Source organism: Strix uralensis, chromosome 17 (genome assembly GCF_047716275.1).
Source record: "Strix uralensis isolate ZFMK-TIS-50842 chromosome 17, bStrUra1, whole genome shotgun sequence".
NCBI lineage: Eukaryota > Metazoa > Chordata > Aves > Strigiformes > Strigidae > Strix > Strix uralensis.
In genome coordinates this window covers 17,127,128-17,190,990 of record NC_133988.1, presented here as the reverse complement: position 1 = coordinate 17,190,990, position 63,863 = coordinate 17,127,128, and the positions used below count along the sequence as shown (strand labels likewise).

Sequence of the window (63,863 nt, the reverse complement as noted above, 5' to 3'; positions counted from 1 at the left end):
CGCTGCAGCGAAGCTGATGAGCCGGGACGCCATGGCTCCCGCTCCCCTGGCCCACCAGCCATGGGCTCCGGCCCCCGGCCCCACAGCTCCCGAAGCTGGGGCATCGCTCCCAGCATCTGCCACATCCCCGGCCCCAGCGTGGGGCTGGGCTGGGCCCCTGCCCCCAGGCCTGGCAGCGCTCCTCCTGCCTGCAGGCAGCACTGCCTGCCCCGAGCCTCAGCTGGGGGCACAGGGAGGGTCTCTCACCTGCATTTCTGGGAAGCAGGAGGAAAGATGTGTCTCCACTTGCAGCAGTGCTTGCTCTCCCTGAAAGCCGGGGCGGCTCTTCCGCAGGTTGAGCACACAGCAGCCACAGAGCATCGCAACAACTGGGGGCTGGGGGCACGGGAAAGCCCGAGGCAGGTTTGCAAAGGCATTAGAGGGACTAAAGATGCAGATTGAGACTTAGTGAGCACGGCAGCAGCCTCCCACCAGCCTCCCACCTCTGCACAGGGACCTGCCGGCTGCTTCCACATCGCGGGGACCTAAATACCTTCAAGCTTCACTCCGGGTGACCCCTCCACCCAGACATCCCGGGGCGGTGCTGGGGGCGCGCAGGGCTCCGAGGGCTGGGCACCTTGCCGGGGCACCCCCAGAGCCTGCCCGTCGGAGGGCGAGCAGTGGGGCAGCAGCCAAAGGAGGCTGTTGGGCCGGGCACCAAAACCCGTGTGCCCGGGTTGTGCTGTGTTTTGGGACAACTTTTGCCAGGAAACCGCCAGGTGGCTGAGTTGGAGCATCGTCCCCCACGCAGCCACAGCTGGGGGTGCTGCTCCTGGCCACAGCGGGGCTGCGCCAGCTGTCCCTGACATCTGCAGCCCCCAGCAAACCTGCGTTTGGCACAAGTTGCCCCCAGCCTCTTGCTGTGGCCTGGGCTAAACTCCACTTGCTGCTGGCCACCAGCGTGGTGACCACGGCTCGCTCGCTCTCCGTGCCCCAGCACTGGGATGTGGTCGTGGGGAGCCTGGGCTGTGGCAGTAACCGGGGCAGAACAAACCCCTCACCCGTGCCTGGGCCTGCCGGGGCCGAGCTGGGTCAGCTCTGGCTGCACCAGGGTGAGGTTTGGGCAACACTTTGCTGTGTTCGAGCTCTGCGTCCCCGTGCCGGGGCCAGCCGGTGCAGCGAGGGGCTTTCCAAAGAGCCTGCAGCCGGCGGCAGGGATGCTCAGTGGGGAGGGCAGAGATTTTGTGTTCGGGGGGCTCAGGAACCCCCGGGGACAGACCCCTGCTGTCAGCCCTTCTACAGCACCATTTCAGAAAAAATCACCGGGCTGCCGAGTCCTCGGAGCAACGGCCAAAGCAGTGCAGAGCAGCCGCCAGGAGCAGAGCTCGGTCCCGCTGAGCTCAGTTTTCCAACGCCCAGTTCCAAAGGTGGGGGGAGCTGGGGGGGAAAGCGGAGCCGGGAGCAGAACCTGGGGGGTGGGTGAGACCTGCTGAGTGATGCCCAGGAGCCACAGGCGAGGCAGCCGTTAAAAACCCACCCAGGCTCTGAGAGGAAGAGAAAGCCGCTTAAAATAGAAATCTGTCTAACAAACGTGAAAGGGAATGCGAATCGAAAGCCCTGAATCACAAAAAGCTGCCCAGTGTCAAGGTGAGAGACCAGACTGCGGGGAAACGGGGCAGCAGCACCCACAGCCGGCCGTTCCTGCGGGCAGGGCACAGCCCGCCGGGAAACCGCAGGGAAAGGAGAAGGGATCAATAAATGCCTTTTGTTCGGGATTTTGGGCAGGAGAGCAGAGGGTGCAGCTGGATCCCACCGCTGCTGGCTGACATTTCACACTTGAGGGGAACAGAAGATGATGGCAAGCGGAGGGCTCTGAGCTTTCTGAATGCGTGGTCTGGGGGGATTTATGCTGCCAGTGATGAAGAGCCAGCCCGGGAGCGCTGGTGCTGGATGCTGCAGGAGGCTGGGGGTACTGGAAAGGACTGGGAGGAAACCATGCAGGTATTTACATGATGAACAGGACCACAGCAGGGAAACGGGGAGAGCAGCGGATTGGGGGCTTGGTGGGAGTCGGGGAAGGTCCCCTTAAGGTGCCTCCCGGTGCAGGGGGTGGCCGTGGGGTGCAGGAGACACAGCACCGTGGGCTGAGCCGCCGCAGGGACCAGTGTCCAGCGTGTCAGGGACCCCGCAGCCCCCCCCGCTTCTGCTGTCAGTCAGAGACAGCACTGATGCACCGAAACCCCGCGGGGGATTTGGTACCGTGCGGCGTGGTGGTGGCAGAACCAGGGATGGTGTGGAGTGAGCACAGCTCGGGTCAAATGGGCTAAAAAGTAGCTGATGGCCATGCTAGTGGATGCAGTGAGCAGGGACACCCTGAAAGGAAAACACTGTTTTCAGGGACTGGGATGGTTTGGGAAGTGTCGGCTTCGATTACACGTCATTTGGAAAAAAAAAACCAAAAACTCTTGAAGCATTTCAGAACATTAAGTCTTGCATCCTGGCATCTTCGGGGCAGCACGCTGAGGCGTTGGCGGGCACGGAGCGACATTTAAAGCAAGAGATTCGGTGTTTAGAGGGGAGAAATGAGCACAGGGCGGCCGTGGGGCACGGGGCTGGTGCACCCTCCCCGGCAGCAGCCACCCCGGAGCTGGGTGCCCGTGCGGGTCCGGCGCCGGGGCGTTGGGCAGGGGAGGGCAGCGTGCCGGCAGCGGCCGGGCCACGCCGGGGCTATATATGCCCTGTCGGGGCGGCCGCCCGCGGGGCCACGGGTGCTGCCGCCCGCTGCAAAGTGGCACGGTCAGGCCTTCTGTTGTGCCGCCGGCACAAAGGAAAGTGCTGGGTTCAGCGGCTGGGCACGGGGCCGGGGAGAGGCTTCCAGCTCGCCCAGCGCTTTGCAGGATGTGATGACTGGGCGGCCGCGCAGACACTGATGAGCCGGCAGTTCCTTTGTGCGCCCGCCTGGGGGTCTGCCCTTGCCAGGCTATAAAGTGGGGGCCTCGCTGCGCCCCGAAACACAAGCCCGCTCACTCCAACAAGAAGCAGCAGCTGCCCAGGTAAGAGGACAAAGTCCCCGGGCACTGGGCTGCAGCCAGACCCGAGGGGGGGAGAGGGAAATGCAGGGTCTCAGCCGTGACCACCGCTGTGGCCACCACCTCCGGGAGCACCCTGGTGCTCAGTATCCCGTCGCCCTCTGCTCCCCCAGCAGCCGCTGGTGACACTCATCTGGGGGGCCACCAGCTCCCGGTGCCCACTGGAGAGCTTCAGGCACCTTCCCAGCCCCTCACATGCTGCCCTGGTGCCCAGCCGGGCTCCCAGGCACACCCCGTGCGGGACGGCCCCAGCACCTGGAGCAGCGTCAGGCCCCAGCCCGGCCAGGGAGAGCGGGGAGCAGCCAGGCACCAGTGTTTGGGGCTGCCCTGGGCACCCCTGCGGCGGTGGGAGCGTGCTCAGGGCTCCCCTGACCACAGAAGAAGAGTGTGGGCACCTGGGACCTCCCGCCATCCTCCCGGGGAGGGCAGGACCCTGCTGCCTGTGCCTGCCTGGAGAACCCCCTGGCAGCTCCTCTCCCAGCCCCAGCTGCCCACCCTATTGCTGAACCCCCCACCCCAATGCCACCATCCCTGGGGCAGGGCGAGGGGTGGGGGGGTGGTGGGGTGCCTACAGTCACGCATCCCCTCTAACCTGCTGCTGGTGCCCCATCCCAGACTTGAGCCCAACACCGCGATGTCTGAGACCACAAAACCCGCTGCTCCCGGCCAGGCTGCAGAGGAGAAGGAGAAGGCGGCCCCAGCGCCAACTCCATCCCTCGACCCTGCTCCTGTCGCAAATAGCAAGGGCGAGGAGCCCTCCACAGAAGCCTTCAGGGTAAGCCCTGCTGCTCCCCAGACATCCCTCCCCGTTGCGTCTCTCCTGGTGCAGGATTCGGGCTGGCGGGGCTGCTGCAGGAGGGATGCTCCGGGTGCCCGTTGCCTGGGGCGGCTCGTTGGGGACTGCAGGCTTTGGAAACGCTCGGCCCCGGCTCACGGCATCAGGGCTGGGGGCTGCCACCCGCCCCCTCCGGTCACCCTCTGCACGGGGGGGTCCTGCAGTGCTGCAGGGGGGTGGAGGAGGAGGCTGCGGGTGACAAGGGCCAGCACCGAAACACCGTGGTGACGCCCGGCAGCGTGCCACCGAGGTGCTGCGGTGGGGCTGGGGATGAGGGGCGAGGGACGTGAGGGCTCTAGGGACACTTTGCACGTGCCAGGCAGCGAAGGCCACAGCGCGGACGTGGCTCCTGGAGAAGCAGCTCCTTCCCAGCCCGACGTGGGCACCGGCACGGGGAGACGTGGCTTTGCAGCAGCAAAGCTGGGGGCAGGATGAGGCTGTTTCAGAGCAGGGTCGGCTCTCAGGAGGGGACCTTCCTGTGCTCACGTTGGGATGGGGCTGCTGACGCACAGAGCCCAGCTCAGGGCCTGGGCTTCAGACCTGGAAAGCTGCAGGAAGCCTTGGAGAGCCAAGGGGGATGCGTGGGGCAGTGGGCAGGGACACGCAGCACCGCCCTGTCCCCCCCGAGCGTGCCTGTCCCCCTCCGACCGTCTCCCTCTGCCCCCAGATCGTCGTCTTCGATCAGGAGAACTTCCAAGGCAGGCAGATGGAGTTCACCAGCGAGTGCCTGAACCTGGGCGATCGCGGCTTCGACCGGGTGCGCAGTGTCATCGTCACCTCTGGACCGTAAGTGACCCCGGCCACGGAGGGGACCGCGGCCCCGGGGGTGCCCCTGGGAGGTGGGGACGCAATCCTGGGGAGCAGCGTGACATGCAGGGGCATTTCCCTGCAGCCTGGGCAGCGAGCAGAGCAGGGCCAGCGCGGGAGTGGAGCTGGTGAGCCCGGGTCTCCGAGGAGGAGGAGGAGGGCAGGGCCATTTGTAAAGCAATGGGCGCCGGAGGCAAAGCCAAAGGTGCCCATCAGATCTGCTGCCTAAGCACCTGCGAAGTGCAAGAGGTTTTAGAGAAGCCAAAGTGAAAGGAGGCCGGTGCCTCGGATTGGGCTGGTGGCCAGGGCCGCTGTGGAGCCAAGGCTGGAGCGGGCAGGGGAGGGCAGGCAGGCAGCCCCACACGCCTGCCTGCGCCTGGGCAGCTGAGCAGCGATAAAGGGGCTGGGAATGTCCGAAAGCCATGGGAACAGTTGACACAGGCAGGGACAAAAGTGATCGCCAAACTAGATGATAACTCCACAGACAGATGATCTTCGTGTTGAAAGAGCATCTCACCGCGGCCGTGCCCGGCTGGAAGCGCCGTGCCCAGGAAGGGAGCCCGGCAGTGGCGGGACAGCCGGGGGGGTGGCAGTGCTGCGGGAGGAGGCACGGGACATGGCTTATCCTGACGGCAGCCCTGAGGGACGGGGCAAGGTGGCCTGTGGTCACCCTGAATGTCACCGTGTAGCACCGATAGCAGCTTTTTTATTAGGAACCCAGAATATCTAACTCTGCTTGAAACAAAAGGGGGACGGAGCAGCCCCAGAGGAGCTCAGGTGTGGGAAGCTGCACTAGAAAGGGTGAAACTCGAAAAACAGAGAGCACTTCTGTGCCACCGGGGTCCTCAACCCTCAGAGTCTTCTCGAGAGTCACTGGTGAGACTCTGTGCCCAAAAATTTACTGAGGGAAAACAGCAGCAGATGCAGGGCAGCTCCGGTGCCTTTCGGAGCCCTGAGGCTGTGACACTCACAGCACAGCAGCACCCGGGGCACTGCTAAAGAGGTGACGCTGCAGCTGAACAAGCCCTGCACGCTGCTGAGGGGATGGAGGCAGTGGGGCACGCAAACAGGCCAGGATCAGCCGCCCCGGGCAGCCCTGGCCCGGGCTCGGTGGTGCAAGAGGGAAAACAAAGTCCTGGGATAAGGCAAGGCCGAGGCTCCGGTGTGCTCGCCAGCTGCCTCAAGGCCCCGCTGCTCCCCGGGCTGAGGAGGGGGAGCGGCGTGAGTGCGCTGGGCCCCGCTGCCGGCCTCAGACACGTGCGCTGGTGAGTGCTCGGCTGAGACACTGCGCGCTCAGCGCCGCTCATCCACCGCCGGCTCCGCGCGTGCGGTGCTCTGAGAGAGGTGGGAGCGGGATGGTGGGGCCAGCCCTGACACTCGCAGCCTTTTTGGGGTGCTGGAAGCCCGGCTCCGGCGCTCTGCAGGCTGGCAGAGCCGGAGAGGAGCGGCATCTGAGCCGCTGCCTTGTCCTGCCCCTCTCCCCAGCTGGGTGGCCTACGAGCAGGCCAACATGCGTGGGGAGATGTTCATCCTGGAGAAGGGCGAGTACCCTCGCTGGGACACCTGGTCTAGCAGCTACCGGAGCGACTGCTTCATGTCCATGCGTCCCATCAAAATGGTGAGTGCTCGGGGAGCAGAAAACCCCCAGCGGCGTCTGGCCGGGGCCAGGGCCATGCTGCTTCGCCCGTGCGACCACCCGGTGCCTTCCCTCTGTCTTCCCCAGGAGGCTGAGGACCACAAAATCTCCCTGTACGAGTCTGCTGACTTCAAGGGCAACAAGATGGAAATCCAGGAGGACGACGTGCCCAGCCTCTGGGCTTATGGCTTCTGCGACCGTGTGGGCAGCGTGCAGGTGCCCAGTGGAACGTAAGCTGGGCCACGGCTGCCTCCTGCCAGGCTCCCCGTCCTCCCCCACCGATCCCCAGCACACGCGCGGGGCTCTCGGGTAGCCGGGAAGCTGGTTCTGGTTGCCCCCAGCGCGCGGGAGGCTGTGCCAGCTACCTCAGTGCTGCCTGCGGTGGCCGATCCCCGCTCAGGTGGCCTCTGTTTTGTTTCCCCGCAGCTGGGTCGGGTACCAGTACCCTGGTTACAGAGGTTACCAGTACCTCTTTGAGACCGGGGACTTCCGACACTGGAACGAGTGGTCTGCCTTCCAGCCCCAGATCCAGTCCATCCGCCGCATCCGGGACATGCAGTGGGACCAGAAGGGCACCTTCGTCACCCCCGACGCCCCCTCTGACTGAGCGCTGCCGCCTGCTAGCTGCGAGCCCCGGGCCCCGCGGGGCACCCGCGCCCCCCCCGCTCGGCACTTTCCTTGTACATTGCACATTCCCTGGATGTACTCTACCTTGTGAGGCAAATTAAAAAAAAAATAAACCCAGAAGCCTAGAGCTGCCTCCGGGAGTCGGTGCCGCGCCAGGACGCTCTGCCTTCGCCCCGCTTTTCTGACCCGCTCGAGCCTCTTGGCAGGATGGGATGGGGGGGTGGGGGGGTGTGATTTTCCCAGGAAATCGCTCCCCAGACAGGACCCCCCCACTGCTGGGGGGACCCCGGTGAACGCAGGAGCATGTGCGGGAAAGGGGGGGGGGAGCAGGAGGCTCCTCCAGCCGGACCCCGCACAGCTGGGGATGGGGCGGGGGGGGGGTCAGAGCACCCCGGGAGCGGCCGGGCCGGGGGGGGCTCCCGGCTCCTCCCGTGGGTGGGTACAACACGCCGCGGGATTCACCTCAGCGGGGCGTAATTAACAGCGCTAATTGCAGTCAATCAAACAGCAATTCAAGGAGATTTCTTCCCCCTCGGGCCCTATCCCCCCCCCCGGCACCTTCCGCGGCGTTTCCCTGCGCTCCCGCTTTGCTAATTAGCGACCGCGGGTAATTGCGGCGCGGCCGCGCGAGCAGCACCCCGGGTCTGGCTGGGGCGGGGGGCGCGGGGTGACCCACAGCCCCCCCCGCTGTGTCCCGGACACGGCCCCCCCCGCCGCTGCGGCCACACGCGTGTTTGTGCCCCCCCGCGGGAGCGGCGCATGCGCAGGGGGGCGGCGCGGGGATCCCGGCCCCTCGTGCGCGTGACGTCGCCGCGTCTCGCGCCGCTCGGGGCCGGTGGCGGCGGCGGCTCCGGTGGGTGAGTGAGAGCCGGGGGGGGCGACCGGTACCGGCCCCGCCGCGGGGATCCGGCTCGGGGCGTTCGTGTCCCCACGCCGGGGCGGCGTGTCCCTCCGCCGCGAGGTACCCCTCCGCCGGCCGGCAGGTGACAGCGGGGCGCGAAGGGGCGCGGTGCGGAGCGGAGCGGCGGGGGGTGCGGGGCGCACATTGCGCAGTGCACGGGGTGCGGGATGCTCAGCGCGGAGTGCGCGGTGCAGGGTGCACGGTGTGGGGTGCTCAGCGCGGGGCGTGGGGTGCTCGGTGTGGGGTGCGGGGTGTGGGGTGCACAATGTGGCGTGGTCAGTGCGGAGTGCACAGTGTGGGGCGCAGGATGCGGGGTGCTTGGCATGTGGTGCGGGGTGCAGGGTGCTCAGTGCAGGGTGCTCGGCACACGGTGTGGGGTGCAGGGTGCTCAGTGCAGGGTGCTCGGCACATGGTGTGGGGTACAGGATGCTCAGCACACGGTGTGGGGTGCAGGGTGCTCAGTGCGGGGTGCTCAGCACAGGGAGCTCCACGTACCCTTTTTCCCCCTCTCCTGCCTTCCGTCACGCTGCCCTCGCCCCCGGCAGCCCAGCACCAGCCCGTGCTCCCCCCACCCGCGCGTCACCCTAGGGCACAGCGCTGCGGGGGGCCGGCTCGGGCGCGCTGCCCGTCGGGGGACACCCACGTCTGTCTGTCCGTCCGTGCGGGCACCCAGGGCTGAGCCTGGGGCTCGGGGCCGCCCTCCTCTGCCGGGGCGAGTGGCTGGTGAGGGGCCTCGCTCAGCGTTAACCACCACTTTTTGGGGTGAGAGGTCTGGGTGGCTGTGGGGTGTGGGTCGCGGCCCGGGGGTCGCTGACAGGCTCCCGAGCGGCTGCGTCCGGGCCTCGCAGCCTGCGCCAAACCCCGACGCTCTCCCTGCGGTGCCGTGCGGCGGGGCCGCGGGATCTGCGCTGGTCTCCATCACAAGTTCAAGCTCCTCAGGACTCGTGGCCAGCGTCGCGGTCCCTGGCGCTGGCGGCAGCGCGAGCTGGGCCGCGGCCTTCAAGGGGAAGGGGATGGTTTGCATTGCGCAGGCCTTTGTTCTGTCCCTCGCTGGGTTTGTTTGCACGCTCGGGCTCTGCCCAGAAGACATCGCGCAGCTTGAAACCCCTTCGCACGTCCTCCCCTGCGAGTCAGAGCCCGGCCCCGCCAGCTGCTTGTGCTTAATTCGCGGGCGGCGCGTCTCCCCTTCGCACAGCTGCGCCGCGCTCGCGTGCTCGGGTACCCGGCGAGGGTGAGCGGAGAGATGAAAATGATTTGCGCTAACAGGTTTCCAAATCTGACGGTTGCTTTTCTGGGAATGCTGCAGCGCGCTCGTGGGGAGCTTGTCAAGTGCCAACGCAGGTTCGAATGTTTCTTCCAAGCGGGGTTTTGTAAGAGCCTGGCTGCAGCTTGTGCTCGGCGGCGGCCCCTCAAATTGAGGGGGTGGTTTCCAGCACTGGCTTTTGGAACTGCCCCACGGTCTGTGCGTGACCCCACAGCGGGGGGGTCCGAGGAAGGGGCTGGTGGGTCTCGCCGGGGCACCGATGAACGCCCTCCCGGCAGCTGGGTGTTTTGGGCTGGGGCGCCGAGTTTCCTCCGTTCCTGCGAGCTGCTTCCGTGCCCCTGCGCTCGCTCGGGGGGAGCAGTGGCCGGCTGCTGCCCACAGCTCTGCATTTCCCAAAAGACTGCAGCGTCGCTCCTGGGACCCAGCCAGGAAAGCTGGTTTCTGCCCCTCGACGTTTGGTGGCACAGTGGCTGAGATGGGACAGCCACCGCCGTGCTCTGGGCCCCTGAGCTGCAAACCCCTCTCCTGGGCTGAGCAGCACCGTGGCGGTGGCTGAGCTGGGCACGGTGCCGCGTGGGTCCTTCCCGGCATCTCCTGGGGGGTGTTGCTGCAGGGGGGTACGGGCAGGATTACGCCCTTGCGCTGGCGAGATGTCCTAGGCTGGGGATGCGGAGGTGGGAGCTGCTGCGGGTGCCTGCAGGACACGGTTTGCCAGTGGGCTCACCAGAAGGACGGGCAGAATCACAGAATCCCAGAATCATCTGGGTTGGAAAAGCCCTTGAAGCTCCTCCAGTCCAACCATGAACCTCACACTGACCGTTCCCAACTCCACCAGATCCCTCAGCGCTGGGTCAACCCGACTCTTCAACCCCTCCAGGGATGGGGACTCCCCCCCTGCCCTGGGCAGCCCATTCCAACGCCCAACAACCCCTTCTGCAAAGAAATCCTTCCTAAGAGCCAGTCTGACCCTGCCCTGGCGCAGCTTGAGGCCATTCCCTCTTGTCCTGGCGCTGGTTCCTTGGCTCAAGAGACTCATCCCCCCTCTCTGCACCCTCCTTTCAGGGCAGGCTTGTGCCGCTGCTGTTCTCTGCCTGTAGGTTTTAAAAACTGTATTAGTAATTTCTGTCGCTATTTTCAGAAGATCCTTCCGAAGGCAGTTTGCGTTACCGGTGCGCTGAGCCTTCAGGGGCTGTGCGGGATGGCAGAGGTGCTGTGAAGTGAGAAGGTTTTCGGAGAAAGAAAACAAACACCCCGCAGGTGGTTTTATTTGGCACCGTACAGATGCGTCTTCTGATGGATTTGTGATGCCTTTAGGAAGAAGCCTCAGCCCCGTGCCTCAGCCGAGCGTGTTTCCCTCTGGATTCCGTGGCCCTTCGAGCACAGGCAGGAGAAGCTTCCCGTGTTGTCCCCCGCCTCCTTTGTTTCATACCGTTTTGCAGTTCTGCTAAAGCCCTGTCCGCCTCCAGTAGCGCGGGGATTCTCCTCAAAAAAACCTCATCTAAAGGTGCTTTCCCCCGCCTCGCCCCCTCGCAGGGTGTGCAGACGAGGACCCCCGCTAGCAGCAGCGGGTTGCTCCATCCGCAGTGCTCTGATGTGGAGCCAGCGGCCGGTTCCCATCGCCCCTTCCCGAGCCAGCGAGCCCAAACCCAGACCGGGGCACCCGCGAGCGGCTGCAGTGTTGAGGCGCTTCCCCACGGGGAACTGACCCCCGGCCCCTCGGCTCCGCAGCCGTGGTAGCGGGGCAGGGAGAAGCCGCTGGGGTTTTTCCAGGGCCCCTGTTCCTGCTGGGTGCTGGGGGGTGACTGTTTCTGGCAGCAGCTGTGCCCAGACACTCTGCAAGAGGAGTGGGAGAGCGCCCAGACCCGCCGCTCTCGCGGGCAGCTGTGCGCAGTTGGCTGGGGGGCGTGGTGGGGCACGCAGGGGAAGGGGGGCATGCAGGAGCAGCCCTCGGTGGCCACTGGCACATCTAAATGGCAGCAGAGGAGCCAGGGCTTACAGCTGGGCTTCTGAAGAGAGGGACAGAGCTGTGAAGCTCTCGGCTGTGCTGTTCAGGGTCGTCTGTCTTACGGGTCAGCCACGCACAGAGCAGCGTCTCGGAAGGACCCGTTTCCTTTTTTTCTTCCATCCAGGGTTTCACAAGAAGAGCTTCTCCCACGCCGGGGCTCGGCAGGAGGTCGTCGCCCGTCCTCGCTGGGGGCTGTGCAGGCCCGTGGGCTTCGTGCTGTGTGGAGGGGGAGGCCGCGTGTGCCCACGCCTCTGAAGCTGGCAGCGCTCTGAGCCCTTCCCAGAATTACCAGCTTTGTGAAAATGCCAAACGCTTGTCCCTGGGGCAGCCGAGGGGCTGAGCCGCGGCGGGACCTGCAGGAAACGGGGCAGAGGCGAGCAGAGAGGGGTGCAGGGAGGTGGGGGACGGCAGCGTTTCGCCCTCACCTCATTCCCCGGGGCTGTGCAGCGCGTGCCCCTGTCCACGTCACCCTCTCCTCATCCACGTCACCCTCTCCTCAGTCAGCGCCTTCAGCTCTGGGGATGCCTGCTGTTGCTGCATGGGGAAATAAAATATTTTGATTTTGTTTCTTAAGCAAATTTGAGGTTTTGGGGTTTCTCTTGCAGAAACAACCTTTTATTTGCAAATCCTGAGCTTTGTGCGTGCAGGAATGGAGCTTGTTGAGACGTACGGTTTGGCGTGTGGATTTGGAAAATATTTTTTTGAAGATACTTAGTATTTTTTCTAGCAGTTCCTCTGACTTTTTTTTCTTACCCCCCCCCCCCCCATTGCATGGCAAGCTCTGACCACCCACATTCACGCAGGGAATCTTTGTTCGGTTTTGGGAGGGAAGAGCCGTGTTTGCACCCAGCGTGGTGAGTTAACACAGAGGCTGCAAACTCCAGCTCCCCTCGCCATGCCGCGCTCCCCGCACCCCTCTGCAGCGGGGCACCCCGGGACCTGCCCTGGGCTGGGGTGGGAGCTGGCGGGACCCCGGTCAGAGGAGCGCGGGAGTATCTGTCTGTCTGTCCCCGCTGGTGAAGCGGCACCCGCGCTGGCTTTGCCCTCAATCCCCCTGAGGCAGCGGCTGCGGAGTAATTAAGAAGAAGAAAAGCTCTGTGAATTGGAGCTGCGGGTTGATGGGAAGTCGGAGGCTCCCCCCCGAAGCGCAGCGCTCCTGTCCCGGTTCGGCACAAGCCAAGGGAAGACTGAGGTGATCTGGCGGGTGGCCCCATCCATCGCCGGGGGGTCACAGACACGGGGCAGTGGGGGGGTCTCCCTCGCCCACCTGTACCCCCTCGCTCAGCTCCGTCCTTCTGTGCCTCCCGGTCCTGCTCCTGGAAGCCAAGGGGGGGCTGTGCCGAGCCCCGTCCCTCCTGGCTTTGCCTGGGCTCTGCTGGGGTGCGGTGGGTCTGGTGGCTTGTGCCAGTCACTGGGGTGGGTGCCTCCGCTGCCGCCTTCTGCCAGCAGCTCTCGCTTCGGGTGTTTCATAATTAATAAGCCAGTTTGAAACAAAGGCTGTTGTCTCGCAGAGAGGTTGGCAGAAGTGGATGCTGTGGTTTCCATCGCCGGACGATAAAATGCCAATGCTGTGCTTGGAACGAGAGGCGGGTGGAGTGAAGATGCTGTAAATTGGTGGGATTTTTATTATTTCAGAAACATTTGTAGCACTGAGCAGGATAATAAAATGTTTTTCTAATCATAACGGCCTCGAGGCAATAAGCAAACAGTGCATTTGTGCTGTGAAATGTCTGTCGATTCTTTGTTGAGGTGATTTAGAGCCTGTTAAAGCAGGCTGGCGTGCTCAGCGTGCATCCCGGGGACGGGGTGCTGGTCTGGGGGCACACTGCGAGGCTCAGGGCTTCCACCTCGCAGGCTTTGCTGAGCGAGAAGGTGGTTCTGAACCTGGTGTGTGCTGCCTTAATCCTCGGGGCAGCAGATTCTGCTAGTTTAATTTTTCTAGGTATTCAGCAGTGAGAATAAATTCCCCCTGTGTCCCCCATGGAGGAAGGCTTTGTGCTTTGGGACAGAAACGGTATTTGTGATTCCTCAGCGCCTGAGCAGAGGTCCCGGAGCCACGGCGGGCGCCTTTTGCCGTGGAAGGCGAAGGGGGGATGTTCGGGAGCCGGCGTCGTTGCGGGGACTGTGGCTGGTGAGCTGAAAGGAAACGGGCAGGACCCACGAGCGCAGCAGCATCGGCGTGTCCCGTGGCAGCTGAGCGGCTCGGGTGCAAGCTCAAACCCCCTCCTCGTGGTTTGGGTGCTAAGGTGTCTGATAAACACGTGCTCTTGCAGTCTTTTGACTGTTTCTTCCAATTTTGCTTGGGGTGATGTTGGCGGCGCAAACGCAAACCATGGAGCTGTTTGTTCTGCTTGGGGGTTTTCAAAGGGACGTGTAACCTTGGAGTGCTCTAAAACCCTGAGGTGCTCTAAAACGCAGGTATTTATACAGCGATTGGCTTCTGATGCCTGTAGATGCGCCTGGGTTTGTGGCCTGCAGTGCCTCTTTAGTAAGCAAAAACGGTTCTGCTGTCGATGTTGCTGTTCTCACCACTTGGTGGCCTGAAAGCAACTCTTTTTTTTTTTTTTTTTTTGAGTGCTGTAGGTGCCGTTCAACAGCTTCATTTCCCGCACATAAAAGCAGGCTCTTCTCTTGTTGCCCGCAGCCTCGGGTCGCCACTCCCCTCCAGCAGAGGTTTGAACAAAGCTCCTGCTCCGCTGCAAGTGGGGCAGGCAGCGAACTGCAGCGCGGGTTGGACCCTGCTGCCGCGGGGATCGATCCTGGCGGTGCTGGGGCGGGCAAGCACGAGCCACGGGTTGTGCAACGGGGCTGAGGCTGCACCGGGGTGAACCCCGGCCATCCCCTTGGCTGCCCCCATGGGCATGCGGCCTGCGGGCAAGCGGAGATCGGTGCTTGCTGCTTTCCAGGGCTGCTCATTGACCTCTCCATGAATGTTTTAAAATTTGTTGATCAGCTTTCGCTCAGGCTGCTTTGGGACAGATGGAGAAACACCCCGCGTGGCTGCACGCCAGCAGCCCAGCACTTCCCGCTCCTCGCCCGCAGCCCCTGCTGGCTCTGCCCGGTTTTCCTCTCCAGGGGCTCGTCTGACCCCACTCCGGTTTGCTGCGAGCGCCTCTGTCCTGCCCAGGGAGGTGCCTCGGAGTCGTTGGGTGCTCTGAAATGCGCCTTAGAGTTGCCACCCGGAGCTTCGGCAGCGGCAGCGCTTCTGGGTGTTGGTCTGAGCTCAGGTTGGGACGGCAGCGGTCGCCCTCGGGCAAGCTGTGTTTATTTTTGTATTGCACGCTGCGTGTGAATTAACTGGAGACTGTCAATTAAGTAATTAAATTTTGCTGACTTGTAAAGATGCGAGCCAGATATATGAGGGTATTTCTTGCTGACCACAGCTTCTGCTGCTGCTCCGCCACAATGACGTCTGCAGTTCCTCATCCTTTTATTAAGCACCAATGATTTCAGCTAAAATTTTCCAGGCCCCACCTATGTCGTTTGGGGACTTTGCAGTTAACAGCGATCGTTTCTGGGAATGGTTTAAAGAAAAATGCATTTTTTGATCATATGGAGCTTCTCGTAGAAACCAGTTTTGTTGTTTGTTTGTAACACTTCGCTGCTTTAAAAAATGGACTCGAGACGTTGCTTCATCGCCGCAGCTGGTGCAGGGCTCCCTTGCTCTGGGCACTGCGGCTGCACCGACGCCAGCGTGGGGCCGCACTCCAGCCCCGGTGCTGTTTCACCCGTTCAGCAACAGCAGGTGAAGGAGGGCGCGGGGGCCGCAGGCGGCTGGAGCTCGCTGCCGGTGCTCAGGTGGCCGCGGTGTCGGGCGCACGGGCACGCTGCACGGGCCCGCGCCGCGCGGGGAGGCGTCAGGAAGGAAGTCTGCAAGCATCTGTGTGTCTGTGTGTCTGTCTGTGTGTGCACGGGCGGGAGCTGGAGCCGTTTCCGGAGCAGGGTGTCTCGGGACTGGGCTGTTAAACCGCCACCGCTCCGTGCACCAGATCATTCGTGGTGCTGCAGAAGCGCATCCGGGGATGTGGCTGCTGCTCCGCGGACCTGCGGTGTTCTCCGGACCTGAAATCCCACAGTTCGTGGAGGCCAGGCCAGGCTCGAGCAGGACGCCTCGCAGGGAAGGAGGGCGATGCGTGCACTGCGAATGAGTTCTGGCAAAGTTTGTGCTGGGTGGAGTTTCCCTCTGATGTCTAATCAGTGCTAAAGTGCAGGGGCCGTGTGATGATGTTTGATGGCAGCTGGGCAGGAGAGGAGGAGACTTGGGTGGCTGGAATAACAATTAGCGTCTGTACTTGAAACGTTCTCAGAAACATCCTCCGAGGCCGGGATGCTGTCGTGCATCGCGGGGGAGCTAGCTGCGGGGTGGTCCCATGCACACGCGGCGGTGCCGTCTACCCGGACAGTGGCTTTGCTCGGAAAGCTGCAGCCCTGCTGGGACGGGTCCCCCCTGCTGCTGCCCTCCCGTGCCTGGAGGAGGGTGTCCTGTGGGGACGCGGCGGTGGGATGCGGGCAGGAGCCCTGCGCTTTGCAGGATAGTCTGCGCTCCCCATGGGTGCGGGGGTCCTGTCCTGGTGCCAACGTGCAGGTTTTGGTTCCCTGCCTGCTGGGGTTTGTGTGCTGTGAGGCTGGAGAGAGCTTTGCTCCTTGGGCTGGAGCCAGGGAGGTCCCGGCAGCATGGGCAGCTCCTAGCGCAGAGGTTGGGCCAGACCTGGGTAGTCCTCTGGGCCCCGTCTCCTTTAGCTCTTACTGGTTTGGGGATTCTGACCACAGCCTGGCCTATGCCTGATTTCAGCATTCGTACCACAGCCTGCAGCAGGCGAGTCTGGAGCTGCTTCCTCTGGGATGGGCTCTCGTGCCGGTCGCTTGTGTGCGATGGAAGCGTGCCATGCCGGGACTGTCCTCCCCTGGGTTTAAACATCCCAGCTGCTCCTGTCACCCCCAGGGGGCTTCATTTCTGAAAAGAGCAGCCGCCTTCCCGCTTCCCTCCATTTCTCCTGGCTCAGCCCTGTGACTGCCACCGTGGTGGAGCCGTGCCGGTGCTTCGGGGTGGGTGACCGAGAGCCAGGACCACCAGCCTTTCCCCGGGGCTCGGAGGGAGGCTGCGGGCAGGATCAGGGTGTGCGCCAGGGGAAGGAGCCGAGGAGGAGAGCATCACTCCCCACCGCGCGCGCAGGTGTCTGCGATAAATAAATGAATTGACTTTGTGGCTTTTCTTCCCCATTAGGTATTTTTGTGGCCGCCTGCGGTTCAGCATGAAGCTTGGCTAGCAGCAAAATGAACTTGCCGGGCGAAGGTAAGCGCATAGGGATGCCAGAGCAGTTGATTCCCCTGTGATGCTGGGGGCGGGCACACATCTGTCCCCACCGCCACCGGCGCCCCGTTAATATCGTATTGGCCTCACAAGCTGACAAGAAACGGTTTAATCCTTGTTTATACTGATGTCCGATCAGCATGTAAAGTAAGGAGGATGTGCTGCATGTAGGACCTCTCGTGTCCTTGTTTGTCACCGTGCTGCTGTCACTTCCCCACCAGCTCCCCTCCTCCCCAGCGCTCTCTGCTCTCGGTACCAGCCTTGTCCCGATCGCAGTGTCCGAGCTGCACACGGGGGCTTCAGGCCGGGGTCGGCTGCTGGCACTTTGATTTCTGCTCCCTGTCACCAGCTGCAGTGGTTTTCAGTCCCTGCCGTGACGTGCCAGAGAAGCCCCCGAGAGCTCCCTAATTCCCGTTGGAGCGGAAAGCTCTCAGAGCCAGCTCGGGCGTCTGCAGGACCAGAAGGTCGTCTCTGATCAGGCAGCCGTGCCGCCTCATTATGCCATGCTATTTTCCACCAGAATAGCTGCCGTGGAGGAAATTATCCATCCTTTTTCTCTCATAGACTAATAAGCCCCATAAATTTTGGGATATTCTTAGTGGAGAATTGCACAAAGGAGTTGAAAATAAGCCGGGACTGTTCACGGGTGCTCAGCAGGGCACTGCCGAGCACGCTCACGGGTGCTGGCTGAGCCCGCCCGGGTACACTGGGCTGATCCCGACAGACGTTTGTTCCGCTTCAGCCCAGGGCACAGCAGGAGGAGAAGCCGTGCTCCACGCCAGCAGCTGCCGGCTGCGCCTCTGCCCTTCGCGCCTCTGCCCTTCCTGCCGCCCCCCGGCAGAGCCAGAGCTTCCCTGCGCTGGTGGCGTCGGGTGGGCAGCAGTGGGGGCTGCGTGTGGGCCCCAGCCAGGCAGGTGGGATGATCCCCAGGGATCCCCCGGGTGCTGCCGGTACCACGGGCAGCCCCCCGCTTCGCCCAGAACATGAGTGAGTCCCTTTGTTCCCCTCCTGCCGTGCTGGGAGCGGAGCTGCTGGGAGCATCACGGTGGGAAACGCTCACTGTGAGCCGTTCTTGCGGAGAACAGAGCACTTCTGTGCTCGCAGCCTCCTTTTTCAACTGCAGAGCTCTCCTGCTAATTAGCCTGTCTTGGTCTGCGTAGCTGTAATTATTCCCGTTGGCCTTAAATCCCGACTGCACTAAAACGGGTCTTGCGGCATTTGCAATTATTTTTAGGGTGAACATTTGAATATATTTACATGGCTGAAACGGATCAGGGCAGCAGGAAGGAGCAGACCCGCGTTTGTCTTTTTAATGGGTCTGACTGCGCTTGGTGCTGCTGCAGAAATGCCCAAGCTGTTTGTTGTTCCCTCTGATTTACATCTAAACAAACACCACCAGCATTTGACTTTTTGACCTTTATACAGGCAGGCAAGCGTTGGTAACTGTTTACTCGCGGTGTGTTAACCAAACAGCGGGCCAGGATGTTCACTGTGCTGCTGCAGAGCCACAAAAATAATTGTGGTGGTGGCGTTGCTTTGCTGCTGGGGTGGGGGGAGAAGCGCCGCCTCTTGGCGTCGCGCTCATGACCCGACGGCTGGAGCAGGAGTAGGGGAGAGCGGGCGGGCGGCGGGCAGCAGCTGCCTCCCCAGGCCCAGTGTGCGGGGTGGCAGGGGCTGGGAGGGCAACGGGGGGGTTCTTCGAGTGCCAGCGGGTTCTGGGGAGGGCAGGGGCAGGGCTGGGGGGGCTGCCTGGCTGCAGGGCAGCCCTCCTGCCTGCTCCCCACCGCGGAGGGCCTTTGCACGGGCCGCTGCTAAATGTGCTCTTTCATGGAGAGAGTCGGGAGGAGAGAACGTTTTTCTGAAGCAGTTCTTTGGGTTGTCAGCAAAACAAAACGTGTGGACGTCCCGTTCCTTCCCCTCCATTCAGCTCCCGCCCCAGCCACATAATCACAAAGAGCTCAAAATCCCCGGGTGAGCCGCGGGGAGGATTGCAAAACCTGCACTCGCAAATGGAGCAGAAGTGGGGAGGGTGTGGGGAGCGGTGCCAGCGTTCGCAGGAGTCCCTCCCGGGTAGGCAGCAGAGCAGGGGACTTGCAGAAACTGCAGGCTTCCAGCTGGATATCCTACCGAGACGCAGAAAACCCAGAAAGCCTTAATGCCAGACGAAGCCTTCCAGGATTTTTGTGTAAGGTCAGTCTCCGGAGGAAGGGCGTTTAACGCTGACTCTGTGTGTAGCTGTTAGCTTTCAGATGGTTTAAATTCTCACAGCGTTTCATTCTAATGGGTAACTGCTTCTCCTGACTCAGGCCCTTAAAATTTGCATGAGATGCTTTTGTTTTTCTCTTATTTCAGCTTTCCCCCTTCCCCTGTGACAGCACATTGAAGCTAAAGAAAATGTAGGAAGGAGACAGGTGGCTGAGAGAAGTGAGAAGCCGGTGGTGTGCTGAGCTCAGTTTTGGAAAGAACTGCGGGGAGGGTTTGGGCTTCATCTGGGATGGAACAGACTCTCTGTAGAGATTTTAAGGACTGACTGGGTACGCATGGCCCCTCCTCTCCAAAACATTCTTGGAGCTTTGCTCCAGCTGTAAACCTGTGTTTCTGGGTAGACAGACAGTCCAGAAATAATCTCTTTGGGTGTGCTCTGAGGCAGACTTTAATTACCTCCTGGGTAGAAGGCACCTAGCCTGGAAGTTGCTGATAAGTGAAAGAGATGGTGACAGCCTGCGATGGTGTCAGCGTCCCGAAGGAGCCAGGCTGGTCGCCGAGGTGCCAGCGGGCGGGATTGCGGCTCCTGCTCCTTTCACCGTGCTGTGTTTCTCTTGCAGATGCCCGCGGGGTTGAACACTTGCTAGCCCAAAGCTGAAGCGCAGTCACCAGCCTGTGCAGAGGAGAACAGAATGCGGGTCACCATGAGGAGGGTGTTGCTGGTGGTGGGCTCGGTGGTCGCCCTGATGGTGACTCTGCACCTCGGCCAGCAGGTCCTGGAGTGCCAGCAGGTCCTGAGCGAGAGGAGGCACAGGCTGATGAGACCCGAGAACGAGGAGCTGGTCATGGTGGACTCCAACCACGTCGAGTACCGTTACAGCAAGGAGATGCCCCTGATATTCATTGGCGGGGTCCCGCGGAGCGGCACGACTCTGATGAGGGCCATGCTCGATGCCCACCCGGAGGTGCGCTGCGGGGAGGAGACCCGCATCATCCCCCGCGTGCTGGCCATGCGGCAGGCCTGGTCCAAATCGGGGCGAGAGAAGATGCGTCTGGATGAGGCGGGGGTGACGGACCAAGTTCTGGACGCCGCTATGCAGGCCTTTATCCTGGAAGTGATCGCCAAGCACGGCGAGCCAGCCAGGTATTTATGTAACAAGGACCCCTTCACCCTGAAGTCCTCTGTCTACCTGTCCAGGCTGTTCCCCAATTCCAAATTCCTCCTGATGGTTCGAGACGGCCGGGCTTCGGTCCACTCCATGATCACGCGGAAGGTGACGATTGCGGGCTTCGACCTGAACAGCTACCGGGACTGCCTGACCAAGTGGAACAAAGCCATCGAGGTGATGTACTCCCAGTGCCTGGAGATCGGGCGGGCCCGCTGCCTGCCCGTCTACTACGAGCAGCTGGTGCTGCACCCCGAGCAGTCCATGCAGGCCATCATGAAGTTCCTGGACATCTCCTGGAGCGACACGGTGCTGCACCACGAGGAGCTGATAGGGAAGCCCGGCGGGGTGTCGCTTTCCAAGTGAGTGTCTCGGCTCCTGCCTCGGCTTCTCGAGGAGCGTTTTCGTTACGCGAAGTGGGTCAAGGCTGAAAGTGGGGGCAGAGATGCGTTGCTTGTGCTTCGCATGCTTTTTTGGGGGCAGAAGTGGCAGCACGTCCAGTTTCACTGCAATAAGTTTTGTGTTTCTGAGTAGAAGACAGCTTGAATACCAGCAATCTGTTGTACCCAACAGAGCAGCTTGTCAGGCGAGGATTTTAGGAGCAGGTGACTGCTTTATTCATCTCTTGACAGTGCAGAAATTATTTTGGTCTCTAATTTGAAAAGAACTGCTTGCACTGAAACGTGAGCTCCTTAATGCCTCTTTTCTCCACCCGTCCTCAAATACCTCCTTACCACGATTAGTTTTGCTGCTAATGAATGGCTTTCAGCAGTGAGCAGCAATTCTTGCCAGGTTTGGTGCTGGTATTGCGGAATAAAAGAAATACCTGCTCCGTGGAGACACGCCCCAGCGCTCCCTCCTTGCTGACTGGCTGTCTCTGGGTGCCAGGGGGGTGCTTGCCTGCTCCCACCTTCTTCTCCTCTTTTAATGCTCTTTATTTCCTAACTGGAGGCTTAAGTCTGACTTAGCAAAATGTAATCAGTGGTGTAGGGGAACCATACAAGCAGTCTTTGTATAAATTGCTCGTGCCCGAGTGGTGAGGGCAGCTGTGGATGTGCAGCTGCTCCGTTTCTCTGTGATGGCCGCGGGTGTGCGGCCGGGCTCCGCTTCCCTCCGCCCCCAGACCCTGTTTCCTCTGAGGTCGTACGGCGCTGGGACGCTCTCACGAGGCTCAGGCTCTCACGAGGTCCAGGCTCGCAGCCTCTGTGCACGTTCATCCCTCCTAGGATGCTGTGTTGCCTGTGCTGCCCGGGGTGTGATTTCCTTTGGCCGGAGTCGAGCAGGCGGCTACTTGCCCCGGGCCAGCATCCCACCGAGCACAGGGTGCAGAGGGGGGGCTGTACCTGCGAGGGGGGTCTGTACCTGCGAGGGGCTCACTCCTCAGGGGGCTTGGAGGGCAGGGAGCATGGCCAGCAGGGAGCACGTCCCAGTGCTCTTACCCCAGGCAGACTAGGAAGGCAGCTGTGGTATAGGACAGAGAGATGCAGGCACCTTCGATGGTGAAGCGATGGTTTCTCCAGGATTTTCAGCACTAGTTCTCAGAGTAAATTTTGCCAAGGTTGCCTAAACAAATCGGGTTTGGGATTTTCAGTGGGGTCGCGTGGTGTATCTGTGCTACAGAGCACACATCCCTCGTTCTTTTCCTATAATAAGCAGAGTTGTCCTGGTGGCACCCTGACCCTGGTGCAGGATGGATCCCCCAATGCAGGGGACCCAACCCCTGGGGCTGTGGAAACCCTTGACAGGATCCGCTCCCCCAGAGCAGGGCTGTGAGCGGGAAGGGACCCGGTAGGTGCTGAGCCTTTGTGCTGCATGCGTGTCTTGGGTGCTGGAAGCAAAACGTTGAGGTGGTGGTGGCTGAAGGCACGTGTGTGAGATCCAACGTTAGTGTCTTGTTTAGGTTTTTTCTTTTATTATTTTTCCCCAGGATAGAAAGATCAACGGACCAGGTTATCAAGCCGGTGAACATGGAGGCGTTATCAAAATGGATCGGGCACATTCCGGGAGATGTGCTGCAGGATATGGCCCACATCGCACCGATGCTTGCCAGGCTGGGCTACGACCCCTACGCCAACCCGCCCAACTACGGCCACCCCGACCCCTTGGTTGTCAACAACACGCACAGAGTGAGTCGCTGCCTGCGGGGAGGGAGGGGGCCGGGGTCTCTCTGGAGCAGGAGGGGCTGCTGAACCGAACCAGGAGAGGGCAGGGGGGACGCAAACGCTCTCTCCGACTGGGAACGACAGACACAGCTACGCCGAGATAATTTCAGAACAAATGTGTGCGGTAGATGGAGCCTGGCGTGGCTCGCAGTGATGAGGCTCCCTATGATTTGGTGGTGGTGTTCATTTCTTCTGTTGTGGCCGATACTGGCCTGTCCCTCCCTGATCTAGCCCCGCTCTCGAACCCGTGGGAGTTACTGGTGTGTGCTGGTGTTCCCTGGCTGCGCAGCCGGAGGCTCTAGACAGGCTGGTCTGGCCCCAGGAGGACGCACGGGCTGTGGTGTCCATGGGCAGTTCACCAGCCCCTCCCACAGCCCCGCGGGGAATGCGAGCGGAGGCTCGTAATGCATTTGGGCAGAACCAGAAGATTTTTTTTTTTTTTAGAATGTTGACTCACGTCCCTGGGGCAGAACTGGAAGGAAGAAGCTGCCGAGCCACAGACAGCAGTTACTAAACAGAGGGAGTTTCTCGTGCTTTGGGGTGGGGAGTGGTTGGTTCCTCCCCAGCCTGAGGCTGGACTCTGCACCCCCCCCAGCTCTGCACGTGCTCCCCGTGCCCTCGGACAAGTTGTCCTTTGTCACGCGGATGGGAGCAGGGGAACGGGACTGGTCCCCGTGGCACTGTGAGCAGGTGGTGGGCAGGCAGGGAGCGGCACTGGGCGGGGAGGTGGGAAGAGCTTCCCTGGAGCTGGTCCCTGCTATGAGTGCTCTGGTCTCTCACAGCTCCGCCTCGCTCTCTGCTTGCTGAGAGATTTGGGTGAACATCTGCCCGGGGCAGGGTTAGGGACTCTTTGGGTCTCTGGCGTGGACCTTTACTTCTTGGGATGAATTTGGAGAATTGGCACGGGGGTAAAGACCAAAATACTGTCCCCTCCCAGGCTAAGGGGGCAACCAGAGAATTGCTCGTGTCGGTTCCCTGCCCCAGCAGGATGCTGCTGTCTCTTTGCTTACAGTCAAGAAAGAGGAAACCTCCTGCTTTTGCCCCAATATAGCACCACAATGTAGAACAAACGTCCATCAGGGTATTTCAGCTGGGACACAGTTAACGAGGTGGACTCACTGATGTTCACAGAACCACTACCCCAGGATGGTCACTCCAATTTTCTCTTTTTTTCCATAGGTTTTAAAGGGGGATTATAAAACGCCAGCCAATTTGAAAGGTCATCTGCAGGTAAGGGTCTGACATTCCTCAGAGGGCTTTGCCCTTTTTGGTTAATTCTGGCCCCTTGCTCCCTCCTATGGGCGTTGGCAGGCTGGGCAGCTGGCGGCAGGACATGTCCCCGCTCTCTTGCCTCAGTCCGTGGGGACCATGTCCCTGTCCTCGCTGCTGTGCACCACTCCCACCCTCCACGCGGTCGTGGGTTGATGTCCTGTGTGTCCTGTGATCCTTAGACCCTACTCATTCATCTCTGACCCCTCCTGCGTACGGTTTCCTCCTGTGGAGTTCTGTGTTCACTCATCAGAAACTTGGGCTCTTCACTCTCTTGCTTTAAGACACTTTCTGCCTTGCTCTCTGTTCCAAAATCTTAGAGTTTTAATTGCTGTGGGCCTTGCCTGCCTTAGGGAAGGGCGGCTTGTCTGACTTAAAGGTTACAGACAGGTCTTCTAGTTCTTGGGTGATTGTGTTCACATGCCAGAAACATTCCATGGGGCTCCCTCCCTAAAGAGCAGTGCTTGAAAACAATTAATAACCGTCTTTTGTAATGCAGGGCAGTCGAGCAGCCATTGTACATACAGACTTAAAAAAAAAAAAAGACTTCTTGACTCTCCAGAAGCGCTGCCTGCCCAGTGTGGAGATGCAGTAGATCGGTGTTGATGTTTCGGTCAAAGGTGCCGGGTTTTCCCGGCTCAATACGTGGCCCCCGAAAGAGAGCAGGGGCTTGAGCTGCAGTGCCAGGGGTGGGTGAGAGGGTGCAGAGCCCAGTCCCTGCCTGAGGACGCAGAGCTGCTGGTGAAGCGAGTGTGCGGTGGCTTTCACCGCCAGAGCTGCCGCCCAGGGTGGTTCATGTTAACGGCAGCGAAGCGAGAGGCTGCAGTCTCACGGCAGCATCTCCTGGCCGCTGGTTCTCTGCCCCTGTGCTGTTTTCTGTGTCCTAAACGTTTCCTTTTCTTGCTGCTGGGAACACAGTGGGAATGTTTTGAGTTGCAGATGGTGGCTTAAAGCTGACCCTTCTGTTTCCGGGTTATTCTAGGTGACTCAGAACACATCGTCTTCTCACTAAGAAAATTAATGATTTCCAGGTAAGACCTTGTACTTCATTTTGGGACTCAGGCGAATCTGCCTGCTTTGCTCCAGGGGTAGCATTTTGCTTGTGTAATTTCTTGTGCCCGTGGATTAGCTGGGCTGCTCCAGGCGCGCTCGTTATACGAGTGACCCCCTTTCACAGTTGCTTTCAGTTTTCGGAACAATACTGTTATGTGAGACGATTTGTCAGAAATGCTTTTTCTGAGCGCTGGAAACAGGCTTACTTCAGCAAAATTGCAATCAGCCACTTGGGAGAGTTATTACTGACTGTCCCCGCGGGGAACACTGAAACGGGATGTGGGAGTGTGTAGATGAGCTGAGCTGCTCCCCAGCTGTCTCCTAGGACGTGCCGTGGACTCGTGGAAGGGAAGATCAAGCAGCCACATCTGCTGTCGGTTTGGAGAAACAAAGCTGCTGCCCTCGGTTTCTGCTCCAGATACAACTGTTGATATGCTGGATGTTTTTCCGACTCTCTTTTCAGCTAATCTCTATGTTAAAACATAAAATGTCATTTTTCTTACTAAAAATCACCCTTTAAAAACTAGTTTCTATGTACAAGCAGTATAATGTGCTAAAAAAAAAATCAGAAGCATTGAGTGAGAATAGTTGTGTGCCCATTATGCTGGAGCCAGGACTTGGGGTTTTTTCCGTGTTTTTGTACCATGGCTGCTTTAAAACCATTAGTCGGGCACCTGCTGTGCTGGCGTGACCGGCTGCTGCTCCTGACTCTGTGTTTCTCTCTTCCAGAATGCTGCAAATGGCCTTTTGTTGCCCAACAAAGAAGAGTTTGCGATGGCACCAGTGGAAATCGGTTATCCAAGCATATTGCTTGCTAATACTATTGCCAAAATGACTGCTATACGAGGAATGTATTTGCATTTATTTGCAAAGGCCGAACGTTTTACGCGTCGGGTCCCCGTCGTCCACCTCTCCCGCGCGCTCCGTGGTGAAAGCATCTGTGGAAACTCGTCCTGGCCAGGGGCGTCGGCGTGCACTGGGAAGAGCCATTGTTCGCCACAGCCGGAGGACTCGTTTGGCCGCAGCCAGAGGACTCGTTCCCTCGCGTTTGAACGTCTCGTGACGCTGTTCCCCAACTCGCGGGTCACAAACAGGCGCCCTGACTGTGTAGAGCCTTTGTGTGCGAGTGACCCCCCCCCCATCCCTTCACTGTGACTTACAGAGGCTATTGCAGAGTTAATATATGAGCCCACCCCCCCGCCTCCTTCCTTTGTTGCACAACATTAAAATATTGTTTTAATAGCGCAGGCTCTGCCCTCCCTCAGCGCCCCGCGGCGGTACAGGCCGCCAAACCATAGAGGCGGCGCTGCGCGTGAGGCCCCGGCGTGGCCGCTCCTCCCAACTCTATGGTGGTGGGCGGGGCTGGCGCGGCGCGTCACCGGAAGGAGATTGTTCACTTCCGGGTGGCGACGGCGCAGTCGGGGCGGGCCGGCGGCACCGGAGTGTCCGTGTGCGGCCCGGGGGGTGTCCGTGTGCGGCCCGGGGGGGGACGGGGGTACCGGGGTGTCCGTGTGCGGGCCGGGGGTGCCCGCAGCGCCATGTCGATGTCGCACCTGTACGGCACGGACGGGGAGGATGGCGTGGAGATGGAGAACTTCGAGGTGTCGGACTGGGACCTGCAGAACGAGTTTAACCCCCACCGGCAGCGCCACCGGCAGACCAAGGAGGAGGCCACCTACGGCGTGTGGGCCGAGCGCGACTCGGACGAGGAGCGGCCCAGCTTCGGCGGCAAGCGGTACGGGCCGGCGGCGTGCGGGAAGGGGGCCCCGGGCCGGGCCGGGCCCTCTCGCCCGTCTGGCGGCCCCGGTTGTGCCCGCGGTGGGTCTGCAGGGCTCGGGGGGCGGCCCCGCTTCGGTGTGGCGGGGGCGGTTTCAGGGCTGTAAAAGCCTGGGGCAGGGCCTGCCCGCTGCGCGGCCCTGGGGGGCTTCGCCTGTGCGAGCATGCCTCTGCTGCCCGGGGGAAAGAACGGTTATTTTCTGGTAAAAACAGCGTTAAACTGATCATCGGGCTTTAATATTTCATTTTAAAGTGGGGGTGGTCTAAGGCATAGTAGTCCCCAGGCTTCCAAAGGAACGTGCAGTGGGCAGCTGGAGCAGAATTCGCTCACAGGTCACATTTGTGTGTAGCTCCCGGGATTACTCGGCCCCTGTGAACTTCATCAGCGCCGGGCTGAAAAAGTCAGCGGCTGAGGACATGTCAGAAGAAGACTCTGATGAAGATGAAAAGCCTGTTAAGCAGGAGGAAGTCCCTAAAGAGTTTGTGCCGAAGAAGTTAAAAACAGTGAGTTATCCATGAAGTTTTTCAGTTCTGTGTAATTTATGAAACCTAGGCTACAGCCAGAGGCGCTGAAACAATAATAGAACAATAATAGAAACAATCTCCCTAAAGAAAGAGAAATAATTAAAACCAGAAACCCCCATGTGATGGTGTGCAGTTAAGGGAGATGTTTCCTCTGTCTTTTGGAGCTATTCTGATGTATCATTGTTTGTCCTTGGAGCATCAGTCCTTTTGGGCCTTTTTATCTTCCTTAACACTCCCTTTGATCAGTTGAGGTTAAAATAACAGAATTCCCATGGTTTACTTCCTCCTTTTGGGTAACTAAAATTCCAAAGACTTTTTTTCTTTTGTTAATCTCACAGAACAGTAGGACAAATCTAGACATGTTGTAGATTAAAAATCAAACTCTTATTTTCAGTTACAAAACCCAGAAGGAATCAGGAAGCAGCTTCACCTAAAGTCAGTTGAGGAGCCTAATAACTGTCAGGTTGTCAGTCGAAGCTTGTTGGGACTTTCCTTTTCCATCTGAGGAATTTGAGGAAGCTCCTCAGATGGCAGGCAGCTTACGTGGGTGCACAGGTGGCTCTTGTCACCATGCTGCACAGTTCATTGTGTCAACTGAATCACTTCTGGGAAGAACCTTCCTTTTGAGTGAAATTATACTGAGCTTGGTTATTATGATGCGGTAAGGTTGTGTGGGGTTTTTTGTTTGTTTATTTGTTTTAACAGGGTGGTAATTTCAAGCCTAGTCAGAAAGGCTTTGTAGGGGGGACAAAATCTTTCGTGGATTTTGGCAGCTGGGAGAGACACACTAAGGGAATCGGGCAGAAGCTTCTCAAGAAGATGGGTTACGTCCCCGGAAGAGGTCTCGGGAAGAATGCCCAAGGTACTGTGATCATGTGTCTGCTTGTTTATTGTTGACTAGTAGTTTGGAGAAGAGATTGGATTCCTTAAAGAACTGCCATCTCCAGGTGCCTCACAACTTCATTTTTGTGTTGGTGCATCTCTTGCAAGTGATCTGGGTTCTCGTGATAAGATTCAATTGTATTTAGCTTAAAATAGGCCAGTTCTAGGCTCTTGCTGTTTTGCAAGAGAAAAAGAGGAAGAAAGAAGGGAAATAAAATTCCAAAGGTAGTCAGTTCACAGAAAAGGAGATGTTATTTTATGTGATGGAATAAAAAAGCAGTGAAATGAAGATGTGAACAATACTCTGTTTTGGGTTTTTTTGGTGTGTCCTGGGATTAAGTGATTTTATATCCACTGAGAAATTAGTGGAGTCGTAGAAGATACCATAACGGTAGAGGCAGAATACCAGGCTGGGTGTTTGTGCTGATTTGATAACGGGGTACTGTAAGAAAAGTGCCCACTGTTCCCTCTCAGGAGACAAACTGTTCTTTCTGATCCAACCATTGTGCTCTCAGGTATTATCAATCCAATTGAGGCCAAACAGAGAAAAGGCAAAGGAGCTGTGGGGGCATATGGCTCTGAAAGGACCAGCCAGTCTTTGCAAGACTTCCCTGTTGTGGACTCGGAAGAAGAAGCTGAAGAGGTATTTGTATGATTCTTGGTATGTCCGTTCCCCTGTTGTGTTGTATGTACAAACTTCAGTTCTGATATTGGCCTCTTTGTCAGAGAAAACTGTTTGGGCTCACTTCAGATAAGAAGCTAAAGATGTAGCACTTGAATTTCACTTGGACACATTTTTCTTGTGGCTGTAATGCTCTTTCTGTTTCTGGCTCACTTGTGCTAGTAGTCTTGCTAGAACCCCACCTTTTAACAGTCCCCCCAGGTAAACACTCTTTGCTGTTTGTCTAAAAAAAGAAACAAAGACCAGAAGCGTGCTGCTGGGGTTGTGAATAGGGTGGCTGACTGGGCCACGGCACCCAAGCTGGTTTGTCAGTGAGCTTTCCCACTTTCCCAGTTATTTTGCTGTACAGCATTCTTCGTTGGTCTGACGGTTATTTTCCTCTATAAAACAGAGGCAAATCTGAGGCATGAAAGAGAGTAGCAACCACAACTCTTCTTTATTGTTCAGGAATTTCAAAAAGAGCTCAGTCAGTGGCGGAAGGATCCTAATGGAGGCAAGAAAAAGCCTAAATACAGCTATAAGACAGTAGAAGAACTGAAAGCCAAGGGCAGGATCAGCAAGCAGCTTTCAGCCCCTCAGAAGGAGCTGTCTCAAGTCAAGGTAAGGCCGATGGCATCTCTGGGAAACAGTTTGTCTGCTTTGGCTTTGCGAGTGCTTTTCAGCCTTTCTATAATCTTAATGGAAGCCGGTTCCAGGAACTGGCTGCCTGCAGCCTCCTGAAGATCAACGCCTTGGACTCATCACTGACTTGTGTCACCTAGGACATTGGATTTGGTTTTAAGCAACTTCTTTGGCCTCAGGAAAATGCAGATTAGCTTAAATGGTGGTGGTGGTGGGGTTTAATTGCAAATCAAGTTTATTTGTTTCACATCTGTCATAAATAATGCTCGTCTACTTCTGAAAGCACAGTTGTCCTTATTGGGATTGTGCAACTAAACCCATCGTTTGAACCCTCTTCTACCTCAGCGGGACAGTAAGGGGTTTGTCTTTTATGCACTTAATGAAATTACTAATCTAAAATGAACTGTGTCTTTAAAAAAGTATAAAAGTATGTAAGGCTTCCATGCAGTAATGAACAGTACACTGCCTGCATCGTGACCGCTTGTAGAATTACTCAGCGAAATGGTAGAACTGGGATCAGGAGAGGAGTCCCTTGCAGCTCGGATCCCACACTGTTCCTTGCTCAGTCTGTCTCTCCGTGTCTGGAGTAGGTCTTTTTGGAGGCTGTCCCCAGTTGCCCCATTCACAATACCCCCTCCTGGAGTAATTAAGGTACTCCAAAATCTCCAGTTTGCCACTTGGAAATTTCCTTCCTTTTTTTTTAACACGAGATATAAATTTTTTTTTTGAGACATGTTTGTTCTTGTTTGTTGGAAGGTTATAGACATGACGGGCCGGGAACAGAAGGTTTATTACAGCTACAGTCAGATTAGCCACAAGCACAACATCCCAGATGACAGCCCTCAGCAGCCCGTGGGCAAAGACTCCAAGCCCCAGGGCTTTGCCCTGCCTGAGCTGGAGCACAACCTGCAGCTTCTCATTGACATCACGGAGCAGGAGATCATCCAGAACGACCGGCAGCTGCAGTACGAGAGGGACATGGTTGTCAACCTGACCCATGAGATACAGAAGATGTCTGAAGTTCTCTCGCATGAGGAGAAAGCAATTAGCAATCTCAGCAAGGTGCTGGAGATGGTGGAAGAGTGCGAGAGGCGGATGCAGCCCAGCTGTGAAAATCCCTTAACCTTGGACGAGTGCGCAAAGATCTTTGAGACGCTCCAGGACAAGTACTATGAAGAGTACAGGATGTCTGATCGGGTCGACCTGGCAGTAGCAATAGTCTATCCTCTCATGAAAGATTACTTCAAGAACTGGGATCCCCTCAAGGTGTGTATTAGTGTGGATCTATCTGCAGTTTCTAGTTGGTGGCTTTAGTCTTTAGTGTCTTGACTCCCCCCACCACTACTCCTTGTCCCAGATTCCTGATCAGTCTGGGGAGAAAGAAAAAAAACCCAAACCAACCCAAACCCCACTCTGCACCCACTCTCAGACATTTGTTACGACTGAAGGCTGCTGTTCTGCAAAGTGGCTAACAGCTGAGGAGCCTGCAAGGTTAAAATCCCTTTCATGGGTGTTGAGAAGAAAAAGGAGATGAAAGCTAAGTCTCTAGTTCTTATTTTTTAGCAAAAGCAGGAGAGGTCTGTCTTTCAGGCAGTCGGATAGGCACTGTCAGTTCTTAATGCCATTTCAGCTGTGATAGGTACGAGTCGGAATTCTCTCTGTACCCCTGAAAAAGCTCAGACTATCCTCTTCCCCCCTGTGGTATGTTAAATCCATAAAGGGGGATTTTCCTCTAGACTTGACTAATCAGGGCTGCAAGCTCCTGGCTTGCCTTTGAGTGGGTGAGAGCAGTGCTGTCAGCCTGCCCTGCATAGGCACCGGCTGAGAGGAAAAAGGCTAAAGGCCGCTCATGCCGTATCGTTTCCAGGACTGTACGTACGGCACGGAGATCATAGGCAAGTGGAAGAGCCTTCTGGAGAACGACCAGCTGTTGTCGCACAGCGGGCAGGACCTGTCCACAGACGCTTTTCACAGGTAAAGAGCGAACGAGTTGTACTTTGTACGGCACCTTCAAGAGCTGCTTCCTCAGGGATGGAAAAGAACAGACACAGGCGTGCCATCATTTCCAGATGATTCTCCTGATGTGTCTGTTAAAATCCAGCTGTCAGCTATATAAAAACAAGCAGCTTTTAAATAACAGTTACCATTCGGTGTATTTAGGCCCGGGGCTATCGCTTTAAGCTTAACTTTGATTTACGTATTTATTTCTTTTTCCAGGCTGATGTGGGAAATCTGGATGCCATATGTCAGAAACATAGTGGCGCAGTGGCAGCCGAGGAACTGCGGATCGATGGTGGATTTCCTGGATAGCTGGGTAAACGTCATTCCTGTCTGGATACTGGATAACATCCTGGATCAGCTCATCTTCCCCAAGCTACAGAAGGAGGTGAGACGGGAGGGCTGCGCTAGAACAGAGCCGTGCTCTGAGCCAGTATTTGAATTTCTGTCGACTAGAACGTTTAAAACACCAATTTGGTGCCTCTGCTGACGCATTTAGGCGTTAGGGGGTTGCGTTAAGGCTCTCCTTGCATCTGGCAAGACTTACTGCGAATGGATGGACTGACTTGAATCTTTTCTGGTTTACCTCAAGGTGGAAAGCTGGAATCCTTTGACGGACACAGTCCCAATCCACTCGTGGATCCACCCCTGGCTTCCCCTGATGCAGGCGCGCTTGGAGCCGCTCTATTCCCCCATCCGAAACAAGCTGGCGAACGCGCTGCAGAAGTGGCATCCCAGCGACTCCTCCGCCAAACTCATCCTTCAGCCCTGGAAAGATGTGTTCACACCCGGGTCGTGGGAGGCTTTCATGGTCAAAAACATTGTGCCTAAACTAGGTGAGACAAGCTTAACAGAGCTGAATTTCTGGAATCTGCTGGTCGCCACCTTCCCCCTTACACCTAGAAAAGAGACGTGGTTGCCAGTGTTACTTCAGAGAATGTTATTAGTAAATTTAGACTAAGCTTGCATCTTCTTTCCTGCTGTTAGTACCTTGCCTTTTTCTGAGGCAGACATTTTAGGAAATACGGGGAAGCACTCTGATTATTCTCAATGATTTCAGTCTTATTTTTCCAAATCATCTGATTCCTCTGTTCCTCAGCTGACAGGAATATCTGACAGCTGTCAGATAGTACCAAGATATAAAGTGTCTCTCTTACTCCTGTATTCTTTGGTTTATGCTAATGCCTTCACCAGGAGATTTTGTAATTCAGCCATGCAAACTGCCTAAAAGGCTCTGTACTCCAAAAACCAGTGGAACATTTTAAGTTTCTTAGTTCTGGCAGCAAATCGCAGTCGCTGGAAGCGGAAGCATGTTGTTTTGGGGGCAGGGATCAGCTGATTGGTTTAAAGATCCCGAACATCCCTTAGGGTAATGTGCAGTGCAGGGGCTCCTCAGATCCCCTGTGTTAATAGTGAGATAGGTCAGGGCGCTGATAAAACTCTGAGTCAAGTTCTTTTCTAATTCTTCTCCCCCTTTTCCCAGGGATGTGTTTGAACGAACTCATCATAAACCCTCACCAGCAGCACATGGATGCCTTCTACTGGGTGATTGACTGGGAGGGGATGATTTCTGTCTCCAGTCTTGTTGGGCTGCTGGAGAAACACTTCTTCCCAAAGTGGCTGCAGGTGAGGAACTGCCAAGGCTGAGCAGGCTTCACTGTCAGGTGGTGTAGTGACTCCTGCCCAGGAACTGCTGCCCCAGTGCTGAAATGTTCGAATTACCAAAGGGGGCATTTCCACTTGGAGCTCCGAATGCGTCCGAACAGACTCTCCCCTAAGGCTGTCACAGACTTTTCTTCTCTCAGTAATAAACTAAGTGATATTAAGGACTCTCCTCTGTAACTCTTACCTGTCCTGCTGCATTTGACCTGTCGTGTTGTTTTGCAGGTGCTGTGCTCTTGGCTTAGTAACAGCCCCAATTACGAAGAAATTACAAAGTGGTACTTGGGTTGGAAGTCCATGTTCTCGGACCAAGTGTTGGCACATCCGTCGATCAAAGACAAATTCAACGAAGCTCTTGATATCATGAACCGGGCCGTCTCTTCCAGTGTGGGTAGGTGGCTTTGGTTCTTGCCAGTCTGTTTAGGCAGGGCCCTGCTAATCGGCATTGTAGCAGCTCCCGTCAGCAGTGAAATTCAAAGTGTGTTTTACCTTGGTGTGACCATAAATCACACCTGCAAGGTGCTACTTAATAAGTGTCTGTGCTTTGCTGAAGCAGAAACATTTTGGTGACTGGCTGCCTGTGCCATTAAGCAACTGATTCTCTTTCAGCCTTGCCTGATTATAGTGTATTTTACATCAGTCAGTGAGAGACCATGATTTAAAGATGTTGACTTCTGAAACTATAGTTTGTTGGGTTTTTTTTCTTTACAGTGAGATACCGGTTCTTCTCCTTAACTTTAGAGCTAGTGCCCTTTCCTTCCACATGTGACCTAAAAGAGATTGTTAGGAATTTGCTAAACTGTAAAAGTTTAGGGAGGGAGTGGCACCTGAGGCTTGCCCTGCCTGAGAGCTCCTTTCCTGCTGCCTCTTGCCCCTTGCTGTACAGCGCGATGGAGGATCTGCATCAGAAACACTCCTTTGGGCCCATTTTAAGTGTTATGTTTATTTCTGCGGTAAAATGATACAACTACAGGCGAGCGTTGCACAAAGAGGAGTTCAGCTGTTGGGAAATTTCGGGCCTGATAGTCACGCAGCCAAAAAGTGAACTGGGGGCTGATAGTGGAAGTGCTCCCGGGGCAACGCTGCTTCCTGCGGCGGGGCTCTGTGCCGGCCGTCACCCTTTGTGCAACAGTCCCTGTTTGTAACCCAGCAGTGCCACGTGGAGTTTACAGGCCGGGTTTTGGCTTTGGGGAGCGTTTTTTTTATTGTTGCTGCTGCTGTTGTTGGCATTTTCCCTGTAGCAGTGCAGCATCCTCCTCTCCTCCTGGGTGTGCTCAGATACAATTTGGGATTGTGTCAAATCCTGTTGCTTCTGCTGCAGTTCTCAAATTCACCGTGTTAGGCTACGCTGTACGAGCAGTATAAAACTTAATGAATTAGAACGTGGAAAGGAGGATTCAGAGCGTTAGCGATTGACTTTACTGTTTGTGTCCTGGGGCTGGATTTTAGCCATAGACCTTCCCCCAGAAGCGGAGTGGGACCCAGTTCTCACTTCCCGTGTCTTGTCTCTCCGTCCAGGGGGGTACATGCAGCCCGGTGCTCGGGAGAACATCGCCTACCTCACTCACACCGAGCGGAGGAAGGACTTCCAGTACGAAGCCATGCAGGAGCGCCGCGAGGCTGAGAACATGGCCCAGCGCGGCATCGGCGTGGCCGCCAGCTCCGTGCCCATGAACTTTAAGGACCTGATTCAGACAAAAGCGGAGGAGCACAACATCGTTTTCATGCCTGTGATTGGAAAGCGGCACGAGGGGAAGCAGCTGTATACGTTCGGGCGGATCGTCATTTATATCGACAGAGGCGTCGTGTTTGTGCAAGGAGAAAAGACTTGGGTGCCCACCTCTCTCCAGAGCCTCATCGACATGGCTAAGTGAGGCCCCGCTTTGAACTCTGAGACCACCTTGCTGGTATTTTTAGCGTAACTCTTAGAATAAAGAAGTTGCGGATTTGTAAATAGAGTGAAACTGCGGCTGTACGCTGGGATTTTTTCCTTAAAGCTGTTCAGGCAGCGTCAAGGGACACAGTTACAGGTGGAAGCGGGTGCTGAGGTAGGAACAAGCGGTTCCGCTGCTCGTGTAACGGCCGCCTGTGACAGAGGTTGATCAGCAGCTTCGAAGGGAGGGCAGGACGCAACTCTGTGCCAACAGCAGGTGAGCGAGGGCTGGGCTGGCCCAGTCCGAGGTGTCCCACGACAGAGGCGTCACAGCTTCCCCCTGCTCCGCTCTGGCAGCGAGTTCCTGTCCCGGCGCTGGCCCCGCACAGCGGGTGCGTCTCCACCGTGCCCAGCCAGGGCTGGTGCCACCTCTGCGGGTGTGCTGGGGGCCGCGCCGGGGGCCCTCTCTGCCCTGTCCAGGCAGAGCTGGGAGCTGGCGCGTTTTTCCCTGCAAACTCACAGAAGGTTTGCTGTGGGACTGCAGCACTTCAGGGCACAGAGGTGAGGGAGGGAAACCGCAGCTTTGTTTCCCCTGGAAGATAACCTGATTCTCCCCAGAACAAAGAGCTGATCTCAGCAGCACAGGGCAGCTGAAGGCCCTGCCTGGCAGAAAGCTTTTCTAAGCCAGCAGTTGGAACTAGACACCGCTACCTTCAACTGCAAACCCCTCTCAAGTGATTCCCCCCTCCTGATGCTTCAACGTGTGCACAGTACACCAATTGTTCCTGAAAGGGGAGGGGACCAAAAGAGCAATCCTTATGCAGCACGGATGGTTTAAAAGCCAGGTTTTAATTAAATTTGTTCGCTGTAGCTAAGTGAGTGTAAGTCAGAGCACAGCTTTGCCTTTTATTAAATAATGAAGATACAAAAACGTCCCAGCACGCTCAGTGTTCGGGTGCTGCCACTTTTGGCGGAGCTCCGCCGGCTGCACAGAAGCTGCAGTGGGAGGAAGAGCCGCGGCCCCCAGCCCCCCACGGCGGCGCGCTCAGGACTCGGCAGCGGCGGCAGGACCATGCCCGCCAGCTCTCTCCTCCCTCCTGATGATCTCCAAGTCCTCGCAGTCTTGGTATGTCGGCTCCTCCGTGAAGTCCCACACCTCAGGGGACAGTTCCTTCAGTTTTTGCAAGGGGAACCAGTGGACGGAGGTGTCGTTAAAGGTGTCCAGGTACCGAGGGTGAGCGGGGAGTGCTACTTCCTCAGTCCCTTTCAAGACCTAAAGAGCATTTGGGGAAAAAGTTATGCATGATATGGAATAACTTTTCTGCAAAGTTCAGACTCGGTGAAGATGAGGATGGTGAGCCATTGAGCCAAACCCCTGTGTGCAGCATATTCTGCAGATAATGTAGAATGATCCTAAAGTGGTTCAGTTTTATATTGTAGCAGCCAGGAAAAAAGGTTTTAAAAATCACAGAATGGTTTGGGCTGGGAGGGACCTTAAAGCCCATCTAGTTCCCACGCCCCTGCCCCAGGCAGGGCCACCTTCCACTAGCCCAGGTTGCCCAAAGCCCTGGCCAACCTGGCCTTGAACCCTTCCAGGGAGGGGGCAGCCACAGCTTCTCTGGGCAACCTGTGCCAGGGCCTCCCCACCCTCACAGGGAAGAATTTCTTCCTTAGATCTCATCTAAATCTCCCCTCTGTCAGTTTAAACCTGTTCCCCCTTCTCCTAGCCCTCCCCCCTGATCAAGAGTCCCTCCCCCCTTTCCTGTAGCCCCTTTCAGTCCTGGGAGGCCACTCTAAGGTCTCCCCTGAGCCTTCTCTTCTCCAGCTGAACCCCCCCAACTCTCTCAGCCTGTCCTCACAGGGGGGTGCTCCAGCCCCCCGAGCATCTTCGTGGCCTCCTCTGGACCTGCTCCAACATGTCCACATCCTTAAATAACCACCCTCTCCTTTCCAACTGTAATTACTTTTGTTCCTCAACACAAACAATAATGTTAAAAAACTAGCAACACCTACCTTTGCTATATAAGAATAATCTCTCTCCAATATTCTTGACAACAATCTAGAATAACACAAGGTAACCAGCATTAGATGCGACGCTCCTGTGGAATTCAGACAACTTTTCTCATTGGGGGTGTGGGAGGGAAAAGGCAGGAGATGGTTGATGACTGCAAACTGGACAGCAAGTTGAAAATGAGCAAAACATGAAAATCAGTGGCTGAAGCAATAAAGGAACTGAGGAATGTGTTGTTGGAGGCACCAGACCCCTTCTCTGAGGCTGCCCCCACCTTTCCTCGATTCCCTTAAAGCTGTTGCCGACGATGACCATTTTGGCCAGGGCCCCCGCAGACCAGTTCCTCCACAGCAGGTTGTTGTACAGGGCCTTCCCGCAGTGCACCATGTAGAACAGCGTGGCCGAGCCCTCCACGTCGTGTTTCCCCTCCTGTGCCGAAAACGACGGTTCCCGTTCCAGCCCAGCCCAGACCGTGCCCCCGCACCCCCTCCACAGCCCCCGATCGCGGGGTGCCCCGGCCCCGGGAGCCCCACCGGGCCGAGCCGGTCGGGGAGCGGGGACCGCGCTCACCTCGTTCTCCGGGAGCAGCCGCAGCCCCAAGTGCCCCAGCGCCGCCGCCTCCCGCGCCGAGAAAGCGGGGTCGAACAGGGAGCACCGCCCGGGCGGCACCTGCGGGGACAAGCGGCGGAGAAAGCGGCCGTCGGGCCCCCGGGGACATCCCCCGCCGGGGACATCCCCCCCCGGCGCCCCGGGCTCCCCCCGGGCTCACCCCCAGCTCCTCCAGCAGCAGCAGCAGGAAGGCGAGCTGGGCCCGGGCGACGGGGCAGCCGCTGAACCGCCCCAGCCCGTAGCAGACGCAGCGGGCGGGCGGCTCCGCGCTGCCGCTCAGCGGGGCCCGCACGGCTCCTGCGGGCACGGAGAGCGGCGTCAGCGCCGGGAGCGGCGGGAGGAGGGGGCGGCCGGTTCTTTCCCCCCCGCCGCTCACCGGCGCTCGCCGCCCAGAAGCCGGAGCTCAGCAGATCGGCCCTGCAGGGAGAGCGCAGCGTCAGCGGGGCGCGGCGGCGGGCGCGGGAGACGGGGACGGGCACTCACCGCGCCTCCCGCAGCCGCCGCAGCACCGCGCCTTCCTCCTCCTCCTCCTCCTCCTCCCGGCCGCGCCGTCTCCGCCGCCGCGCCGCGCGCCACCCGCCCGCCGCCATTTGCCGCCCTCCCGGCCGCCGTAGCGCGGGCGGTCACGTGACGCTGTCATGGGGCCGGCGGGGCCGCTTCCCGGAAGTGGCGGCGGGAGGCCCGGCCCGGCCCGCCCTACCCCGCCCAGCCCCCGGTGGCGGCGGGTCCCTCCTGAGAGACGGCTCCTCCCGGTCCCCGCGGCCCTCGGGAACCCGGCACTGATGGCCCGGCCTGCCGCGCTGGAGCCCGGCTCGGCGCCATGGTGAGCCCCTTCCCCCGGCCCCCGCTGCCGCCGGGCTCTCCGGGTCCCCCCCTCCCTCCGCACCCTCCGCCGCCGTCTCGGCCGTGTGGCGGGGACACCAGCGCTGCTCCCGCCCGGCCGAGGCCTCAGCGCTTCCCCGCGGGGCTGCGGACTGTTACGCGTGGCGGGTGCCCTGTAAACGCGCGTTTGTCCTTTTTTTTTTTTCCTTTGGCAGGGGAATGTTGACTTTCCCCGCTGGCAGCGGGAGCGCTGGGGCGGGCAGCGCTCTGCAGGGGTCTGGCAAAGCCGGGAGCAGCACCCGGGGCTCCTGGAAGCCAACGCAGGGTCTCAACAGCTTCGCGTCGCTCCAGGAGGGCGGGGAGATGGTCTGAGGCTGAATTCAGCCTTTTTTTCTTGGCCAGACAGTAACTTGTGTTCTTCAGTCTCAACTTTTGAGTTGCCCTTTGCTTCTGTTCCAGTCTTCATCTGTTTCTGTTGAAAAGCTCTTGTCTGCAAAGCTTGTAACGAGCTGTAACTAGCTACTTACTACTGGGAGCAGACAAAAAGTGTTACTAAATACAAACGTCCTTGAAATTATGAACTGAATAACATTATGATGCAGGCCATCTTCAGACGGAGCCTCCGTCTCGCACTCTGAGGTCTGTCACGTGCAGGCAGCAACTGAATTAAAAGCAACAGGTTGTGGGAGCTGTTTGGACTGCACGTGGTTAATCTTCATGATAATTATTCCGTGTGCTCGGGATAGGAGGATATCTCACAAGTCCATTCTCTCCTTCCTCGTGACTTAGCTGCAGGGTTACAGAATCTATCTTAAACCCACAAAAGTGGTCAAACTTAATAGTATGGGACCCTTTTAGCACTACTTTCGTGTCTAAACTCGGTGTGATCATGTAAGAACTGTCTTCATTTGTAATAACACTTTTATTGCTCTACCTGAAATAATAGAAAGGAGAGGGAGAAGCGTAACAGTTTTCAGCTATATGATCTTTTCTGCTAATGCTTTGCTTTTTTAGGTGGAATTACTTTTTCCTGTATGATGGTTCAAAGGTTAAGGAAGAAGGAGATCCTACGAGTGCCGGGATTTGTTATTTTTATCCTTCTCAGGTAATGTCTGCTTTTATTTTGGTGCCTGTAAGGGAATACCTGTGTTGTGAGTCAGTGCTGATAATTCTGGTTCAGGAATGGTCGGGCTTCCAGGTGGAGCTTTGGATTAATTCCTACTTAGTACTCACAAAAGTTTTAAGAAAACTCTTGCACCTAGAACCAGGCAGAGCGGAGTGCTGCTCCACCAGGCTCGGGCTTCTGCAGCTGGGCATGGTGGGGTTGTGCTCTGCTCCCTCTCTGGGGGTGCTGCTCCGTGGAGTCATCCAGCGGGTGATGTGAATAAATACACACAAGGGACGAAGGTGCCCCTAAAGAAGCTCTAGGCCCTTGTGCTGCCTGGAAAAAAGCAGTCCAATTATTTTTTCCCCCAGAAATTTGCCTCTGCTACTGTATTTGATTTATAGTTGAATTGAACTTATAATTAATTTTTATTTATGCCTGAATACAGTACTTTTTTCAAGTCCTTTTAAAAGGAAAAAAAAAAAATAACATTCTTTCTTCCTGCTTTCCTCGACAGACTCTCCCCGACCAGCAGGAACTGCTGTGCGGACAGATTGCCGGAGTGGTGCACTGCATGACTGAGATTTCTGGAGCTCCTCCAAGCCTCATTCGCCTGAGGAAGCTCAAGTTTGCAGTTGTAGTAGATGGAGAATATCTGTGGGTGAGTTCAGGAGATCTGGAGGCAGTTGCAGAGTGAAAACAGTGAGGGAGTCTCAACTACTGTATCAAAGAGGGCTTTTTTTTTTTTTTCTCCAGGGTACGGGCTGCACACAGATAGACCTGGGGAGAGCTGGGGTGGGAACTTGCAATGCACAGCTTTTCATTGCAAGGTAACTGAAGTTTTGTTTACCACAGCCTACGTGTCGTGGCAGTCACTTTGGCTGTTGTGTAAAAAACTTCACATATCTCATTTGTGCCTCCACACCCAACATGTTTTCTTAAGATGTGCCCGACAGTGGCTGCGAAGCACTGAGCTCTGCAGCGTTACGTGTGTCCGTGGGTTACTGACAGGGACTGGAAGCAGGGTTCTGTCTGCTGCAGGTTATAATAAGGACTCAGTCTGCCTGTTTGATCATCTGATTGCTCTTTCCTTCTAACCTCCTGCTGCAGAGCTTTGTCAGTGGCAACAGACATTTAGTACACAAGAGCAGAGTCCTGACAAAAATGCCCCAAACCATCCCCTGGAAGTGGGCTGAGACCAGTCAGACCTGTTTAATTGGCTGCGCTGTTCAGGAGCTCCCTGAGGCACAAGGCCTGATGCTTCTGTTTCTCTCAGCAACTCAGAAATTCAATGAGGCATCTTCATTGCTGTAAATAACAAGTGAATTTGAATATTTTTAAGTAGTTTCAGTAAAACATTCTTAGCTATTAGAGCACCGAGCTAGGTCATCTAACGTGGGAAGGGAGTGTGTCTAAAACACTGGATTTCTGATATCATTTATTTATCCTGTCTGTGCCAGGGCTCTTCTGTGGGTAGTTTTGAATTTCCTTTTCATGTGACTTGTGAATCCGGGGGATGTTTGCCTGCTGCAGAGCTGCTTGTACGCCTTTGATACTCATTTGAAAGTGATAAGAGTTGTTCTCACCTGCTGTGCCTGGGTTTTGTCAGTAAACATTCTTCATTTATGGCTTTCTGTATTAAAGGTTCTGGGCTGTGCTGTTGAGCTCCCTGATGTCAGCTGTAGGCGGTTTCTGGAGCAGCTGATCAGCCTCTTCACCTTCTACAATGGACCTGTGCACCGTGCGTACATGGTAATGAAAGATCAGCAGCCGAGAGGTCTCTAGGAAGAGATTTTAAACGCTTCCCACCTTGGCCGAGCTCTGCCCAGGCCCATCCACGCTGGCACGTTCCTTTACATCACCTTCCTGCTAACAAGGGTCAGAGCAAGCCCACGTATCCAAGAGCTGTGACCTGGAAAAGTGTACAGGCCCGTCCTCCCGTTGTGCCGAGGTAGTGAGGGTCTCTTCTGAGCGTTTCCTAGATGTTCAGGCTAAAGCAGTTTCCTCTCAATGTCATTTTCCTCCTTATCCCTCACAAGACTCGTCACTTAGAGGTACCATCCCAGACCGAGCGCATCTGACAGCCCGGATGCCTTAAGGCCTGTGCAGTGACAGCCCTGTGGATTTTTGTTGTCCGCAGGCATTTTCTCAGGAGGAGCTGAGCGGGCAGTGGGACAGATACATTGAACATATCCAAAAAAACACCAGTGACCTCCACAGGATTTTCAATTCTCTCTGGAATCTGGACAAAACCAAGGTAAAAGCCTGACCTCTGCAGTGTCTGGCCCTAGAGCTGCCTTAGTGCTGGTGGTTTTGTGTTTATTTGCTGCTTTGAGCATTTCCCAGGATTCTCTGGCCTAACCTCTTGTGGTTCCCCCTGTCTAGGTGGACCCCCTGCTTTTGCTGAAAGCAGCTCTCATCTTGCAAACTTGCCAGCGGTCTCCCCACGTCTTGGCAGGCTGCATTCTCTACAAAGGCTTGTAAGTAACCAGGAATCACCTAAAGGGTGAACCTGCACCCTAAATCCGCCTTCAATCCCAGGGCTGTGATCCTGGGAGCAGAGCAAGGGCGCTGGCTATGCAACCAGGGCTGCTGCTTGTTACTGGCAGGAACATGAGTCCTTCAGGCAAGGGAATCCCTGTCTGCTCACGTATTTCAGAGAGGAGAAATGGTTATTTGTGTTTATCAGTAGGAGGAATGGAAGCATGAAGAAATTCAAGGTTGGGTTTTGCTAGTAATCAGCTGTCTTTGATACTTAGCAGGACCTGAAGACTGAACTTCTTAGACTTTTTAGGTGGAAGTCACCAACAAAAAGAAAGATGTGTGAATATTATTCTTTCCCATCAGTGTTCTCTTGGCAGCCTTGCAAACAGAGTGCACGTGTGTGTCTGTCTGTCTTTTTGACTGAGTTGTTGGCCAGGACCACTGTCTGTACTGGTAGGAAGAGCACAGAAGAATGAGCCAGAATTTCCCATGAGAAACGCTGGTTTCTTCCAACCAAAGGTTAATCTCAGCTGACGGTGCTGCAGATGTGGCACTGCATGACATCAAGGAAAGCCTCAAAGGTGGCCTTGAACCACAGGAGGTGGGGGATTCTGAGAATTTCTTGGCAATAGCATTCAAGCACCGTTTCTTTCGGCATAAACTGTTCCTGTAACACCTTTTACAAGCACATTGGAATGATGCCACAATGTGTGCAGGTCTGACAAAGCCAGACCAGGCATTTTGGAGGCAGTTGATCTCATACTTGCAAGCAGGACACTGAGCACGAGTCCCTGCAGCACCTTAAAGCTGGCAGCGTGTTGCAGTGAAGTGGACGTCTGGCTCGAGAGTAGAGTCTTGTCCTGCCTCTGCCCGACACCAGCGTGTGTGTGTGTGTGTGTTTCATTGTATCACTGGTCTGGTAGAGATTTTTTTTTTTTTTTTTCACCAAACGTCATCAGAGTCCTCTGAATCTTACTACAGCGCTGCAGAGGGCTTTGTACTTGAGTTAAACTTCCCCATCTTTAGAGTCTTCTGGAGGTTCTCCAGAAGGTGGATCTCAACCAGACATAGATGGAAGGTTGGAGAATACCTGTGGCAGCCCCGTCCAAGGGCTGCAGTACTTTGTGTGCTTGTCTTTCCCAATCTTCTCCACTGCCCACAGCAATTCATGGGATGGCAGGAAGCCTCTATGGATTGGTCTGTCTTGACTCAGCAAAACCAGATTGGGACCGACCCAAAGAAAAGAAGAAAATGAGAGTCCTGATGGTCACTCAGCTTTTGTTCCTGCTGGAGGGGGGTGTTAGCTCCAGCCCATGCCTGGAGCTGGCCCTTCAACCCTTGCAGCAGGACTGGGAGATGTGGGTGCTGTGGAACCTTCGAGGCCCTCCTGAGATGGCCCAGCTGTGGAGCAGGGCCCCTCAGAACCTTCAGATTATCTCAGGGTACAAGTACCAGCCTGGCATGAGTGCTGCTGCTGGCTCTGCCTGTCCGTGCGCTTCGGGAGATGCCAGGCTGCTCGTGGGTGACTTTCTTCTGTCCTTGCAGGATCGTGAGCACCCAGCTGCCTCCCCCTCTCACCGCCAAAGTTCTCCTCCAAGGCAGTGAGTCTCCAGGCCAGGTATGTTGTTAAACACCTTCCCTGCATGCAGATACCCCGTGAGGACGTGGCATGGGAGCTCTCGCTCTCCTCACATAGATCTTATGTGTGCTGGGAAGGAAAATACTGATGCTAAAAGTTTTTATTACTTATAGTTGAGTAAGGGTGCAAGACTCCTGCACTAGGAATTTGCTTTTTTTTTCAGTTTTTAAGTTACTGAATTCATGAGTTCTAATCTACCTGATGTTTTGATCAGCTTTTTACCCAAGTTTGGGTATTTAATGCTAAATATACAAAATAAATGTCTGAAAGTGACAAATAGATCAATTTCCATTGCCTTTAAAACCTGTCAGAAGTAATTACTGACGTGCTCACAGTCTTCTACACAAAAGCCCTCGAGATCCAGATACGAAGAAGGCCTCTGGTTGAGTGAATGAGGTTTTTGTGCCCTGCGCAGGCAGTTGTGGCAAGTTGTGGGGTTTGTCCTTGTGTTCGGGTGTATTTTGGTTCTCGGGAAGTCCCCACGTGGGCTACCGAAGGGACAAACCACGGCCCAGCACGGTAAACTGGGCACAGCGTTTGCTGAAAGGGATGCTCTGGGGTTGCCGTAGTCACAGGGGGGCCGAGGAGGCTGGAAGAGACGTGCCGGTGGCGCTGGTCTGGAGTTTGAGTCACGGCACAGAGCTGATTCTTGGCTTTTCTTTCAGAGTGAGCCTGGAGGTGAGGAGCGGCAGGAGCCTGGTGAGCATCCAGCTGCAGCGTGCTGGTTGCCAAGCGCACAGCAGCGGCATATGGGCAACCTTCTGGGCTTGTATTCTCCCCAGGGACAGCAGGAGCTGATTCTCTGGGACTGACATCCAAGCTCTTGCTGGGTGCAGGAGTGTGTCCCTGAGGGTGTTGGTGCCGCTAGTCAGCCCGTGCCAGCGCGTGTTGTGCGATCAGAACGAGTCCCTTTGGCTAAGCCAACGAGTTTGCTCTTTTGGGTTTAATTGTCAGTTCTGCCGATTCCCAACATGCCTGCTTTAATTCCCGTCACCCATGTGCCTGCTTGGCCACTGACAGAGCCCTGAAAACAGATGGCTGGTGCTTTCAGTCCAAACCTTCAGTCATCGTTTCTGAGCATCAGTTTATAGATATTCTGCCAGGATGGTTAGGAAGAAAAAAAAATGAGGGAAAATTTAACTGTGTCAGGCATTAAGGCTACGAGGAGGATGGGAAAATGCTGCCTAGTCAGATGGGGTCTGTTTGTGGTGACCAGGGTGATAGCATGCCTTCTCCTCCTCCTGCAGCCTTTGGGCTGGGGGAGTTTGGCTTCTGGTCTTTGTGCTGGGGCACGTTAATTTAATCCTCAAACCTCCGTTGCTCTTGCAGATTCTCCGTTGCCGCAGGGTGTCCGTATCATCCCCGTGTTCCTAACAGAGGATGAAGTCTCGGTGCTCCGAGACTTCCCAGTGGAGTGGATGACGAGGTAGGAAATCTGGTGCTCAGAGAGGCTTTTGCAGGCAGGGAGCTAACGTGGCGCCGCGTCCTCGCTGGCCGTCGTTCCTGTTTGCTCTGCTACTGACCCAGACGCTGTTGTCTGGCTGTTAACGCTGCCTGAGGTCCTTCAGGCTGGACAGAAGTTGTGGTGTCCCCGTCTCTTGTGACACAGCCTGAAGCAGAGCTGCTTCCCCAGACCAGCTGTGACATTCCGTTGTTTCTCGGCTCGCAGCGCTGCCTTGGTGCTTGGGGAGTGACACGGTGACGTTCCCAGGAGTCTGCTGTGTAAGAGCCTCCTGCTTTTCACCTCCGTTACACCTTAGCCCATGCTTTTCCACGGTGGGGGCTCTTTGTAGCAGAGAATAGATCAGCTATTGAATGCTGCCAGGAGGCGATAGTGTTATTAGATATGTAATAACTCCAAACAGATCCCGCTCAGTAGTTTAATCAACTTGTCATCTCCTGCTAGGTCATCCGTGTCCCCAGCAAGCCCTAGAGGAGAGAAGAACACTCTCTGCTCCCAGGTGGTTTCAGAATCAACAGGAGACCTGAATAATCTCTCTGTGCAGGAGTCCCCTGAGCGAACCCCGAGCGCAGCTGCCCCAGAAGATGCCGTGCCATCAGGCAGCCTTGCCAACACGGGCCCTTTGAAGGGCTTCCCCCAAATGGAAACCAGTACAAATAATTCTCCAACTGCAGAACTGGGCAGGCCAGACAGCGAAAGCTCAGAGCTCGGTGGAAAAGCATCCTCCCTGTCAGAGAGAGGCACAGAGCAGCTGCCAAGCCCTTCCACGCTCCAGACTGCTGAATGTGCTCAAACTCCAGGTCCATATCGGGAAGGCTTTTCCTTTCCAAACCCTTACGCCCCGGAGCAGGAGAGTCAGGGCACGGGGAAATCCCTGGTGGACTCTGATCTTGAGCCACGCAGTTTCCGAAGTTACGCAGCCGGTGGCAGTCCAGCTCTTTGCTCTCCTGCCCAGGAGCTGAGCAGAAGGAAGGTGAGTGAACACGATGAGCGAGGGACCCTGAGCCAAAACCACGTCTCTGGAGAAAGCAGCGGCGCAGCTGGTGGCAGCATGGAGGGTTTGGACTGCCCAGGCCCTGCCCTGGGGTCCAAGTGCCGAAGCGGGAGGCAGCCGGCAGCGGTGGCGGTTGGGGGGAGCCCCCCTGGTGACCCAGCAGAGCACATGGGGTGTCCCGGGAGCGGGGACAGCCCAGGAGCTGGAACTGGTGCGGAGCCAGGGCAACGGTGCAAACCAGTGATGATGAGCTTGTACGTTCACTGTGTGAAGGGCCTGGTGCTCTGCCTGCTGGCTGACTGTCACCTCCGAGAGGAGCGGAGCTGCGCTGAGGACGTGGTAAGTGGAGAAGCTCTTCCAGCCCTGCAGACACACTCGCTGCTGCTCGTCTGCTGGTGGGTTCAGGGGTCATGGCTGTTGGATCGCTGCTGCCATCTCCCCCCTCACCTGCTCAGCATCGTGTGAGGCAAAGCCGTTTGCCTTGGGGCTCCTCACCGCAACCGGTGCTACGTGGGAGGTTGTTCACGCACGTCAGGCAGCGAGCCTGAGAGGTGAGAGCGTTGTCTCACAGGCAACTCCTGTTGCCTGTTGTTGTCTGTCGGCGCCAGCGCTGGAGCAGAATGCGTAGGTGTGACCGTCAGACAGCCCTGCGGGCTGCCAAAGGCCTCTGCTGGATTGGGGATTTGCTGGGAAACCCCATCGGTTTTGGAGTGCTTTTTGGAAAGCAGGGTTTGTTCTCTGTCGCAGCTTCTCGCTCTGGAAGCACCAGAGAGACGTGTCTGGCGGTGAATCCCCACGGTGTTTCCTTTTTCGGTGGAAGTGGGGCTGTGCGTGTCCTCAGCCCGCTCGCCCTGGTGCTGCTCTCGGGGGTGCAGAGGGCCATTTGGGCACTGCAAAGAGGTGCTGCGCTGGAGCACCCCCAAATTACTCCGCTTCAGGGTTTAGTTCAGCACGCAGGCTGCTCTGCCGGTGGCGCGGGGCTGCTCGCGGGGCTGCGGGGGCAGGATGTGCCAGCCCCCGGTGGAGCGTTCGTCTGCGGAGCCGGAGCTGCTGCCTGGCCTCTGCTTCCCTCCCAGGGAGCTGAGTCAAAGCTGCAGAGGCCTGTTTGATATGCCAGTTGCCATAGGAACAACCTAATTTCTTTAACCGTCAGACTGGAAGGTGGAGGGAAGCTCAGCCTAACGCTGGCTCCCAGCATCAGCACAGCCTCAAGGTTACTCCTTTTACTGCTGAGCTCTGGGACTCGGAGGCCGTGGCCCCAACGTAAGCAGGGAGATGCCACCTCCACACAGCAGGTGAGGGCTAGGGCGCAAAATCAGTGCAGAATTGCTGCAAAATCAGCTGAGGCTGGGAGGTGCAGCCTTGGCTTTTCACACCAGCCAGGGCACAACGCTCTGTCCCCTCTCTGCTTGTTTCAAACAGGCAGCTGTGCAACGGCTCCGCTCAACGTCTCTTCTCTGGTTGTGGGCAGAGAGGGGGACACAGGCAGGTAGGAGCTGAAGGTCATCCTCGTTGCGCAGGCACCCTCAGCTACTCTGGGTTTCCCCTAATCGTGCTCTGGGCCGGCCGGCAGCGCGGCTCTGCCGTGCTCAGAGGCAGTGTGGCTCCTGGCAGCCCGTGTGGCACCTGCCACTGGAACCAGCCTCCGCTCTGCTCCACGCCTGAGCAGCCGTGAGAAGCAGCGTCCCAAGGATGTAGCTGGCATGGGAAGGGCCTTGCTGGGCGGGGGTTAGCTCTGCTGGGACACGCTGCATGGCCTCCTCCCGTCAGAAGCCTGGGCAGGGCCAGCAGTGGGCCCAGCCTGGCTCAGTTTGTCATTCAGTTCATTAAGTCTCAAGATCAAGTGCCTGACGCTGGTGCTTCGCAGCTCAGTCGATTTGCCTTTGTGTTGCCCCAGGGTTGACAAAACCCTGTTCCATCCAGGTTCTTCTTTTCCCAAACACGCTGCTTCTATCTCCTCTGCTCTTGCTTTGGATCTCAGCAAAACGGTGCTTTCACACAGCTTGGATTCTGACTGTGGCCGGGTTCTTCCTCCAGGCACAGGGGTGTGTCACCTCTTCAGAGAGAGGCACCGCGTGTCCCCCCGTCCCAGGAGCAAGCGCGTTGTTCGAGGAGGCAGAGCCAGGCTCTGCTGCTGGTGTCATGGTGGATTTGAGGCGTAACCTCAGCTTCTCTGTTCCTTTGTTTATCTGTAGATTAAAAATGACCCTCAGCTCTCAGGGATGTCAAAGCTTAGTTATAATTAATGTTTGTCGAATGCTTTGAGGCCCCTGAATGACACCAAAGAAGGGTAAAATATGCTGCTTGTGCAGCTGAGAACAGCAGGCAGCACCGCTCATCCCTCTGCGAGGGCGGTTTCCAATACAGACTTTCCCTGCGGAGCAGGAGGCTTTGGAGGCTTTCAGGCTCGCTTCCCCCCGCCTTTAGGTCTCATCCCTCCGTTTCACTGCACAGAAAAGAAAATCTATTCCCTGACTGGGGAGGGGGGTCAAGGGTAGGCCAGGCACTGCTGTTCTGCTGAACGGAGGCTTGATCCTCTCCATGGCGGAGGAAAGCTCATGGTCAGGAGGATTATGGAGATAATCTTCCCAGCGGTGCTGGAGGGCGCCTGAGCCTTGCCTCCACCCTGCCTGCACCCTGCCTGCTGCTGGGAGCCTCAGCACTGCCAGGGCAGTTGGGAAAGCAACTTGGCTTTCATGTTAGTATGTTGTGTGAATCCACTGCTCTGTCATTACCCCACAGGTGAGGCTGTTTCCTCGGCTTTTCCTTTTTTTATTTTTTTATTTTTTTCCCTTCTGGTGACAGCCCAGTGCCTGCAGTCTGCAGCTGGCCAGAAGCTCCACACGGAGGCTGGGTGCCCATTAGAAGGTTTACTCGTGTGCTGAGAGGGTGCTGCGGGAAGCGCTGCAGGCAGTTAAATCCAGCCCAAGCGTGTAAAGCTGCGTCCTGGGTTGCCGTGTCTGTCGTGTAGTAAGGGCTGGTAAGCAAAGGCATAGTCCTTGCTGCAGCTGGAAGTCGTGGCCAGGATGTGAAAATGAGCCCTGGAGAGTAATGTTTGATGGTAAATTAATGGAGTCGTGCATTTTCCTGTAATTAATAGCATCAGGTGGTTTAATGGCTAATTTTCAGGTTGGAATGCCCTTTTCTGAGTCCCCACCTCGCTGACTTGTGAGCGGGGAGACTCCTCTGCTTTCCTCTGCGCCCATTTCCCAGCCACTCCCAGTGGGAGTGTGGAAGGGTCCAGTCCCTCTGTCATCGACATCGGTCACCTGCGCTCCCTCGGGACCTCCTTGGAACTGGGTGAAGCAGGGCTGCTGCTCTAACACTTGTTTTTCCCCCCGCCCCTGTCCGCAGTACCACAGCAGTCTGGCTTCTCTAAATGGCCTCGAGGTTCATCTGCGGGAGACTCTGCCCAGAGACTCCTCATCCTCAGCCAAGACAACCTACAGCTTCACCCACTACGACTGCGTTCAGAACGTGCTCACGGGTAAGCCTTCGTCTTGTGGAACAGCAGCCACTTCGGAGGAGGGACTGAGGAGGAGAACAGGGTCGGGAACTTTTTCTCGTGCTTCAGACAGCTTCTTAGAAACACTGCTTGCTCTAACTCCTGCCACGTAGCCTGGATGTAAGGCCCTGTTGAGGAAGCTTTGTCTTTTGTGAGTTTTTAGTCTGCCGAAGGCTTGTTGATCGCTTTGGATGCAAGCTGGAGGCCGCGGGCAGCTGGAGCAGAGTGATGTTGCTTGGGGGGGGGCGTTCTGTGAAGGGCTGAGTGAGGACAGGACTCAATATCCTCTTCATACCCACCCTCCTCCCCCCAGCTTCCCTCAGCCCTGCTGTGATGCCTTTTGTCCCACCATACTACAGAGTGTTTGTCAGTCTTTTTTGGTGATGAGAAGCAGGAGCTGGCACAGGTAGTAGTAACCAGCAGTTGGGAGACTGCTGCCCTGGATTGGTGGGCGGACTGCTGCCACGCAGAGAGCCCTGAGCACGTTTTGCTCCAGTTCATCCAAATGTTTCTCTTCTGGCAGCCTCACAGGCAGCGTCCCACCTCTCTCCAGCTCAGAAGTGTTTAGGGAAAGGGACAAACACTGGTAACCCAGCCTCAGGCCGCCTTGTCACCCCTCGGGTGTGTGGGGTGGGAGGGTGTCCTGGGCTGAGCCGCTGACTGATCTCACCGAGGTCGCGCTGGGGCTTAGGGTGTCACCTGGTCTCTGTTTGGTGGGTGCTCAGGGTCTGTGGGAGAGGTCCACAGCCTTCTCCTGCCCGGGACATGGCAGCACACTCCTCTACAGAGCGGGCTTTTAACACACACCCCTCGCTCCTGTTTTGCAGCTAACCTGCCCCGTACACCCGGCCCTCTGGACCGGCACTTCCTGAGGGCGGCTACGCTGATCCACTCGGACTTCAGCCAGCTGCCGACTGCTTCGGAGGTGATAATCAGGTAAGGTGTGCTCGTAAGTGCCTCCTCTCCCGGGCACGGGAGGGCTGTGTGGCACATGGAATGGGCAGAACCCCTTTGCAGAGGCCAGGCACGTGTTGTAACCGCGCCGGTGTCTCTTGCGAGGGGTCAGTCGTGTTGCTGTATTCCCTCAAGTTTGCTCTCTACATGTGGGCTGCTCAGCGTTCTGCCTGCACGGTGATCCGCTGGTGAGGGGCAGCGTGTTCTGGGCTGGGGTGGCACCACAGAGTGAACTGAAGGCACAGCTGAGTTGTGCCACGGGTTTGGATTAAGATACAATGCTAGAATATTGCCAGTTCCTGGCACCATAAGGTTCGAAGACACAGTTTTAAATATAGCTGTTCCTAATAAATTGGTGTCTCGGCTGGGAGCCAAAGGCACCCAGAATTGGCAACCTAGATTTTGTTTTCTTGCACGGCTTGCCGGGTTGGAAACAGGCTGTAATGTGCGTGGCAAACTCAATTGTAACGCGCCAGGCGCGATGGTCTTATCTCAGCCAGCGCCCTCCCGCACAGCCTGAGCCGATCCTGCGCTCCGGGCTGGTCGCGGGGAGCTTGGTTGTGTGTGAGTGTGCAGATGCTGCTTGCCTGCCCCTGTTTGTTTGTCCAAAACGTGATGAAATAAAGATGCTTCTGGGAATTACGCTGTTTCACTTCTCTGACACAGCTTGCCAAGGGAATGTGAATCACACACTTCGATGCTGGAGAGCTCCTTGTTTAGCGTTAGTTTGACTGGCTCCTTAAATCCTTCACCGGCCAAGCTGGCAGATTCCGTGTTGCCCCAAAAAAAGCAACTCCATGTGTGAATCAGACTGAGTAACAAGATGACTAAAACTGCTTTCTTTTACGGAGAGTTGTCACAGAAGGGTGTCAGCAAACATACCAGTTGCTGCTTTCCTCTGTCAGGGAGGACTGCAGAGTCCTTTGCTTTGCTCCCTGCCAGCCTTCCTGCAGGTAAACGCCGAGTGCTGGGTTTTCATCAATGACTTGAGCTGATGTTATCTGGCTGTTGTCTGAGCTCCATCGTGCCTGTGACTGAACAGCCTCGTGTGGTTCCTGCTGCTGGGGTGCTGTGCTGGGATTTCTCCTGGACAGAAGCAGTGAGATGGGTTCCTGTGGGCAGGAAGGGCTGTTGGACACGAGGAGTGTTGTACTACCAGCTCTTGATGTAAGGGGCTGGTCTGTCAGCCAGGAAAACGCTGGGGGATGGCTGTGTGCAGGGGTGCTAATGCTGCTGGGTGGGTCCCGGAGGATGAGGTGTAGGACACTTTCTGGATGCCAGGACCTGTGGGAAGGAGGGTCTGGTTCCCTGTGGCCTTCTGGCAACACATCACAGGGCTTTGGTGCCCGCTTCAGCTCCATTTCCTTCGCTCTGCTGAGACCGACCTACAAGTCCCTCTCAATGTCCGGGAGCCCAGTGCCGCCGGCGTCCCCGTGCCCAGCCCGGTGAGTCGAGGTGCATCTTGCACAAAGCTGTAAATCCTGACCGCTGCCCTCTCGTCTGCCCTCCAGGAACGCCTCCACGGCCGTGTACGCCTGCAGGAACCCCGTCCAGGAAACCTACTTCCAGCAGCTGGGTGCTCCTCTCCGCAACTCGGGCGTCCCCAACCCTCACGACAGCGCGTTCAGCTTGCCAAGCAAGGCCAAGCAAAAGCTGCTGAAGCACGGAGTGAACCTGCTCTGACTGAGGCGCTGAGGCAACATGTCTTGGCCCGTGCCGAGTTAGTCCAGCTCCAGTGAGTAAAATCCCAAAGCTGTTTGTCCCGTGGGAGGCACAAGGCTCTGCGCCGTGTCAGCGGGGTCTCCCTCCGTGCCCTGAGGAAGAGGCACTTTCTGTCCTGTACCTGCAGCACATCTTGTGCTCGTCGTCACGTCCCGGGACGCCTGTGCAGGGTATTGCTGACGACAGCACTTACCAAAGACTGAAGACAGACAGTAGCTGTGGTGGGGCGCTGGGTTTACGTTGACTCTAGGACTGTTCGTGGTGCTCTGCCCCCACAGGCAGAGAATCCTGGAGTGCCTTGACCTGAAGTAAAACCTCTCCTTGCTCTGAGCTGCACAGACACCAGGCAGTACTGGCTTTGAGGTGTCAGTCAGGCTGCTCGCTGCCTACATTCGCCCTGCTCAGACTTGGGCTTTATTTATATCCCTTAATCTATAGAAGCACTCCCCTGCCCTGACGTAACGCCTTACCTTGATTAGCAGAGCCTGCATGTTCTCAAACTGGAACAGAACAAGCACTGCAAAGCTCAGAATCCTCCTACAGGCGCTGTCAGGGGGTTTTTAGCCTGTAGCTGAGAGATCCTCATCCCTCCACGCCTGCTCAGCGACTGCGGCCCAGCGCTGCCTCCCCCCTGCCCACCAGCGCAGCCGTAACCTGCCAGCCTGCTCAGGGCCGTGGTGGTAGGGAGGTACTACACCTCCTGCCTGCTTCCTCCCCTCTTCCTCCTCCTCCTGTTTCACCCCCTCACTCTTGCTGCTCAATTTGTCTATACTCCATTGACAGCAAAGCCGAGGGGCAGCCCCTGAAGCTAATGGGACCAAAGAGGTTTTGTAGCTCCTCGGCAGCTGTTGCCTTTCTGCTCAGACGGTGGGTCTGTGATCTGTGATTCTGTCCCCTCCCAGCGCCTGGCGGGGGGGTCGGTGGTGATGGCTACCTAAACCTGAGCAGTGGCTACCTGTGTCTGCCTGGGCTGTGTGGGTCAGAGCCTGCTGCTGTTACGCACACACGTCGCCACAACTGTGAAAATAAAAGAGAGTCTCCAAGACTCATCCGTGCTCTGTGTCAGCAGCCAGAGTCCTACTCACTGCTTGGTCGTCGTGTTTGTGATTCCCGGTGTGAGTTTGGGGTTGGGTGACCTGAGAGCCCTCGGTGGCTCCATGCCGAGGGCGAGTTCCTGCGCTGCTGGGGTTGAACAGGCGGGGCCTGGGGCTTTGGTCACTCCTGCAGAGCAGCTAGAAGGTTGCTGCAGGTCGGTGCGTTGCTGGCTGTAGTGTGAGATGGCGAGCAGGCTTGTGTCGGTGTTAGCAGGGCACCCCTGGGAGCTGGACATGGTTAAGTCACCGTCGTCACAGCTTCTCATTCCGCCCCTACAGCGGACAGTTCCCCAGGTGGCTCTGCCATCACAGGGCTCCTGGCTGGGGAGTTTGGTGGCCTCTGGAGGAAGATCCAGCTGCTTGCTCAGGGTGGGGGGGGGCGGGGACGGGCAGGGATTGCTGCCTGGCTCCCAGCTCCGGCAGCCGAGGAGGTGTTTGGGCAGCAGGAGAGCTCCGTGGCATGGCTGCCCGCTGCTGCCGCCGCCTCCTCCCAGGGTCTGTGGCCGCGGAGCTGCTCCACACCCACCTAACAGCAGCGTAGATGTGAAACCTCGTTGTAGCCTGAGCTACAGCCCTCCAGGAGACCTCCTGCCCCGGTCGTGCCGGGCAAGGCGCTGCTTTATGGACAGGCAGTGGGTAGAGAGGGGTGAGGTGGTGGGAGGAGGCAGGAGGAAAAGGCGGTTGCATGCTCCAGCCCTCGCCACGCTCTGGGCTCTGACACACCAAGCCAAGAGCCTCCCTCTGTTCGATGCTGCTCTGTCTCCTCTCTGCGTGCTCGGCAGCCCCAATCCCTCCAGGAGCAGCTGCGAGACGCAGGGCAGGGCTGCCAGGCAGCTCCTGGCTGCTCCGCTCCCCCGAGGGAGATCCTGCCGTCTCCTCGCTGGGTGTTTTGGGAAGTGGTTGTGTTCTCTATCAGGAAACACCAAGAAGTTGAAGTAAAAGCCTGAGAGGGACAGGAGGGAGTTTTGGCACAGCAGCAAAGCACAAAATAGATGCTTTTGCCTGCTGTCGTCAGGAATCTTCCGCTACAATCTGCTGTGCCGTCTGTCGGTGGTGGAACAGCTGGGGCGGCTTCATTCCCGTTTGCTTCTTGAACTGCATCTGGCCACCAAGACCTCATTCTGTCCTTTGATTGTTAAGAGGAAAGTTGTCTTGGGGTAGTGCAGCAAAGAGCTCCAGGCCCTTGACTCAATGGTTGCGTCAGTATTTAAAAACGGGTCACTTCAAGTACGACAGGATGAGGAGCAGCTGCTGCCCTGGCTGGGTCCTGTCTGAGCGAGGGGCAGTGCTGCCGAGGGGGCCAGGGGCTTTGCATGGGGCTATTTCTTGCCTTGCCAAGCTGGCCCTGCACTCGGGGCAACTCTGGGCACCGGTTTTTGGGCAGGAATGAAGCAGCAGCCCAGCACCCTCCTCCCAAGAGCCGCTCCCAAAGCAGCTGCCTGCTGCCTTTCGTGCTCAGTGCAGGCAGCTGGAAGCGTTTGCCAAACTGCTTTGTTTGAGGACTCTCAGGCAGGCTGGTGGCCCAGCTGCAGAGCCTGGGGGGCTGAGCTGGGGGACAGACAGGGTGGCTGTAGATGCAGGGAGATACAAAGCAGATACTCCCTGTGCTCCTCGGAGCGTGGGCTGCAGGTGAAATCCAGGCCAGGGAGGCTGGAGCTGATCAGAAGTGCGCTGGGACCGGGTGTTTTACAGCACTTCCCTCGCCCAGCGCGTCCCTTGCAGACTCAGCCCGGGCCCATCCCCTCCTCCCACCCTGCAGCTCCCACTTTTCCAGCGTTTCTCCCCAGCAGCAGCCGGCCAAGCTGGGCTCAGCAGGACCCAACCCCTCGGTGGTTTCCTTGAGCCTGGACTATACAGCAGGAGGCAGAGCCCGTTCTGTTTTCAGCACAACTGTTTATTGATAATCTTTGCTTATCCACTGTATGAATGTTACCAAACCGTAAGACAGTTACCAAGCCAGCCTGCTCCCTCGGGGTCTGCTTCCAGGTACTCGATGCGTGTAGAAATCATGCACTTCAGATATTCTGTAACAAGACAGGTGTAAAAAATATCTCGGATGTATTTGAAATCTCTGCCTGATCTTGCAATCTAATCACTGAAAAATCTGTAAAGAAGTCGGAGGGGAGCGGGGCTGCGTTCCCTCCCGGGCGGGGCGCAGGGCCGAGCGCTCCCCAGGGCCGTGCTGAGGCCCCCGAGCGTGGCCGGTGGCGCAGGGGCAGCGCTGAGCACCCAGGACATGCTGTGCTTCACGCCTAGCACGTTCCAAACCCCACGGCAGCTCTGCACCCCCAAAGCCCCCAAACAAACCCCGGATGCTGGGCGGCTTCGGGAGAAGCGTCTTGCTTGCTGGGTGGGCAGGAGGGCTGCAGAATTAAACTCCCCCGGCCTTTGGAGACCTTTCCTCTGCTGTCAGGTACGCGTGAGCTGCCTCGGGTGCTTGCCCTGGCGCGAGGGAAGGAGAAGATGGAGCAGCAGAAGGCAGCTGACCTCCTTTCTTCCCCAAAGCCCTGCTCTGCCTTCCCAGAGTGTCCCTGCCCCTGCGGGGGATTCCCAGCTTGCGCTGTCAAAACTGAAGGTTGCGGGTAAAGCAGGGAGGGGATTCGGGCAATTGATGACGTCCTCGGTCACATTAAAGAGCAGGACTTGGGCTTGCTAGTGCCTCGCTGGGGCTGGGGGCCCCTGCAGCTGCGAGGGCAGTCGGGGAGTGGGGTCTTCTCCCTGCCTGGGGGGGCAAAAAGGTTTCTCGAGGCTGGGGAGCTGTGGGCATGCGAGGGGGGAAGCAGGAGCCCCTGGGCTTGTGGCGCAAGAGCTCTCTGTGTGCAGAGTGTTGCCCTGCCTGCGCTGCCCTGCCTGCGCCGCCCTGCCTGCCCCAGCCCAGGGGGTGCGTTGTGCCCACTGCAGCGTCTGTCTGTCCATCCATCCAGGGACCGCAGCCGGGACGGGGGCAGGCTGAGCGCAGCCTTGGGCAGTTTGCCTGGTTTGCCGTTTTGGTGTGTGTGTGTGTGTGTTGTTCTGTTGATGACCACAACAAGTTTTACATTATTACATTCAAACAAACACCCTTGGTTTTGTTACTCTACTTCTGAACACCGCAAAACACAGTAGCAACATAACATGGACGAGAGTGGTGCTGCAGCTAACCGCGGAGGGAAGGCGATGCGCTGTCGTGTTGGAAAATAATCCCTGAAGCCAACGATGGAAGGGGAGAGATGGGCGTTGATACACGTCGCAGTTTCCATTTACAAAGAGCCCCCGGGAGGGAGGACCTCGAGGCTGTGTGCTGGGAGGAAGCCTCCAGCGCGGTGCCGGCCCCACGGCGTTGCCGAGCCGTCCCGGCCGCCCGCCCGCCGGCTGCCCTCGAACCCACCGCGCCCAGCGGCGCCGTCATCGTCCCGGCGCGAAGATGAAGTCGAGGGCTTGGCGCTCGGCGGCGGCGACGTTGGGGTGCCACAGGTCCACCATGAAAACCACGCGGGGCCCCTCCTCCGGCGGACCTGGGTGGGGGGCAAGCACAGGGTGAGGCCGGCTCTTGCCCCGATGCACGGGTGATGGGCTCCACCCCGGGGGGCTGCTGCCTGCGCCCCGTACAACTCCAGTAAACGCCCAAACTGCCGCTTACTGGGAGCCCAGTGCCTCCAGCAGCTGGCACAGGGCAGCGCCCTCCCTGCTGGGGCTCCGGGGCTGCTTTGTGCCCTTGGCCCCGAGGTTTCCCAGCGCAGGGCAGCAGCCGCGGCGCTGCGCTCGCCCTCTGTGCAGCTGCGTGGCAGAGCCGTGCAGGGAGCTGCTGCCGCTGCGCAATTCCAGCCTCCCCGGCCCCGCGGCGCCGCACCGAGCTGCGCCTCCCCGTTCCGCAGCAGGGTTGATGCGGGAGCAACAGCTTTTGTTCTCCCACTCCCTTCATGCGCTCCCCTGCGTGAGGCAGCTCCGCTTGAGGCTTTTATGCCATCGGTGACTAATGGCGGTTAATCCGGGAGAGCTGAAGCGGAACAGCCTCCGTCAGTGACGGAGAGAGGCAACAAAACAGGCCGGCGTGAAGCTTTTCTCCCTGCGCGGGAGACAAAGGCACCTCCGGCACGTCAGTGCTGAGCTGCTGCCTTGCACCAGGGCCGCTGCCACCAGCCAGGGCGGGAGGAGGCCGAGGCTGTCAGCACCAGAGCCTGAGCTGCTGCCGCGGCGGCGAGAGAATCGCCGGGCCCTGGGCTGCACTGGCAGCACCGTGGCAAGCGAGTCAGGATGGGAGCGAGCCTTGCGGAGGCTGAGGAGGGGGCTCCGGGGCTCCACCACCTGCAGCAGCGGGGAGCATGGGTGAGGGACGAGCCCCACCAGGCCAGGAATGGGGCTGCTGTCGTGTCACCCCCCAGCCCTGCAGGCAGGAGGAGGGATGGGGCACGGTCACCCGCAAGCTGCACCTCGCACTTACCTTCGTGGAACGCCGTGTGCAGGAAGGAGTCATCGAAGAGCAGGCAGCGGCCCTCAGCCCAGCACTGCGGCTCGCCCCCCACCACCAGCTCACAGTTGCTGGGTGTCTTCAGACCTTCGGGCACAAAGAGAGAGAGGACAGGGAGGGTGAGGTGGTGCCACCGCACTCCCTGCAACGAGGGAGCAGCCCTGAAATGCGAACGGTGAGCTCCCTGCGAGCTCCCCGCTGCTGCCCGGGGGTTGCTTCCCTCCGGAGACCAGCAGACGCTGCACCAGGCCCAGCACATGGCAGGGTCCGGGGTTCAAAATGTGCCCGAAGCTGGTGCTGCATTCGCAGGCAGACACCGCTCAGCCCCTGCCTGCTCCCCTGCCGGCTCCATCCTGCCCCCTCATCCCCAGCTGTTGCCGTGCACCCCCCTGAAGTCACTCGCTGTACCCCAATGCACCATGGGGACCCTCTTTTGACCCTGGAACACGGGGCACACGCAGGAAGCCAGTTCCCTGGTGCATTTTCCAGCTTCAGGACCAAAGGCAGAGCCCACGGCAGAGCCGCTGCCGTTCCCCTGCCCGCAGCAAGGCTGGGGCGGGAGGACACGCTGCACTGGGATCTGTGAAATGGGCCCCACTCCTGGCTCTGCCACAAGCTCCCCGTTTGCCCTGACATCGCTCGGCATCTGCCTCGTCGCTCCGTCCCCCACCCAAAATGCTGCCACATGGTGACCCGCCAGGCAGCTGCAAGGACAGAAATTCAGTGGGGGGGGTCGCAGGGAAGAGGCTCTGTGAAGGCTGAGTGAGGAAGGACAATCCTAGAAATAAAATGGGTCTTTTCCTAAAATAAAGGGTCAATCCCATCAGCCCCGGCATCCGGAATGTCACCCCCCGCAGTGCCAGGGACCGCTGGAGCTGGTGCAGAGCCAACCTGCCCCGAGGATGCAGCCGTGGGGGAGAAAGGGGTCAGGGCTCACACGGCTCACGGACAGCAGCGATGCAGCAAACGAGCAGGAACCAATCTCGCGGCGATGCTAAAACCAAGCGAGCGCAGCAGGGGCTCCCGGCCACCCGGCAGTGCCAAAAGCCGCTCTGATTTTCTAATGGGTGTCTCAAAGCCTACAAAACCCAGGTTTCCCTGCGCAATGGCCTCAACTGGAGACGCTCCCACTGGAAAGGGGGAGTGGGGCATCTGGGGGAGAGGGGGGCCAGCAGCACCCAGCCCTTCCATTGCACCCGTGTCCCTTGGAGGGGCAGAGCTGGGGCCTGCGCTCAGGCTGGTGGGTGAGAGCACGAGGCACCTGCCGGGCACGGTGCTGGAGGGCCAGCGCCCGTGGAGCTGATGGGGCTGGAAAACACAGAAAGACAAGGGAATGACCTGCATGGCTTATCTCCCCGCTGCAGGGCCGGCCCCAGCTCCACGCTGCTGGGGCTGGGTGCTTTTGGGCCAGCCCAGACCTCTCCTCACTGGCCCCCTCCCAGGAACCGCTCTCAGCCCCTTGCGAGGGCAGCGTGTCCCCCCAGTGAGAGCGGGGAGCCGGTGGTGGGCTCTCCCCATGGCTCCCCAGGCCTGGAGAGCTCCCCGGATCAGCTCGGAAGACCGATTCCCGTTGGAAATAAATGGCCAGTCACCGCCTGAGCATGTTTACCCACGAGGAGTTGGCTGAACAAGCGCATTTGGTGTTTGCCAGCAGGGCCCGTGCGGTGCCTCCCCCGGCACGATCTGCGCCGCTTCCAGTGCCGTGAGTCCCGACCATCTGTGCCGCGTGGGCTCCCCCCGTCCCGGGTGCCTGCAGGGTGGGGGAGCACCGTGCCGCCAGCCCAGCGCTCACCCTGCCAAGAGGGGGGATACCCCAGCACCCCCCACCCCTGATTTCCACCAAAGCATCATCTTTGCTCTCATCTGCCTGTGTCACGCACAGGGCGCCCGAAATCCCGGGAGAGGGGGAGCTGCTGGAGGGGGGGCCCTGGGAGACAGCTCGGTCCCTGGAGCAGCACCCCAGGGCTGCCCCCGGCACCCAAGGGTGGGGAGGTGGGTGCTGCCTGCAGCGTGGGGGTTGTGCGGAGACCCCTGCGCAAAATCAGCCCTGTCTCTCGCACTGGTGGGAGGAGGAGGAGGAGGAGAAATGCTCCTGCCGCCGAGCTGGGGACCCCAGGGAGGTCGGGTACCGGGGGGGGACCAAGCACTGGCCTCTCCTGGGGAGGCTGCTGCCGCCAAAGCCCCAAAACCTCCCTCAGGCACCTGCGCTGGCCCCAGGGCCGCAATTAGTGGCTGAACTGGGAGACCATGGGGTGCCCTTTGCCGAGCTCCTGCACCCCCAGGTGTGGCCGCGGCCCCCCCCGTATCACCCGGGCAGGACGAAGCACCCCGCTGGGCACTTACCTAGGTGGCAGCGGATGCGGATGTTGGTGGGTCCATAGTGCTCGGCGATGACGGTGCCCGGGCTCAGCACGGAGATGCAGGCGTTCCCAAAGACATTGTTGCCAATGCAGGTGCGAAGGCTCCCGAGCAAGCGGTACGTCCGTGGGCATCGCCTGCAGTTCCTGGGCACGCACATGCCCTGGTTCACCAGGTAGAAGGTGAACCACTCCCCGCTGGGCGTGCTGTTCATTTTCCATCCTTGCGGGAGGCTGCAGTTTGAGAAAGCTTTGTAGAGGGTCTCAAACTCGCACAGGATGGTCTGGAAGTTGCGCTCCAGCAACTCCACGTCGTGCTTTTGAGCGTCCCGGGAGAAGTAGGGCATGGTCGGCAAGTCCGGCAAGAAGAAGACTTCTGGCTTCTGGATGGAGGGCCGGCTGTTGAGGTAGCGGCCCTGCTCGCGGATGCCCTTGTGGATCCTGCCCATGCCGGACCAGGAGTAGCGCTTGGCGTACTCCTGGAGGTTGTGGTAGAGTTTCTGGTTGAGGCCGTCGTGGTGCGTGCAGCGCACACACTCGGGCGAGTGGCAGTAGACGTACCCGTTCTGCACGCCGTTGGCCTCGGCGCTCTGCATCAGGGCGTTGACAGTGGTGTAGGCGCGGGGCTGCTCCCGCCCGACGTGGTAGCAGTACCACACGAAGAGGACCAGGAGGCAAGCGACGGCGGCCAGGGCGGTGGCGTCGCAGTCCCGGAAAGATTGGATGCCGGTGGCGATGAAATCCCGGAGTCCGTCCAGGGACCAGCTCCAGTCCAGCAGCCACTCCAAAGACATGGTGGTGCAGCAGTGGGGGGTGGGTGTGCACAGCGGGGCCCGGCGATCAGTCCTCGTGGTCCTCAGAGGCACCCACACCATGCAGCTGGGCCAGGGCGTGGGGGGGAAGGGGCTGCCATGGGGAAGCGGAGCTGCGGCTCTCCCCGGCGCACCCGGGAGCTCTGCATCGGCAGCGGCAGCCGGCAGCTCCCGGGGAGGCTGCCCGGGGGTCCCAGCGCCGCCTGTCAGCAGCGACGGGCCCGGGGGGTCCCCGCCGGCGCTCCTGGGCCGATCATCCTGCGAGGCAGCGCTGGAGGGAGGCTCTGGGGAGAGAAACCCGGAGGTGTTAGGGAGGCAGTTTGCCCTTGGGGTCCCTGCGGGGCTCGGGGTGCAGCTGGGGCTGAAATTTGGCTGAGGTGGCAGCGGAGCAAAGCTGTGAGTAGACACTTAGGAGCCCTTTCTTGCAGTGCATCCATTTACCCCCTCAATCTAAATGCTCTGAAGTGTCTCTCCCTCCAGAGGCTGAGCTGTGGGCCCCAAGCCTGCCCGGGAGCCCAGCGCTGGGTTGGCCTGGCGAGGGCACGGTGGCCACAGTGGCGGAGGGGGTTGGCTTGAGTTCACCAACTCAACTGATTTCACCAGCCAGAGGTTACTGGCTTGCAGGTCACAGGAGCTGAGCAGCTCCCAGCCTCACCGCAATGCCCTGCCTGAGAAGCGGAGCCTGTCCTCCCTCCCCGGGCAGGGGACAAATCCGATACACGACCAGTGGCCTCTGGCTGTCCCCTCCCCAGTGACCTTCAGGTGCCTCTGCCCTCCCTCACTGCCACAGCTCTTGGGAAAGCAGCTCGGTGAGAAGAGAAGATGCCCCAACTCCTCATAACCACAAGTGACGTTTGCTCGCCCCAAACGCCCCCCCTGAGCAGCGGGGCAGAGGGCAAGGCTGCGGGTGAGAAACGGAGGGGAGACACAAACCAGGTTGGGAAGGACACCGAGAGCCTACAGCCCACTGCCAGCACCAGAGGAGAGCATGTAATTCCAGGTGTGCTACAACTCCCTGAAAGGAGGGTGCAGAGAGGGGGGATGAGTCTCTTGAGCCAAGGAACCAGCACCAGGACAAGAGGGAATGGCCTCAAGCTGCGCCAGGGCAGGGTCAGACTGGCTCTTAGGAAGGATTTCTTTGCAGAAGGGGTTGTTGGGCGTTGGAATGGGCTGCCCAGGGCAGGGGGGGAGTCCCCATCCCTGGAGGGGTTGAAGAGTCGGGTTGACCCAGCGCTGAGGGATCTGGTGGAGTTGGGAACGGTCAGTGTGAGGTTCATGGTTGGGCTGGAGGAGCTTCAAGGGCTTTTCCAACTGAGACAGTTCTGGGATTTACAGCAGCTGAAGAGGAGTGTTGGCGGGTCAGGGCTCCACACCCTGCAGATGCCGGGGCTGGGCGGGGGGGGTCACAGCTCATCATGGAGCACGGAAAGCGGTGAAGGATAGAGGCTCTCACCCAATCTATCTGTGCCCAGACTGCACCTCAGGGCAGGGGCTGTGGGGCAAACACTGTCTGGGAGGAGCGAAACAAGGCCGGTGCAGGTAAGGGGAGGGGAGATGCCATAGGAGCTCCTCAGTAAGAGCACAGGGGGAGCAGGATGGGTTTACCAGGCAGGGAAGCCATCCAAACCCTTCCCAGCCCTCCCTGCCAAGGTCCTGCGGCCCGTTAATGAATGTGCAGTTCCCTACGGATGTGCTGGGACAGGCTGGGCAGGGCTGGGGACAGGCTTCAGGCAGCTTTCCCCCCCGGGGGGGACACCCACACCTCCCTCCATCCCACCTCCTTATAGCACGTTGCCTGCATGCCCCAGCCCGGGATCTGCAATCCACGTGGCACGTCGCAGCTTCCTGGGAATTTTAAGATAAGTTTCCTCCATCCCCACTGGCTGGCATCCCTCCAGCCACGTCAACTTCTCCAGCCCGGGGGCCTCGCTGCGGACCCGGTGCCAGGGAGGGTTCCCCGAGCCTGGCACAACCTCCCCGTGCTCCTCCACGGCGCCGGAGCGTGGCCGGGCAGGCGGGCAGAGCCCTGGCGTGATCTGCATTCAGGGTGGCTCTCGCCCTGACAGCCAGGCTCGCAGGGAGCCGCCTCGGCGCAGCAGCCGACTGGCAAAGAGAGTGCACGGGGAGGGGGCAGAGCTGGGGGGTCCCAGAGCCTCGGGGTGCCCGAGCCAGAGTCTCTCACACCCCAGCACAGACATGGCCCTACTGCTGCCCCGGGGCTGCTCTCAACGCCTCAACGGGGGAAAATCAGGGGGAAAGCAGCATCGCAGCGGAAGGAGATGAAACCCCCCGCGCCCACGTTGCCCAGCCCTGGAGCCTTCGAGCCGCCGAGCCCCGCGGCTGCAGCGGGATGCTGGGGGCAGGGACCCTGCAGCCCCGACACAAAACTGCCCAAACCCACCTTCCGCAGGGCTCGTGCCGGCGGAGCAGGGCCCCAAACGCCGGCACCGCTGCCGGCAGGCGCTGGCGTGGCCGGGACCCGCTGCTGGGCCGGTTGTGCCGTTGTTCCTCCAGCCCCGGCGTGGCCGAGGTGGGCAGTGGCATAAAGCACCCCTGGCCTGAGAGCCAAGAAAAGGCTCCTCAGCTGATAAACCCCGTCGGAGCCAGCCCAGAGGGGTGGAAATCGATTCCACATCGCACTGAAGTTGTGCAGGACGTGGAGGCGAGCACCGTGCCAGGCAGCAGCGGCGTTACATAATGAAGGCAGCGAGGCTTCGATGCAGCAGAAAGTTGCATCCTGGCGGCTCCGCGGGGGCCCCCGGCGTCTCCCCGAGGAGGTGGGGTCCGCTGGGGATCCCCCAGGCCGTGGGCCTGGCGGTGACGGGGACGCGTGGCGGGGCCGTCCTTGGCTCGGCACCAGCGTCGTCGCCTTCGGCAGCGGCGCGGGGAGCGTTGGGGTGAGGCAGGAGCTACTCCGGAGCGTCACCCCGTCCTCCGGCAGTGCCACCCCGCCGCTGTCACCCGGTGTCACCGCTGTGGCCGCATCACCCGGGGCGGCCGCGCTGGTGTCACGTCACCCAGCGTGGCGGTGGCACCTGCCACCGCGGTGTCACCCGCTGCGGCCGTGTCCCCCCGGCCGACACCGAGCCACCGCACCCCCCCACCATCCTCCATCCCCCCCCACACCCCCCCCCCCCCCCCCCGCGCCGTACGATGCGGTTCGGTGCGGTGCGACGCGGCGGTACCGACCTGCTCCCCGGGCCGGGCCGTGCGGGGCCGCCGCTCCGCGCCGTTCCGCGCCGTTCCGCGCCGCTCCGCTCACCGCCCGCGGACCACAACTCCCAGCAGCCCGGGCAGGAGGGGCCCGCACCGCCCCCCACCCACCCACCCCCCCCCCCGCCCGCCCGCCGCCGGGCCCGCAGCCTGCGGGGCCCCCCCCCAACCCCGGCGAGGCACCGCCCGCCCGCCCGCCCCTCGCCGCGGCCTCGGGGCGGGGCGGGAGGGAGGGGAGGGAGCAACGGGGCTGCGGCAGCGGGGAGGGGGGTCCTGGGGTTGGGGAGCAGGGGGAGGTGCTGGTC

General features: G+C 58.3%; 6 protein-coding genes across 10 annotated transcripts; 4 read left to right on the top strand and 2 right to left on the bottom strand.

The window, feature by feature from the left end:
* The first annotated feature begins 3,702 nt into the window (after positions 1 to 3,702).
* On the top strand, positions 3,703 to 7,039 carry CRYBB1 (crystallin beta B1). 2 transcript variants are annotated; one of them, XM_074887132.1, is made up of 5 exons: positions 3,703 to 3,843; positions 4,571 to 4,689; positions 6,196 to 6,328; positions 6,434 to 6,576; positions 6,773 to 7,039. In XM_074887132.1, the coding sequence occupies exons 1-5, from the start codon at positions 3,703 to 3,705 to the stop codon at positions 6,951 to 6,953; spliced, it is 717 nt and encodes a 238-aa protein (XP_074743233.1). In that variant the 3' UTR covers positions 6,954 to 7,039. The 2 variants fall into 2 exon arrangements, with proteins under 2 accessions (XP_074743233.1, XP_074743234.1); XM_074887133.1 differs by having other exon boundaries at positions 6,196 to 6,576.
* Positions 7,040 to 7,768: 729 nt separating this feature from the next.
* TPST2 (tyrosylprotein sulfotransferase 2) lies at positions 7,769 to 25,216 on the top strand. 4 transcript variants are annotated; one of them, XM_074887206.1, is made up of 7 exons: positions 7,769 to 7,830; positions 16,368 to 16,436; positions 19,280 to 20,187; positions 21,753 to 21,951; positions 23,167 to 23,217; positions 24,239 to 24,287; positions 25,039 to 25,216. In XM_074887206.1, the coding sequence occupies exons 3-6, from the start codon at positions 19,352 to 19,354 to the stop codon at positions 24,266 to 24,268; spliced, it is 1,116 nt and encodes a 371-aa protein (XP_074743307.1). In that variant the 5' UTR covers positions 7,769 to 7,830; positions 16,368 to 16,436; positions 19,280 to 19,351; the 3' UTR covers positions 24,269 to 24,287; positions 25,039 to 25,216. The 4 variants fall into 4 exon arrangements, with proteins under 4 accessions (XP_074743307.1, XP_074743308.1, XP_074743309.1 ...); XM_074887207.1 differs by lacking the exon at positions 7,769 to 7,830 and adding an exon at positions 7,841 to 7,956; XM_074887208.1 differs by lacking the exon at positions 7,769 to 7,830 and adding an exon at positions 14,724 to 16,189.
* Positions 25,217 to 25,724: 508 nt separating this feature from the next.
* TFIP11 (tuftelin interacting protein 11) lies at positions 25,725 to 34,419 on the top strand. Its single transcript, XM_074887645.1, has 13 exons — positions 25,725 to 25,787; positions 25,827 to 26,044; positions 26,436 to 26,589; positions 27,316 to 27,472; positions 28,008 to 28,135; positions 28,622 to 28,774; positions 29,552 to 30,061; positions 30,663 to 30,769; positions 31,013 to 31,181; positions 31,386 to 31,629; positions 32,277 to 32,419; positions 32,681 to 32,846; positions 33,974 to 34,419. Exons 2-13 carry the CDS (start codon positions 25,848 to 25,850, stop codon positions 34,327 to 34,329), a joined length of 2,484 nt encoding a protein of 827 aa, XP_074743746.1. The 5' UTR covers positions 25,725 to 25,787; positions 25,827 to 25,847; the 3' UTR covers positions 34,330 to 34,419.
* Positions 34,420 to 35,158: 739 nt separating this feature from the next.
* Positions 35,159 to 37,553, bottom strand: SRRD (SRR1 domain containing). Its single transcript, XM_074887647.1, has 7 exons — positions 37,432 to 37,553; positions 37,325 to 37,365; positions 37,109 to 37,245; positions 36,910 to 37,008; positions 36,614 to 36,768; positions 36,342 to 36,387; positions 35,159 to 35,601 (listed from the first exon to the last, which is right to left on the bottom strand). Exons 1-7 carry the CDS (start codon positions 37,536 to 37,538, stop codon positions 35,374 to 35,376), a joined length of 813 nt encoding a protein of 270 aa, XP_074743748.1. The 5' UTR covers positions 37,539 to 37,553; the 3' UTR covers positions 35,159 to 35,373.
* A 31-nt stretch (positions 37,554 to 37,584) lies between these two features.
* On the top strand, positions 37,585 to 52,719 carry HPS4 (HPS4 biogenesis of lysosomal organelles complex 3 subunit 2). The gene is made up of 13 exons (XM_074887646.1): positions 37,585 to 37,771; positions 38,785 to 38,875; positions 39,393 to 39,536; positions 40,520 to 40,627; positions 41,016 to 41,132; positions 41,261 to 41,355; positions 42,905 to 42,977; positions 43,664 to 43,697; positions 44,328 to 44,424; positions 44,905 to 45,793; positions 48,809 to 48,941; positions 49,787 to 49,895; positions 51,425 to 52,719. The coding sequence occupies exons 1-13, from the start codon at positions 37,587 to 37,589 to the stop codon at positions 51,594 to 51,596; spliced, it is 2,247 nt and encodes a 748-aa protein (XP_074743747.1). The 5' UTR covers positions 37,585 to 37,586; the 3' UTR covers positions 51,597 to 52,719.
* Positions 52,720 to 54,602: 1,883 nt separating this feature from the next.
* ASPHD2 (aspartate beta-hydroxylase domain containing 2) lies at positions 54,603 to 63,654 on the bottom strand. Its single transcript, XM_074887467.1, has 4 exons — positions 63,535 to 63,654; positions 59,520 to 60,629; positions 57,150 to 57,263; positions 54,603 to 56,223 (listed from the first exon to the last, which is right to left on the bottom strand). The coding sequence occupies exons 2-4, from the start codon at positions 60,406 to 60,408 to the stop codon at positions 56,114 to 56,116; spliced, it is 1,113 nt and encodes a 370-aa protein (XP_074743568.1). The 5' UTR covers positions 60,409 to 60,629; positions 63,535 to 63,654; the 3' UTR covers positions 54,603 to 56,113.
* Positions 63,655 to 63,863: the final 209 nt, after the last annotated feature.

What these genes read in the sequence shown, in the direction of transcription:
- ASPHD2 (XM_074887467.1), bottom strand. Translation starts at nt 60,408, where the DNA reads ATGGTGTGGGTGCCTCTGAGGACCACGAGGACTGATCGCCGGGCCCCG. An exon ending in CCGCATCCGCTGCCACCTAG is followed by an intron (nt 57,264 to 59,519) that starts GTAAGTGCCCAG and finishes TTGTGCCCGAAG; the next exon opens with GTCTGAAGACACCCAGCAAC. An exon ending in GCACACGGCGTTCCACGAAG is followed by an intron (nt 56,224 to 57,149) that starts GTAAGTGCGAGG and finishes CCCCCCACCCAG; the next exon opens with GTCCGCCGGAGGAGGGGCCC.
- SRRD (XM_074887647.1), bottom strand. Translation starts at nt 37,538, where the DNA reads ATGGCGGCGGGCGGGTGGCGCGCGGCGCGGCGGCGGAGACGGCGCGGC. An exon ending in CGGCGGCTGCGGGAGGCGCG is followed by an intron (nt 37,366 to 37,431) that starts GTGAGTGCCCGT and finishes CTCTCCCTGCAG; the next exon opens with GGCCGATCTGCTGAGCTCCG. An exon ending in CTTCTGGGCGGCGAGCGCCG is followed by an intron (nt 37,246 to 37,324) that starts GTGAGCGGCGGG and finishes CCGTGCCCGCAG; the next exon opens with GAGCCGTGCGGGCCCCGCTG.
- HPS4 (XM_074887646.1), top strand. Translation starts at nt 37,587, where the DNA reads ATGGGGCCGGCGGGGCCGCTTCCCGGAAGTGGCGGCGGGAGGCCCGGC. An exon ending in TGAGGAGCGGCAGGAGCCTG is followed by an intron (nt 43,698 to 44,327) that starts GTGAGCATCCAG and finishes TTGCTCTTGCAG; the next exon opens with ATTCTCCGTTGCCGCAGGGT. An exon ending in CGTTCAGAACGTGCTCACGG is followed by an intron (nt 48,942 to 49,786) that starts GTAAGCCTTCGT and finishes CCTGTTTTGCAG; the next exon opens with CTAACCTGCCCCGTACACCC.
- TPST2 (XM_074887206.1), top strand. Translation starts at nt 19,352, where the DNA reads ATGCGGGTCACCATGAGGAGGGTGTTGCTGGTGGTGGGCTCGGTGGTC. An exon ending in GGCGGGGTGTCGCTTTCCAA is followed by an intron (nt 20,188 to 21,752) that starts GTGAGTGTCTCG and finishes ATTTTTCCCCAG; the next exon opens with GATAGAAAGATCAACGGACC. An exon ending in ATTTGAAAGGTCATCTGCAG is followed by an intron (nt 23,218 to 24,238) that starts GTAAGGGTCTGA and finishes GGGTTATTCTAG; the next exon opens with GTGACTCAGAACACATCGTC.
- TFIP11 (XM_074887645.1), top strand. Translation starts at nt 25,848, where the DNA reads ATGTCGATGTCGCACCTGTACGGCACGGACGGGGAGGATGGCGTGGAG. An exon ending in TGCCGAAGAAGTTAAAAACA is followed by an intron (nt 26,590 to 27,315) that starts GTGAGTTATCCA and finishes TTGTTTTAACAG; the next exon opens with GGTGGTAATTTCAAGCCTAG. An exon ending in AGGAGCTGTCTCAAGTCAAG is followed by an intron (nt 28,775 to 29,551) that starts GTAAGGCCGATG and finishes GTTTGTTGGAAG; the next exon opens with GTTATAGACATGACGGGCCG.
- CRYBB1 (XM_074887133.1), top strand. Translation starts at nt 3,703, where the DNA reads ATGTCTGAGACCACAAAACCCGCTGCTCCCGGCCAGGCTGCAGAGGAG. An exon ending in CCTCCACAGAAGCCTTCAGG is followed by an intron (nt 3,844 to 4,570) that starts GTAAGCCCTGCT and finishes CTCTGCCCCCAG; the next exon opens with ATCGTCGTCTTCGATCAGGA. An exon ending in GTCATCGTCACCTCTGGACC is followed by an intron (nt 4,690 to 6,195) that starts GTAAGTGACCCC and finishes CCCTCTCCCCAG; the next exon opens with CTGGGTGGCCTACGAGCAGG.